Consider the following 69062-nt stretch of genomic DNA (forward strand, 5'->3'; position numbering starts at 1 on the left):
CCAACACCAGCACCCAGCACCAACACCTCACACCACCCCACACCAGCACCCAGCACCAGCACCCAGCACCAGCACCCAACACCAGCACCCCACACCATTACCCTACACCAGCACCCAACACCAGCACCTCACACCACCCCACAGCAGTACCCCACACCAGCACCCAACACCAGCACCCAGCACCAGCACCTCACACCACCCCACACCAGCACCCAGCACCAGCACCCAACACCAGCACCCAACACCAGCACCCCACACCATTACCCTACACCAGCACCCAACACCAGCACCTCACACCACCCCACACCAGCACCCAGCACCAGCACCCAACACCAGCACCTCACACCACCCCACACCAGCACCCAACACCAGCACCCAACACCAGCATCTCACACCACCCCATACCAGCACCCAACACCAGCACCTCACACCAGCACCCAACACCAGCACCCAACACCATCACCCCACACCAGCACCCAACACCGGCACCCAACACCGGCACCCAACACTAGCAGCCAACACCAGCACTCTCTCTTCTTCTTCAGAGGTTTGGACTATCATGAGTTTGAGTGTCATTTCCAAGCATACTGTTTTATATTTTTACTACATATTTATGTATCACGAATATTATTACCAAGCACCGTTACAGACCCTCAGGCTACGTAAATGGAGTCACGTTACTGACACAGTTGCACTTGTTTCTCTGTTCCCTTCCTCCCCTCTTTCCCTCTCTTTTCTTCTCTGCTTCTGTTGGCTTGATAATGGTTTCTGTTTTCTTTTCTTTTTTCTTTTTTTACTCACTCTCTTGATCTGGAAACTGTAGGGAAGGTTTCTGGTCTTTACATGCCCACACTTAGGTGTTTTTACAGCTCTTCTGTCCAACACCGTGGTGGCACATGTCTCACGGGGGCATCTAGACACTTGCCACTTCCTGTGCGTTAGGTCCAGTTAACACGGTGCCATCTGTGTGGTGGCCATCGTGACGATTTGTGGATTTCGAGACAATCAAGATGCCTGGGGACCCAGAGCAAGAGCGAGAACGTGGCCACGGGACAAGGCAGTGACCCGTCCTCCTGTCCCTGCCGGTACAGGTGAGCTGCTTCTCACTCTCCTTCCTCCTGGGGTCTGAAAAGAACTTACTTGCCAGATCGGCAGCCGCGTCCCTGCGCCCCGGGCTGTGTGTCTCACCCCAGTAAAGACGCCACAGTCACCTGGCAAGGCTCCACATCAGGGGTCGGCGAGCTGCAGCCTGGGGGCCAAATCGGGCCTAACACCGGCTTTTGTAAATAAAGTTTTATTGGGACACTTACATGTCATTTGTTTATTACCTATAGCTGCTTTCAGGCTAAACCAGCAGAGCTGAAAGTTTGTGACAGAGACTGTGGCCTGCAAAACCTAGAGTATTTATTATCTGACCCTCGACAGAAAACGTTTTCTGACCTTTGCTTTGTCCTGGAGCCAACGGACAGGAGTCCATTGAGGATTTATACTGTCCATCTAACAAAACGCACACAGGGAGAGGGGTTAGGTGGGCAGGGAGGTGGGCTGTGCCCTGGAGAGACTCGGCTCTGCCGTTACTCAGGGGGCGTTCGCCGTCCTGGGCAAGTCGCTCCGCGCGCTATTTCCTGCGTCTACGTTATGAAGTTGTAAAGACCAAGTAAGACGATGGATACAAAACTCCCAGCAAACCGTCCGGTGCTGTAAGAATGGGAGGTACCTTATTTGCTCCTCAATGTCACGACCTTCCAACCCATGGCAGGGAAAACATTCTTCCTCTGTATGAACATAAGAATCCCCCCGCCCACGTCACCCCCCAGGGACCCTCTCCGCGCAGGTCTGGTCTCCGGGCCCCACGCAGAGGCTGGAACACCAGGTCCCTCTGCCAGTCGGGGTCGCACCTGCCGCTGCTGCCAGCCCAGCTGCTCCCATCTGCCGTGAGTCACCCGCGGGCTTCTCAGGGCCCGGCAGCAGCTGCAGTCCAGGCGCAGAGGAGCAGTGTGGAGCCGAAGGCACCGGCTCCCTGGGTGGTGAGAGCAGTTGGACATTTGCAAAGAGGTGACATTTGAAACTGTAAAAGGGACTTTAATGATGTCATTTGAAGGGGAAAAGAGAAGTGAGCCTCACAGGGACACTCTAGGGATGTCGGGGGACAGGACTGAGCGAAGGAGCCGGAGAAGGAGGGGGAGGTGGCAGGAGAACCCAGGCAGAGCACCCTCCGGAAGCCAGGAGTCCTGGGTCTAGTTCTGGGACTGTCACTTCTTTGCTGTGTGGCTTTGCACGAGTCACTTGAACTCGCTGGACTTTGACCTGTCTCTCCTTTAAAACGGACGTGGTGGGAATGCTCGCACCCAGGTTTGTTGGGAGATTCAAGAGAGAAGACGTGTCGAGGGACCAGGGAAGCACTCGCCATGCGCAGGGTCTGTCCCCGGGCGGGAGGAGGGTCCTCAGCGTCACCCGGCGCCTGCCGTCGACCCCGCTGTTGCTTTCTGCGATGAGGTTGTCTCGATGCAGCCTGAGTCAGAGAGACTGAGGAAACGACACAGATTCTTGATTAATTCAAGTACAGAGCTCTCTCAATAGCCTGATCCGTGATTTTTTTCCTGAAGCCTGTACCTTGCGTTACCGAGACAGCAACGGGAAGTCCTCAGTGCCTAGCAACACATTCCCGCTCCAGGATGCGACCTCCAGGACAGGTCAAGGGGGCACGGTCTGCGGGTGCAGAGAGAGACTTTTCTTGAGGAGCAAAGTGCGGTTTGTTCACAATCAGGAGGCAGCACTAGAACAGCCCTTCTCTGTTCAAGGTTTCCGATATTTCGGTGCCAAATCCTCCAGTCAAAGGATGTCCTCGCTGTTTCTATAGATAAAACCATTATAGGAAATCAATGTGCGTCTGTGTTTCCATTGCAACTCAGCCGTAAGGCCCTGGACGGCCAGGGAGCCAGGTGGCAGCTGGAAGGGGCGCGAGGCGGGTCCCCACCGCTTTGCAAAGTCACAGCGCTGTGCAGAGTCCACACACGTGAGCCACGTGAGCCACGCAACGCCAGTTTCCCAGTGTGAGCCTTGGTTCCTTCACACGTCAGCCGAGGTCGCTGGGACAAGCTCTCGCACTTCTCTTCGCAGCCAATACTCTCTGTTCTTTATGAGCATCCAGCCAAATAAAGCACTTTGTCTGGGTGTTTGCTTGGCCTTCTTTCTGCTTTATCAGAGGCATTCGGTTCACGTCGTGAGACAGACTGTCCTCCGTCTGCGGGAGCCACGCGCTGTGGGCGCAGGCGTGCCGGGGAGGTGGCCGGGGTTCCCGGGAGCAAACAACTGGCCGAGCGGCTGCAGAGTCATCGTTTGGCTGTTCTGAGCTCAACCTGCCTTACTTGGAAAATACGCCAGAAAATGCACAAGAAATCAGCACCCTTAGTTGCCCCTAGAGACGTAACGAGTTACCTGGGGATCAGTTTTAGGGAATTACGTGCTGAAGCTGGATAAGAACGGTGCTCGACTGGGTTGGCACTTTCCACGGTAGCCTGGGTCCCTTCGTGCCCTGTGGGTGTCTCACTGCACACAAACACCGCCTACTTCTTGACAAGTAGACGTTTGGAATGAAGTACGTTCACAGATCTTCTGCGTTTATATATTTCCTCTGGAAACAAAACATGCCGTTGTATTTCTGGCCCAGAATTCTGTACACTTAGAATGGCTTATAACGTTCCCCACTTGGCAGCATCACGGTTTAATAAACCAGACTTTAAATGTCATAGCTCCACAGCAAACTAAGCAAAATGACACATAAAACATCCCATTCCAGCTCAGCCATTAGTAAGTGTGAAAAGGCCCAGTTCCGCCCATCAGAATGAAGCATTCGTTCCTCCGAACTGACATGGCAAGAGATGGTGCTGCTGTCATCTAATTGCGCCTTCTTAATTGGCACGAGCGATTTAGGGGCGGCCGTGATGCGCCAGCAAAGGAAGGCGACCGCCAGAGACAGCCGATGCCAGACAGCACTTTCACTGCAGTCACGTGGAAATTGGTTCGGTTAATATAATAAATTCCATCACCAGCTTAATTTAACAGGAAATGCCTGCTCCTTGGGACCTGCGAAATAGTGCTTGAGGATTTCCCACAGGTGCTGCAGCCTCAGGTTGTGGGGAGAATATAGGATATGCGTGCGACATAGACATTCTCGCAGGTGTGCGTGTGTGCCCATGGATGCACTCTGGGTTCGGAGGTGAGTCAGACCCAGCCAAACCGTGGTGGGAGGTGGAAATTCCCGGGAAGGACATGTCACTATGGTCCAAGACAAACACACTTAGCGCTCCAAGCCAGCACCCTGGGACCCCAAAAGGGCCTAGAGCTCGAGCCTGTCCAATCTGTGATAACACGCAGCGCTTTCCGGCAAGGTTAAGAAAACTAAGTTGCAAATTTCAACAGTGGGCCTGTGTTCAGAGAACATAGGTTGAGTCTTTGAGGTTGCCCTTGTCAGGACGGGGAACTGTGGGGCGTGTGTGTGTGTGTGTGTGTGTGCTCACAATTCCTGCCTGAAGCTCCTGCAGCCATCACTGTGGCCTTTTGCTGTAACGCTGGGTGTGTTGGGCTCAGGAAACAGAACCTCTCCGGCCTCCGTCCACCCACCCCCCGAGGCGGGACCCCGCCCCTTCTTGCCTTTCTGACTGTGGGTCCTGAGACCCTCGTTCCAGAGAGGGTCCTGCCTCGTGCCCTGGAGGCCACAGGCTAGTCACACTGTGACGGTGTTGTCCCCACAAGCCTAAGAGGATGGGCCGAGAGCTTCCCCACAGCTGAACACCAGCGGGGTCCCGGGGGGTGGTGCCCAGGCAGGGGACAGTGGCGCCACGCTCCCCCCAGGCATCTCTTCATCCATGTGTTTGGTAAAATCTCTTACAACAGACCAGTGTGTGTGTTTCCCCAAGTTCTGTGAGTGGCTCCTGCAAATTAATGGAACCCAAAGAGGTGGCCATGGGAACCCCAACTTGGAGGCAGTTCCAGAAGTTCCAGAGACCTGGACGTGGGCCTGGTGTCTGAGGGGAGGGGCAGTTGGGGGGACGGGGCCCCCCATGTGGGATCTGGCACCGTCTCCCGGTCGGCAGGGTCAGACCTGAACCTGTGGCTCGGTGTGTGGGAAAACCCACCTTCCGTCACAGACGTCGTCTGGCTGGTGGTGACTGTGTGAGAGCTGGGAGCAAAGGCGCGGTGTGATCCGAACAAAGCCACAGCCACGGACTCAGCGGTGCACAGAAAGGGCGACGTGAGCAAGTCGGGTTCACACCAGATCATCCTGGGCTGGTTTAGCACTTGGCATTCGATCAAGGTGATTTTCTCTATTGACACAATAAAAGGGAAAAACCATGCGGTCATTTCATTAAATATAGAAAAGGCATTTGACAAAATTCAACACTATTCATGATTAAAAAATTCCCCAGCAAATTCGGAATAGAAGTGACGTCCCTTAGTTTGGTAAAGGCAGGCACGAAAAACCGAGGGCTGGTGGGGGCCAAGATGTGTGACCAGAACTATTCTGATTTCGGGGTGGGTTTAATTACTTACTATTTTTCCTTCCAGGGTGGCTGGCCGAGGGACATTGTGGGTCCACGCTCTTAGCTCACAGAATGCCCAGTCTCTCAGAAGCCAACCCCTCATCTTCGTAAGGTAGGAGAGGCCCTTAATGTCCCGTGTGACCCCTCCCCTCAGCATCCCGTGGCGAGAAGCCGGGCTGGGCCTCGTGTCTGCAGAACACCCCCCCCCCCCAGACGGCAGAGCGTTAGGGTGTGAGAAAGGCATTTTAGAGAAAGAAAGTCTTGGAAATAAAAACACAAAGGCTAAAAATGAGCTGAATAGAAAAATGACAAGAAGGGAAGAGTGAATTAATAAACCGTATTGAGATGAGGCCGTCTCTCAAATCACGGATAAAAGAAAAAAGACTCAGCACAAAGGGAATGTTCAGAGACACGAAGAATAAATCCAAAGCTTCTGAAATCCATCTAGCAACGGTTTCAGCAGGTAAAACTAGGGAGAATGGGGGTGCGGGGAGCCCAGGATCCGGGGGGAAAGCTAAGAATTGTCTTCGATTATGGAAAGACCTTAATCTTCAGGTTGAAAAGGCTGAGATGGATTAGAAACAGACCAGCAGACAACACCTGGAAAAACTGTACTGGAATTTTAAAACAGCAAAGAGAGAGAGACAAAATTCTAAAAACTTCCGGAGAATAAAGATAGAATATTTACATATGAATGAGAATCCAATTTGCCTCGGTGACACTGGATGAAAGAAGACAGTGCAGGGAAATCTCTTTTTATTTTTATTTTTGCGACAGGGTCTCACTCTGTTACCTGGGCTGGGGTGCAGGACATCACCATAACTCACAGCAGCCTCAACCCCTGAGCTCAAGCCATCCTCCCGTCTCAGCCTCCCGAGTAGCTGGGACCACAGGTGCCACCACGCCTGGTTAATTTTTCTATTTTTGGTAGAGACGGGGTCTCGCTCTTGCTCAGGCTGGTCTCGAACTCCTGACCTCGAGAGATCCTCCCGTCTCAGCCTCCCAGAGTGTTGGGATTACAGGTGTGAGCCACTGCCCCCAGCCTAGTTTTTTTTTTTTTTTTGTGCTGCTTGCCATTTTGTCAGCCAGCAAAACAATGTCTCTTCTCAGGCTCCAAAAGGAGATCACAGTTCAGCCTTTCAGCTCAGAGGAGGGAACAACTTCCCTGCCCCCAGTCCTTGTTCACTGGTGCAGTTAAGCTTTTGCCTAAATGCCCAAGACACAGCTCCTTCCCCTCCCTCCCTCGCTCCCTCCCTCTTTCCCTCCCTCTTTCCCTCCCTCTTTCCCTCCCTCCTTCCCTCCCTCCTTCCCTCCCTCCTTCCCTCCCTCCTTCCCTCCCTCCCTCCTTCCCTCCCTCCCTCTTTCCCTCCCTCTTTCCCTCCCTCTTTCCCTCCCTCCTTCCCTCCCTCCTTCCCTCCCTCCCTCCTTCCTTCCCTCCCTCTTTCCCTCCCTCCTGCCTTTCCTTTTTTCTTTCTGCCATTGTGAGAGCCACCAACATTTGCTGAGTGGCCATTAGGAGACTTACACTTTTCATTTATTCACTCTTCCCAATAACTAACTCTATGAAACTTTTTATTCCACTTCTGTAAGTCTATAAATGATAAAACAAGCTCAGAAGAGGTTAAGAAACTGTCCTAAGTCTATCCAGATAATCAGGTAAGCTGGAGACAAAAACCTTTGTCACATGACACCGAGTGCCATTTTCTAACACTTCAATGTATCTAAAATGTACCCAAAGAAGATCTAATTATGACGGACCAAAAGGTATTGATGTGAGAACGGCCGGCCGCGGCCTTCTTCCTACCCCATCACCAGAGAGAATTCTGATTTGCCCACAGTTCCTCCTTCCCTCTCCCTCCCCTAAAGACAGGACAGAGAGTGATAAATCCACATAATAAAGAAAAGCGGAGAAGAGTCAGGAGAGGAGAGGGAAAAAGACAGGGTTACACGTTCAGGGAGAATTTGGGGAGTATGGGAGGGAAAGAGGCTTTGAAACAGCTGAGGGTAGAAGGAACTAGAGAGAGGATGTTAGTCTCTGAGAAATTCCAATAAAGGGTTGATCAACGACACATTTTTTCTATTTCATTTGGCTGCTGGACTATATTTCACTTCCTGAGACTGGATCCCATGGCCCTCACAGGTTTATCACGGTTTCCTACTTAACCTCAGGTTCTGTAACATGGAACCCATTCGTGATTCTGAGTTCAAATCCTAAATTTAAGTAGAACCCGACATTTCAAGTGCTAGAGGACCAAAGTCAGGTCAAGTAATTGGTCCAAGTTCACACAGGTAGTTTATGTCATTTTCCAGATGTCTGAAACCAAATCTTCAGATTCCAAATTCAATGCAGTTTCCCTTACAGTACCACTGAGTTTTCACACCTTTCCAATGATATTTTGAAGTGAAATTTGGGGACCTGCATGGAATTTCCTCCAGAAATAGAGGAAAAAGTGGAGGCTGGGAGGTTTCTGGATGCCGAGTCCATTCCTGTCTTTACGGCCCGGTGCCCAGCTCCCGTCTCCTCTTCTGTCTCTTCCTGCCCCCAGACCAAAAACAGTCACTTATTCTGGGAAGGCAGTGCCATAAATTTGCACCATCCCCCCATGGCCAAACTTGGTGCCTTGGTCTGTGGATAGACGGGGACTGTAACGTGTTATCGTTCTAGCGCAGTGAGCAGCACAGGGAAGTAAACTTCACCTTCCCCAGGAGGGCAGGACGGGCTGGGTACGAGGATGCCCACTCCTGGGCAGAAAGGTGGAGGGAGCCAGAGAGTGGCTGGGGCGGAGAGCACCTGGCTGAGGTGCACCCGTGTCTCCCTTGGGAGTGGGGTGAGCTGCCGGACAGAAGTGAGAGGCGGCTTCCTAGGGCTCCACGGGGTGTCTGGGAGGATCAGGGCGGTCGGGAGCCGGGAGGCAAGAGGGCAGCCAGGTGAAGCCTTTCCGGTTGCAAAGCTAGAGGTGAGAGACTGCGGGGTCGGAGAACGAGGCTCTGCATCTTCCTTTTATACTGTTTGAAATTTAAAAAGTTGTCTTCCAAAAGGGTTATTTCAGAAAAAAAGATTAAATAAACCTCTAGCCTACCTCAGCTGAACTAAGAGAGAAAAACCAGATTTCACCCATTCTGAGCATTAGAAAACTATGTTTTTTTCCTTCTAGAACTTGGTTTCTGTGGTAGGATTTCATGAGAAACAGGGAAAAGAACAAGGATGGTAAAACTCAGAGGAGGCCAAAGGCAGGCACCACACGGCTTCCCGTCCTTAACTGTTCCACCTGGGCACGACTGTTCCCGGCCTTAGAGGAAATAGGTATTTGTTTAGGTCTCAAATAACCTGTTCCCTGAACGCAAAGGGCAAGGAGGCCCCCGGAGAGCCCGAGGGTCTTTGGTTACCAGACAGGCTGCTTGCCCGGCCCCTTGCTCTTGGGCGCCAGCCTCCCTGCCCAGAAACCACAGGGCCCCTGATTTAAATCCTGGGCCAGGTGCCGTGAATCACCTTCGCTCCTGTGTTACCTTTCCAAATCCATTTGCCCTCCCTGCCGAGTCCGAACTTGCTTCACAACAAGGTAATAAAGAAAATGGATTTTAAGGCTCGAGCAGAGAGGAGCTCTGGGAAAACCTGGTGTCAACGCTTATCAGGCTGACGAGGCGGTATTTAAAGTATCCATTTATTAGCGGGTTTCCTTCCAGAGCCCTGTCGCCAGCCACATCAGACAGGGCGGGGAGGGAGGCCCGGCGCCAGGCGCGATGCTGCAGCCGGTGCTCGGCCTAGGGTAGCAGTCGCAGAACGGCGGGGACAGCCACCCCGCGGGCGCGGGCGGGGAGCGGCTCTGTCCCCGCGGCGGTGCGCTCCCAGCAAGCCTGTTCCGGGACTCGGTGCGGGGTTTTGCTTTCCTTTTGCAATGGGATTCCTGCGGTGTGGAACTCTGACTCTGGGTCTGTGCTGTCCTCGCCACGGGGACCCCAAATGCTGCTCCCGTGAGCTCCCGCAGGGACAGGGTCTGTAGAGACGGTGCCCCCAGAGGTGGCCGCGGGGCTTCAGCCCCACTGCAGCACCAGTGACTTGCAAAGGCAGGTCTGAGCTGTGTATCCAGTGGACTTTCGGAAACGCACCTCGGTTTCGCCGGGCTTGGGTGCATGTGTGGTCTGGGGAGGGGCGGTCAGGCGACCCCCTCTCTTTCCAAGGTGTGTGGCACTTAACCGACACCGGCCAAGAGGTGAAATCAACGAGCGAAGTGACCACCTCGTCCCGGCCTGGCGAAGAAGCGCCGCGGAGCTCAGGCCCCAGAGCACGAGCAGAGCGCACCGGGGAGGCAGAGCCGAGGACACCGCTCGGGCCTGCCTGGCCGCCGGGGGCCGCAGTCACCTTCGGCCGGCCGAGGGGCGTGGGGAGACGCGAGCCCCCCTCCAGCGCGCAGCCTCCGCTCTGTCCCCTCAGCGCTGTGGCCGCGACCAGGAAGGAGCGGACGTCGCCTCCCCGGGGCTGGCGGCGCTCGACTCCAGCTTTCCGCGGCTGCAGCCTCTGGCAGGGCAGCCCCTTGGCGCGTCGGCCGCGCCCCTCCCCGGGCCCGCCCCTCGGTCCCCAGGGTGCGCGCCGACAGCCTGCGCGCCCCGGGCGGGCGACGATGGAGCAGCCGCGCCTGGCTCTCCGCCGCCGGGTGCCCGGCCTGCCCCGCTCACAGCCTCGGAGCCGGTGACTGGGGGCGCCCGCCGAGACACAAAGGCCGAGGCTGGGGCCGCCGGGGGTGCGGTGTGAGGCCGCGTCCCGGAGCCCCCCGAGTCGGAGCGTCATGCGAGCCTGCGCCGGCTGCCCGCCGCCCCGGAGGAGTCTGAGCGCGCGCCCCAGCCGCGCCGCGCCGGCCCTCGCCCGGGCTGCAGCCAGGTGGGCGCGGCGCAGGTGAGGGCAGACCCGAGCCCGGGCGGCTGAGGCCGAAGCCGCCCCAGTCCCCGGGGTGCAGCCCGGGCGCGGAACCCGGGCTGCGGGCGACCAGGACCCGCGGGCTCCGGAGCCTCCCGCGGGCGCGGCGCAGCAGGCCGTGCGGACCGCCGGGGGCGGGCGAGACCGTGGGCGGCGTGGGCCCTGCGCTGGGAGCGCCTCGCAGGTAACTTCGGGGAGCTCGGGCCGGGCGGGGGGCGGGAGCGCACGTGTGCGTGTGCGCGGGGCGCCCGCGGCTCGGTGCACACGCGCGCGGGCTGTGAGGTCGGGGGAGCGGGCGCGCCTCCCTGCCTCGGCTCGGAGCACTGCGGGCGGCGGAGTCGCCGGCCCCTTCCTTGCGGTCGGTCGGGCGGTGGCGGAAAAGGTGTGCGCGGCGCTGGCCTTGCCCCCGCCTGGTGTGGAGCGCAGAGACTCGGGACAGAAGCACCGGAAAGACCGTGCAGTTTGAGGCAAGTTCCCCTGGCTGGGAATCCGCTCCAGAAAGCCGTGCCCTGAGAGTTCCCCGCAGGCGGCCTGTGCACGGCGGAGGCACGAAGACGAGACGGAGATCTGGGCAGACCTGGGATGGGCCGGCCGGGCGTCCAGGTCCTACTTCGAGGTTTCCGGCCGCGCTGACACGGGATGGGGTCGCTCTGCCTCCCGAGGAGATAAGGACGTTCAGCTTCACCTGCCGGAAAACACAGACGCGGGGCGGCCGGCGGGAAGCGCGCGCCCACGCACAGCAACTCGTGCACGTGCGCGTGCCCCGTCCCTGCTCCGCCGCCGCCCCGAAGGCGCGCGTTCCGCCCGGGCTCCGAATCCGCCGCGGGACGCGGGCGCTTCCAGCGGCTTTGGGGCGGCGCAGCTCCGGCAGCGCTCTCGCCAGCACGGTCCTGCTGGAAGACTGTCGCCGTATTAGGAGGTTGTGTACACAGCGGGGAGGTAAACTGGGTTCCAGACTCTGTCGGTGGGACTGAGTCACCTTGGCGAGGACCTAAGGAGAGAGGAAAAGTCCAGAGTCTCCTGTGAACAGTTACAGGGCCACCTTAAAGGCTTCACGCCCGTTCGCTTGTGCATGGGGCCGTTAGGCTGGGAGGTGGCTGTGACTTTACGCATGGCGTGAAGAGTTGCCAGAGGAGTTTGGCAGCCGACGCCGGGCCGGTTGCGCACCCCTCCCGCAGCACGCGGCTGCCCGGTGGGGAGGCTGCACGGCCCTCCTTCCCCGTCCGTCCGTCCGTCCGCCCGCGCCGCGGAGCCGCCCTGCAGGTAGGAGCCGGCTGGCTGCCGAGGCCACAGGACGCCTTTGGGAACGAGCTCCAGGCCGTGGCTCACCCAGCGCCCGCCCGTCAGCGGTATTTCTGGGATTGCTGAAATGAGAGAAGTGGGTTGGAGAGAGTAGGATGGCTGGAACCGTGCGGCCCTTTAAATTAAGGGCTTTCTTCGCGTACCTCAGAGGAGGGTGGATCCGGAGAGGGTGGCCAGTCTGCAGAAAGAGCAAATGGAGAGATTTTCTTGAGTTACCGGAGCCTGGAGGGAAAACCTTAAATGTCTGCTAAATAAAGCTTGATCTTTATTGTGTCTGAGAGATTTGTGTAGATCTGGGTCTGTATGAGAATAAATGTCAGTTACCAGGGAAAGAACAGATCAAGCAGTTTATCTGCATTTCTGATGAGTTTGGTGAGGAAGCTTGTATAGCGCTTCATACTTGGAAGAACAAAGATTGCTTTGTTGGTGTTATGTTCCTTTTGAATTTTAGATATATAATGTCTTTTTTTTTTTCCTGACTAGTGCTTGAGGCAAAATGGATGTATCTCCACTTTCTAAAATCTTTGTGTTCATGAACTGTCTGATGCTCTGTCTGAATCATTTACGCTCCTGTGAGGTTGAGACACCTCTCCTGCCGCTGTTCACAGCACGCGGAACCGGTGTGGGGTTTTCTCAGGGAGGATTCCCCAGACGAACCAGCGTTGCAGTTTCCGCCTGGGCTGCTGGGCAGGGGCTTGACGGGCAGGAGGAGGGAGGGGGCCCTGCTCTCTGCTCCAGGCAGGGGTGACGTGCACCCTCCAGCTGGCTGGGAACAGCTTCAGGGCCCTCCGAGGACGTGTTGCGTACGCCCACTGAGGGAGGAGTTTCCCACGGACATTCAAACCTTTGTGTTGGGAGCTTGTCCTGCAGACTCCAAGTGTACATTAAAAAAGGAAAGAGAAGGGAAAGAGGGCTGTAGACTTTAAGGCAGGCAGACGCAGTTGGCCTCCTGACTCCGGCGTGACCTTGGTGAGTTACTTCCCTGTCCTGCGTGTTTGTTTTCACATGCATAAAATGAGAGGACATCAGACTCGATCCTTGATTTGTTTTCCCCTTTAAGAGTAGAACCCTTTAAATGAAATCTTGTGTAACAGTTAAGTGACTGGAATCGATTAAAGAGCAGGGCAGGGACGTGCAGCCTCTGCCCTGCCAGTGCGGTTTCTTGGGAACCCCTAAGGGTGCTTCAGAATTCAGTTTGAGAACCAGTGGAAAGCTCCTCTCTGCACTGTGGCATATTCCCTCTTTGAGTGTTTCCAGTGAAATGTCACGGTCCTCTAACTGTGTGTTACAAATTTTCATGTACCTTTCGCCTGCACCTGGTCTCCCTTGGTGGCTAATTAAACCCCTACGATGTGAGTTCCGGAAGGACCATAACTTTTTCGGTCCTGGATCTTCTGAGTTTAGTGGTGCCTGGCATTGAGTAGGTGCTTAGTAAATGCTTGCTGAACGGGCTGGGAAAAGAAGAGGGAGTAAACTGATTTTGGATGAACAAGGACGGATGCGTCCACTGTGGTGCAGACCTTAGACTTTGATTTATTCGTTGCTGTATCTCCAGCGCCTAGAACATTGCCTGTGCAGGCAGATTTTGGCTCATGGTAAGAAAACCTTTAAAATAATTAAAGTTAACACCGGGAGTGGATTGCTTCGAGGAGGAATAAGCGACATATATGTGGTAGTTTTTGACTCTGTCCGTAAAGGTCTGGCTCTCTCTTCTTCTGGGTACGTGGTAGGAGCATTTCTCTGCTCACGTGAGGTTAGGTGTAGCCGTGCGACTTGTTTGGTCAGAGAAAAGTGCACGGGAGCTGTAGGAGTTGCAGGTGCCTCACGATCTTCTCCCTTTTCCTCTGCTCCAGTGACAGGTAAAGCCTCAGAAAGTGGCTCCTTCTTTAGCCTGAGTCCAGCCTCAGGATGGTGTGGAGCAGAGCCTCTCGCTGACCCACACTGGGCACAGCATGGGTTAAAGAACAAACTGCTGGGGCTGCAAGTCACTGAAATCGGGGACTGTTTGTTGCTGCGGCGTAACCCAGCCTGTCCTGACAGATGCAACACGGGAAGGACTTAGGATCATACTGGCTTTTGGTGGGAATGTGTCAGGGTGGCAGTGACACCCAGGAAGCCCATGGTTGCTGAGACAGGGCTTCACGGGAACCCGGACCTGGGGGTGAGCTCCACGTGGAGGCCTGTGGCTGTCATTGTGGCTGGTTGGAGAGCTCATTTGTTAATATGCTCAGGTCGGTCTCTTAGGGAACAGCGTGTGACAACCCAGAGCCTGATTTATTAGCTAAAAATGCTGGTTTAATAGTTTAATGAGAAGAAAGTGAATCTGATAAATGTGTTCACTGATCAGGGAGAAATGTCCATTAAAACCCAGAGGATAAACAGAAGGTGCTTTGTGAGCCTGTGATCGAAGCCAGGGGAGCTAGTGGAATGCGTTGAGTGGCCAGTGTCACGGGGTTGTGACATGTTGATCTTTCATTATTCAGGTCAGAAAACTGCCTGCTCAAGGGAGCACATACGTGTGCATGTGTTATTTGTTGAACACGATTACTGCATGGCTTTCCTGGTGCTCTGAGCACGGTCCCTGCCCTCAGCCAGTGACAGCTCACAGGACAGGCTGTGGCCGGCGGGGCCAAGAGCTCCCAGCCGCCGAGCCTCACCCTGCTCTGACTCGAGCGTCTGCCTCAGTGCGCCTTCCATCCGGCCCTTTCTTCCTGCCATTTCCTTCGTGTTCTCGTGAGCAATTCTGCCGGCCAATGGCTGATGCGTTACCACTTTGCAGCCTCTCTGATAATCCTGGGATTTTGAGGGGAAAAAAAAAAAGTTTTATGGAAGATGCTAAAAGTGCAAGTTTTAGGGTTACTCGAGGAAGCTTCAAGTAGGTGGCTGAGAAAACAAACAAGAAAAGATCAACAGGCCAAGAGGACGGAAGCCTCTAGAACATCATGGCAGCCTGTATGATTGACAGATAGTGGTAAGATGGAAAACCTGGAGAAACAAGGAAGGGACCTGTCCAAGGAGTTGAAGTTGAGAAAATGGAGTCTTGTCAATGTGGGTGCGGGGTGGGGCGCAGGCAGTGAGTGGGCGAGGGGGGGCTAGGGAGTTGGTGGTCACGGGGCGGGCAGGGGTGGGCAGTGGGTGTGGGTGTGCGTGGACAGTGGGTGGGTCTGAGCTGGGGGTGGGCAGCCCTCTCTAGAACGAACCCTTGGAGCCCAGAGGTTTCCTGGACCCCAGCTTGGGAAACACAACAATAAAGGTTTAATGCTGTCCCCAAAGCACTTGTAGGCACGGAAACCACACGGCCATACCCAGTTTTAAGGTGGCCATATGTAGGGTCTAGAATATGCGTTTGGACTTATCACTCAGATGAATTGAAACAAAACGTAGAGAAGTGCATTCCTCTGGCGACGTGTGCAGCGAGGGGCAGAGAAACCTTCCTGAGTGAAAAGGGAAGCGAGGGGGTCCGCGCTGTTGGGCAACGCTTGGCTTCCCTGACCCCAAAACAGCACCTCCCTGCACCCGGCCCTCCCTGCTGCCTCCTCTGATCCTGGGAGGTCAGAGGTCAGCAGGGGGGCTGACCTAGGATGATTTTAGTCAGAAACAGGGGAAGTTGAGGTAGCTCACGGCTCTCAGAATTATTTCACTCTAAAATGGAACATGAGCAGAGCCTGAGCATTAGGAAGCGATTTTGAGAAAGAAAACAATCAAGTACTCATTCTGGAGCTAAATATTATGTCAGAGATAATATACTAGTAAATATTTGTTTTGCAGCCAGATTTTATAAAGTGTTTTCATGGCCAACCAGACATACCAGAGATGCTTCCACCCCGGGGCCTTTGCACTCGCTGCTCCCTCTGCCTGTGATGTCCCCGCCCCCGTGTCCCTTCCCTCCCCGCTCCTAGGCAGTCACGTGATTTGCTCCCTGACCTCTCCCGGACTTGCTCAAGGTCATCTTCCCCGAGGGCTTCTCTGACCGTCCTGTCTGAAGTTGGGACCGTCCCTGTACCTTCTGGTCCCTCCGCTGCTCTCCACGGCACTTCCTGCCGTCCGACACACGTACGTGGTCCCTTCCTGTCTTGCCGCTCACCTGTGTCTCCCACAGCCGCAAGCTCCTGTGGGTGGTTTGGTTTGGTTTTTCGTCTGCCTTATACCTGCCGTGCCGCCAGCCAAAGCAGTGCCAGCCATGTGCCAGTTACAAAGTAAATATTTCTGGACGAATGAGTGGTGTTCCACCTGACCTTGTGAGTGACCCCAGGAGCGGAACTGATACCGTCCTTTCGTAGTAACGACACCACACTGAGGCTAGGGATAATTTGCTTTCCTAAGTTCCCGTTGCCAGGATTTGCCTGCAAATCCTTTCCTCTTAAATTTGTTATTAGAAGATCACATATTTAGAACATTTAAGTAATACAGACCTGAAATGAAAGAGAGAAAAAAAACCACCCAGAGAATTCTTATTGACATTTTAGTATGCAGCGAGCGTGTGTATGTATTTTATATCACACTACAACCTACCATTTAGTAGAGAACGTTTTCCCTTAAGAATAAATACGTCATTAAAAGTTAAACACGCCAACGAATATGTTTCTACCACTGACTTCTTGGTGGCTACGTGGTATTCTATCACACTGATGTGCTACCGTTTCTATACTCAGCTGTTGGGTAGAAAGATCATTGCTGATTTTTTTCTCATTTTAAGCAACTTTGAAGAGAATACATTTGTAACACTTTGTTTACATACATCTGATTTTTTCTTTAGATAAATACGTAGAAGTATGGATTTGCTTCATTTAAGGAACATGCACATTTTCAAGCTCTATCGGTGATGACTTCCTGTCACAGTCCCACACGTCTCCACTCCTGCAGCCGTGCGGTGGGCGGACTGGTTCCCCGTCCCTCCCCCTGCGTGAGGCAGAGCAGTTGCAGTATTGGTTACAGACAGGACAGCCAACACGCTACGCGCTGGTGACAAAGTAAGGCAGATCTCCACAGTATTTAGTGCTTTTCCACTTTAGAAAGAATTTTTATTTTCTTTAGATTTATAATTATAAAGTAAGCAAACGAAATTGCTGTTTTACTTTGCTTTAATTTTCTTTGCCTTTCTTTCTTTGTAAATTGACAGTTTTTCTCTCAGATTGTTCATTCTTATTAATTTTTAAGAGCTTTCAATAAGATGCAAGAATTTTCTGCATTCCCTTTTTTTTCAATTTTTTGGTGTTGACATAGCAAGTCAGTCAGTCAATAGATCAATCTTCCTAGTGATTTCAGCTTCTGGGCTCTTACGTGGAAAATCTCTTCACAACCTCAGATATCTAAATCTTGACTCAAATTTTCTATTTTAAATTTCATCTGTAACTTACTTTCGTATATGGCAAGAAGTGAGGGCTCACAGGCTTTTACCAATTGGTCCAATAATCCTTAACCGATAAACAAACTGACATATTTATGTTTATCTTCTCGTTGAGTTGAAATGCCGCCTTCGTCTTACATTGAACCCTTGTCCACATTTGGGTCTGATTCTTGTCTTTCTGTTTTGCTCCATTGACTTATCTGTCAAATACAATTATAGGACCTTCATAGTAAATTTTAATGTTTGGCTCTCCAAACAGATTGCCATTTTGAGTGAATTCTTAGCTCATTAACTTAAAGCAAATAATTATGTAGTGGTCTCTCTAACATACAGGGTCTCTCCCTGCAAAATGAAAAAAAAAAAAAAAGCAAAATATAAACAATAGCTAAAAACTGTCTTGTCAATTTCCTTGGTGTTCACTGCCCTTTTAGAACCTTATTTACTTATTTATTTGAGTCAGAGTCTTGCTCCGTCACCCAGGCTGGAGTGCAGTGGTGCCGTCGTGGCTCGTGGCAGCCGTGGCCTCCTGGCCTCAAGCGATCCTCCCGCCTCGGCCTCCCAAAGTGCTGGGATTACAGGTGTGAGCCACGGCACCCGGCCTGGGAACTTATTTATAAAAATTTTCTCGTGGTTCCATTTTTGGCAGGTCTCAGTAAAAGTAGATAAGTGGGAACTTGTTTTTCTAGTTTTTAAATTTAAAGTAAATTCTTAAAATTTATTTTTAAATGAGTACATACATTTAAAAATTAAGTACAGGAAATAACCCAATAGAGGTGCACGTGCTACTGAGATTAAACCCGTGTTAATGTTTTATCATTTTTGCCTCAGTGGTTTTTTTTTTTTTTGAAGACAAGAGTAGGATAAATTCAAGTCCCCCCTGCCACTGCTGGTGTTCCGATCGCCGGCCGCTCACCCCTGGTGGGTGACGGTGTCCAGCCCGAGGTTGGGGGTGGCTGGACACGGGTGCTGGACACCCAGCACCACACAGGTGAGACCAACAGGGATTTATCAGTCACTCACATTCACAGCCCGTGGGGGTGGGGACAAGGACAGCACATGCCACACTGGGCCCGAGGGCTGGAGTTCAGGAAGAGGGGAACACCAGGGGCCGTGGAAGGCGGGCTTCTTGGCATCAGAGGGTGAGGGGAGCGCGGTCCCTGCAGGAGGATGTGACTGGTTGTTTGCATGCTGCCCAGGGCTGGCTGGGACCACAGGCTGCTGCCCAGGGCTGGCTGGACCACAGGCTGCTGCCCAGGGCTGGCTGGACCACAGGCTGCTGCCCAGGGCTGGCTGGACCACAGGCTGCTGCCCAGGGCTGGCTGGACCACAGGCTGCTGCCCAGGGCTGGCTGGACCACAGGCTGCTGCCCAGGGCTGGCTGGGACCACAGGCTGCTGCCCAGGGCTGGACCACAGGCTGCTGCCCAGGGCTGAGGAGCAACCGTGCCTGGCCCTGCCTAAGAAGCGCGGGCGGACAGGGGCCCCTCTGCAGGCCAGAGTGGGAGGGAACTTGGGTCAGGGCCGTCCCAGTTTTCCCAACGTCAAAGCAGCACATGGTAATGTTGGGCCTTAACTTTAGGCTTTGTACCAGGTCCTTCCTCCCCGGCCGGTAACCAGCATCCCGAACCTCGGACATTTATTCCCACGCACATTTTTGTACGTACATTTTTTTTTGTCCCTAAACAATCTCTTTTAAAAAGATTATACCAATGATAAGAGAGATCCATTTGCAATGTGCTTTTTCCAGACATCTTGTGTTTTTGAGGTTTATTCTCAAATTATTGTGAATAATTTCATTCATATCAGCGGCTGGATAATATAACTTATTTGAATAAACCCCAGTCTCTCCATCCCCCACTGTACCCTGACTGTCAAGGTGTTTAATGACAGTTTCGACTCCGTGAACCCAGGTGAGTGTGCGTCTGGGGTCGGCACTGGCAGAGGATTTGGGGGGGTGACAGGATTTGCGCATCTTGAGCTTCACCCTCATTTCTCCCAGGCCCCCCTCCCCCGCACCCCCCGCAGCATCCGGAAACCGTCTGTCCACGCTCCACGACACTCGGTGTGGCCAGACTTTCCACGCACTGTGTGGAGCCCGTGGCTCTGACCCCCTTGTCCCTGCTAATCTCTGAGGGGCTCCGTGGCCTGGTCCTTAAACACCTGCTCTCGGACGCAGGCTGCAGAGTTCAGGTCCCGGGTCACCTGCGCGCGGCCGTGTGGCCCTGGGCACGTCACTCACCTGCTTGGTGCCGCAGCAAATTCAAGCAGAAACCCTGGATCACGTTTGCTTTTATTTTATAAGGTCGTTTTGAGGATTAAATAAATTAATGCTTATGAAGTGCTTAGAATGTCGTCTGGCACATGATGAGTTCTCAAACGTTACCTGTTTTAATGTTGTTGTTGTTGTTATTGTTCATTCACGTCCCTTTTCCTTTTCTCTTCGCCATTCTTGCCAGCGTTTACGATCTCATTTGTCATTTCAAAGAAACCAGCATAGGTTTTGTGGATGGTCACGTTTATTGTTTTCTACTTCACTGGTTTGTCTCATAATATTATTTATTTCTTTTGCTTTCCTTTGTACCTACTAGGCTGATTATTTCATACTTCTAAAGTGGGGTGCGTAGCTCATTGATTTTTCAACCTTTTATTACCACATTTGTATTCATCACCATAAACTTTCCCCAAAGGACAGCTTTGGCTACAGGTCACAAGCTTTGATGTGTGGTGTTTTCATTACATTTAATTACAACTATATTCTAATTTCTACTATGAATTATTTTTTGACCTGTGTATTATGTAAACCTATATGTTTAAATTTCTGTGTGTTTAGTAGATATTTTGGAGTATACATTTGTTAATTTTATTGTTTTATTGTAAAAAAAATTCTCTGTGGGATTTAAATTCACTGGGTTTTTAAAAAATGTTTTTGTGTCATAATATGTGGTCGACATCACTTTAAAAGGATGTGTGTTCTTGTATTCTTGGGTCGGTGTTCTCGATATGTGTAAGAGATCAAGTTTGTTAATTGTGTTGTTCTAAGTTTCTTATATAAAAATTATTTTTTTCTTTGCTTGATCCGTCATTTTCTCGAGAGAGATATGTTAAAGTCTCCAAATATGATTGTGAGTTTGATATGTTTCCTAGAAATTTTGTCAATTTTTGCTTCATGTGCTTTTAAGGATATATTATTGGGTACCTGCATGTTCAGAATTGTTTCATTTTCCTGGTGAGTTTTTCCCTTTATAATTTTTGTAATAATTCTCTGTATCCCAAATAATGCTTTTTTTTTAAACCTTAACATCTTTTTAATTTATGTCACTATAATAATAGTGTTATGGCTCACATTTAAAGAATACTACTATATCCCAGGAACTATTACATAAAATAACTCAATTGTATGAGGTAGATGCTATTATCATCCCCACTTTGCAGATAAGGAAACTGAGACAAAGCGCTCCAGTTAGTTGCATAGCTAGTAAGTTGAAGAAGTTGGATCTGAACTGGGCAGTGTAGCTCTGGAGTTTATGATCTTTAACTACTGTGGCATCCTGACTGTGACAGATACTACCCCTATGCTGATTTAGTTTTGACGGATATTTTCCATCTTCATACTCTAAATGTTTTTGTGACAGTATTTTTAGGCATGTCTCTCACACGTAGCATATGACTGCACTTTATTTTAACTTTTATAAATCCAGCTTGAGAGTCACAGTCTTTTATCTGGTAAGTTTATACTATTTATATTTATTGTGATATGATTTATTTCAAAATATTTGTCATTTTATTTGTGATTTTTATTAGTCTTACTTTGTCTTTGCTTCTCTATTTCTCTTCTTTCCTACTTTCTCTTAATTGACTAGGTTTTATGTATTCCCTTGTTCTCTACGGTGGTTTAGAAGTCCTACATAAAATTCTACAGGTTCTTCCTGTTCTCTTAATGGCTACTCATAAATTTTTTCTAATATATGTATTTGACTTAACATCTAAATTTATTTAGCATCTCTTTGCTCCTCCAGATTAACCTTTCAAGGTAATACTTGAAAGGTTTTAACTCTGATCACTTCCTCTCCCATTTTACCTCTACAATTAGTCATTAATATAGTTTTATACCATTGATACATGATTATAGTTAACTGTATATTTATTAGTTTTTTCCTCTGGATTCACTTTCTTTCTCTCTGAAGGGACTTCTTTTTAGTTTTCGCAGTGAGGAATTTGAGTGATAAACGTTTTGTCTGAAATTTTATTAATCTTTAGTCCTGAATAATGGTTTATCTGGCAATAGGATTATGACCTATATATTATTTTCCTTTGTCACTTTAATGACTTTATTCCCATTTTTTATGGTTTTAATATTTATTCTTAAAAATCTGTTTTTAGTTTTATTCTTTTTTAGGTAATTCAATTTTTTTGGCAAGGTTTCCTCTTTGTTTCTGGTATTCATCAATTTCAATATGATGTGTTTAGGTATCTAAGGGGGAATTCATTTTTTATATGTCTTATTTAGTATTTATGTTGCTCCTTGAATGTGAAGATTCATATTTTTAATTCTGGAACATTTCTAGACATCATTGCCTTGATTATTGTCTTTCTGCTGTTCTCTTTTCTAGAATTCCAAATAGACATTTGCTGAAACTTGTCCTTCTATACTCATGTCTCTTAAGCTCAATTTCGTATTTTTTATCTTTGTATCTCTTTGTGCTGCATTCTGCCAAATTCCCTTAGATCTGTCTTCCAGTTCACTAATTTTCTCATCACTTATATCTGTTATTTAATCTGTCCATTGTGTTTTTTATTTTGATTTTTTCCCCCTGGAAGTACTACTTAGTTCTTTTCCAGATCAGCATGTTCTTTTCTCACAGTATCTTCTTTGGATTTCCTATAATTTTTATATTTTTGCTTTTTTAAAATATATTATACCTTGCTTAGATGGTGGTTCCATCTTGTGAATTTCTTGAAGTTCTAATCCTGCTGGTTATTTTTTGTCTGCTGACCTTACTGATTGTAGACTATTTCTCTTGTGTGCTGTGATTTTTAAAAATATAATTCAACTTTAGTGTGGCTTCTTTTCTCTGTGGGGCTCCCACTCACCTTTCATTTAGCAGAGCAGTTTTGTGCTTATTTCTCCTCGCACCCAGGGATGTTATCAGCATGGAGCCAATTTTCACATTAATTTCTTAGCTCAAGAGTCTTTGCACCCTGTGGAGATGTAAATGTGGGCCCTAAAATATTTAAGACGTTGGCCTTGTCTTATATTTCGAAGGGGGTAATTTTTTACTTTATTTAACCTAGAGCCCAAGTAGAGGCTGACAAGTGTCCTTGTTTCCTGTGCTGATGAGCAGATTGGTTTTTCTATTTCATCCTTTCACTTAGAGCTACAGAACAGTCCTTCAAGGGTCCCAGCTTTGTCAGGCGTCTGTGTTCCTACTCTCCACCTCGTGGGGGGCTTTCTGCTGCTCGGTGGATGGACACACCACGTGCTCAGGCAGCCACGTTGCCGCGCCTGCTCACTTCTGTGATTTTCCAGACCCTTCTCTGTATCTGGCCCTGGGGCAGACAGCTTGTCCTCTTGCAAGCTTAGCTATGCCTGTTAAGGAAAAAAAATCCATTTTATCCAGCATTTCTAGGTGCTCGTAATGGGAGGTTTTTCGCGTTTTCTAAGCTTACCTTCTTGCCAGATCTGGAAATGGCTTCATGACTTCTTGACTTCTTAATCGTGGGCCTTGCACTGGGGTTGAGCTGCACAGGGTGCATCCCGACAAGCAGAACCACGACCCCCTTCTCAACTCCTTGCTGCCCCTTCAGCAGCCTTTGTGGAGGAAGCCAGTCCCCGGGAGGGAAGGGTTCTCCCTTCAGTCTGAAACCTCATTAAAGGCGACAGCAGACAACTCTCGATCGCAATTTTCAGAGTCCTAGATTGATGCTTCTCCTGTTACAGTTTCACTGAATCATAGGAGCAGCCACCATCCTGGAACAGAAAAAAGGCAAAATTCAAAACCAGCAGGCCAACGCCAAGCCAGGAATTACACGGACACTGCAGACAAATTCTCCTGCAGTGTGTTTTCCATCGTGAAGTGAGAACATTTGGCCATGTTACAGTTCTGCAGTTTGTTTTGGATTTTGCAAGATCAACGTATTATGGTATTTGGGAAAGCTTGAGTTTTGCTAATACAGTTCAAGGCTTATCTCACCCATTCTTATCAGATTGGGGGGTTGGTGGAGGAAGGGAAGATTAAAACTTTAAGGGGGTTGGTGGAAATGAAATGCAGAGGGCTTGTCCTTTGTGCAAAGATTCAAGCAGCAGCTGCAAACTGTATCCCCGAATCACATCTCTCTCTTCTGCTCTGCTTTGATTAACATTGGATGTCAACAGTTTGGGCAGTTATCGCGTAAGAGTGTGAAAGGCTGGACGCTCGGTTTGGCCCTGGAGACTGGGCAGCAGTGTCTGTCCCTCCTGGAGTGTGGCCCAAAGGACGAACAACGAGCTGCAGGTGAGGGGAAGCGCGGTCACACGTCTGGTTCCCAAAGCGACAGACCACTGTCTAGCGGGGAGAACCACGGGGCAGGAGTGGGAAGAGCCTGGACTTCTCCCTGTGACCGTGCGGGGGTTTTGCAGTCCAGCCGGGCGGCGGGCGGGGTGCTCCCCTCCCCCGCCTGCCCGGCCCAGCCCCCGAGCCCTGCGGGGTCCGGTCTGCAGTCCCACCCCAGGGTGCAGTGCTCGGCCCTGTCTTGGCCAGCGTGTGCTGCTGTGTGTGCAGAACGCCCGAGACTGGGCAGTTTGTAGAGAGCAGACAGTGATCGCTCACATTCTGGAACGCGGAAGTCCCAGATCGGGCGCCAGTGTCTGGGGGGACCTCCGTGCTGCGGCCTCGCACGGCAGAGAGCCCCCAGAACGCTGCGGGAAGCCCCTCCCAGGGGCCTCCGTCCCGTTTGTCAGGGAGGCCTGGTCACCTCTCGAAGGTCCCACCTCTTACTGATACCGTGTTAGCAGCAGCTGGACTTTGGAGGGGACACGTTCAGACCGTGTGTGCCCAGCTAAATGGTAGCTGTTCCTCCAGCGCCACCGCCCGCCCTCCACCCTGGCCACGCACAGCCTCCGCCCTGCTCCCTGCCCCGCGCCCTCAGGCCACCCCCACTTCGTTTCCAAGGCCACCGAGACGGCAGCTCCGCTATGATGCCACCACGTCCCCATGCGCCTTTGGAAGGTCACGTCACTCTCTGGGCCCCAGTTTTCTTGTCCGTAAGATGAGGGGCTGAGGCTGGGTGTTCACCGTGGTCCCGTCCAGCCCTGACTCCAAAGACTTTTCTCTCTGAGACTGTTTGCTCGTCTGTGAAACGGGCTGATGGAGGGAGCAGCCGCACCTCTCCGCTGTGCTGAGCACAGTCTCGTGCACCCACTGGGTGCTCAGGAGCACGGCCTTGTGCATCAAGATGTGCCGAGAGCTTTAGCGCGTTCAGCCCTGAGGACAGAGCTGAGAGGTGCTTAGGAGAGAAGGGGTGTGGGGCAGAGTGGGCCTACGTGTGCGTATCAGTGTTTGTGGACGTGTGCGTGTGTGAATTGTGTGCACACAGGTGTGTGTGTAGGTCTGGTGTGAACGTTTGTGTATTTGTGTGTGCGTCCATGTATGAATGTGTGTCTGTGAGCCTTTGCGTGGCTGTGTGAGCCTGTGTGAGTGTGGGCCTGTGCGTGTCTGGGTGTGCACGCATATGTATGTTCCATGGCAGTTTCACTCCATCGCCAGACATCCAGGCGGGGTTTCTGCCTTGCTCTTCTGTCGCCAAGAGGGAGCCTGGGCTTCGGAGTCCCCAAGTTTGGCTCGGAGCTTGCGTCTTGCTCCCTGCAACGGCTCCAGCCTCGTTTTCCTGCTTCTCTTGAACAGACTGAGGGATGTCGGTGCCGCCTCCTCTGAGCTGCGTGTCATCCGTGTACAGCGCGGGTGGCCGCCCACAGCCCGCCCACCCGCACCGCGTGGGTCCGTGGATGCTCCTCCCGCTCGAGCCTGAGCCTGGCGCTGCCCCAGCGGTGTCAGGTGTCCAGGTTGGCGTCCACCTGGGCCCTCAACCCCACGCCGGACCCCGGGCAGCTCAGGTCACCTCCGGATCGTGAGGTTATTTCCCTGTCGGTGCCTCAGTTTCCCCATCTGTGAGATGGAGGTGCTTCCCCCCTACCGCCTGCCAGCGGCTGCGTGCTGCAGGCCGGACCCACCGCCCTGGACGGGCCTGGCGACCCGGTTTCCAGTCGGCCCACCCCGCCCGACCCCTGCTCCGCGCCTGGTCACGCTGGGCCGCTCTGGTGCCCCGCAGAGTCCGCGCGGCGCTGCCCTGCGGTGCGCGGCCGTCACGCACGCCTGTGCACACGTGTCCACGCGCCCGTTTCACCCACAGACCCCCCAGTTTCAGTTTTGATGTAAAACGACTCGGGTTTACCACATTGTGTTTCCTTGATTCACTCCAGGGGACGCGGGCCTTGGTTTTCCAGATAATTCTTTTGGTCTGGGATGGGGATTTGCGAAAGCTCCGGGGGGCAAAGCTCGGTTTCCCGGGGGGGCCGGGGCGGCGGGGGAGACCCGGCTTTGAACCTCGTGCCCCAGTCGCCGCCAGACCCCCAGGTTCTCCAGGCTCGTCTCCTCACGTCAGGGCGTAACAGCCACGGTGACAGCGGCCGTACGGTTGTTACCGGGGATTAGAGGAAGGGGAATCTACGGAAGTGGCTTGTGCCACCGGAGTGTGAAATACGACGTGCGTGAGTCGCTGCTGCTCCCCGAGTCACGTCCATCTGTCCCGTGCTCCGACTTCTGTGCCCGTTGGCTCACTCGAAGCCCGGGCGTGCCAGGCTGTCCCTGCCGTCGCAGGCCGGAGCATCCTGACCCAGGGCACTGCGGCCAGACGGTGCCAAGGCCGGGCAGGGCGGTGGCGCAGCGTGGGAAGAGGGTGTCCCGGGACTTACTCTGGGCATGAACAGAGCTGTGAAGGCTTTTTCCTTTTCCACACAAGAAAAGGCGAACCGCTGGTGTCTGCCTCGCCCCGCAGACGGTCTCGGGGGAAGCGAGGCTGGTGTTTACAGGAGCCCACCGGGAGCGGCCGCCTCAGGGGGGACAGAGCCCCTCACCTCGGGGCTAACATTTAATCCAAAGGTACTATCCGGTTCTCCTAGGACGTGGGCTGGACCTTTGTGAACTGAGTTAACTCAATTTTTTTTTTTTTTTTTTGAGACAGAGTCTCGTTCTGTTGCCCTGAGTAGAGTGCCGTGGCGTCAGCCTCACTCTCAGCAACCTCCAACTCTTGGGCTCAAGCGATCCTCCTGAGGCAGGAGGGGCTACAGGTGTGCACCACCATGCCTGGCTAATTTTTCTATTTTTTGTAGAGATGGGTCTCAGTCTTGCTCAGGCTGGTCTCGAACTCCTGACCTCAAGTGATCCTCCCACCTCAGCCCCCCAGAGTGCTGGGATTACAGGCACGAGCCACCGCGCCCAGCCCCTGACTAAACTTTAAAATCAATAAGTCAATTATCAAAATACCTTTTCAAAGTATCGTGTGAGAAGCAGACACATTGTGTAATTTGACGTGTCCTGGCAAATCTCAGAGCCTGTGTCCCCCACGCTGACCCACGAGGGGCTTCACCGTCTCTTACGAAATCGTGTTAAACGTTTGGTTTGTCGTTTTTGATTTTCTCACTTCAGATCAGCAAACGTAGCTTTTCCTTTTCATTTCAAAGTAAGGCTTATTATTGTTTAGTGATGACAAAATAACGTGTGACCACTGTGGGAATTGTAGAAAAGACAGGAAATGATACAGAAAAAAGGAAAATAACCTATAGACATGAAGAACAGTGGCCGGACAGGAAAAGGCACGAGGGAACTTCTGGGGCAATGGGAATGTTCTGGATCTTTCTAGGGGTTTTGGTTACTACACAGGCATACGTGCTTGTCAGAACTTCAGCCAAGGCACACTTAAGAGCTGTGCGCTTCATTGTATGTAAATTTTATATTAAAGAAAATCTGTGTACAGTGATTGAGCTTGGGTGAACACTGTGCGTGAAGAAGTATTTAGGGGATGCACAGACGTCTGCATTTACTCTGATTGCGTCAGAAGATCGGGCGGCTTGCTGATGAACGCACGGTAGGTATGTGACAGAGCAAATGACGTAAAATGTTAACGGTAGAATCCAGATGGTGGGGATATGGGCGTTCACTATAAAATCCTTCTATAGTGACTTAATATACAACTTTGCTGTATATTCGAAAATTTGCATAATACAATATTGGGGAAAAGAGATTGCCAATTCAGAAAAAAATCCATATTTACAATACAAATGTAACCACTACTAGCATTTTAGTGTACTTATTTTATTTCATTTTTGTTTCCAAAAATTTATAATTTTATATCATTAAGATCTTACACAGATTTATTTTCATATTTTTCACTCAATATTGTATCATTGTTTTCTTTTGTTGTGAAAAGTCTTCATTATGTAAGTGATAAATTAAGGTATCATTTACATGCAGTGAAACTCACCCTTTTTTTTAATTTTTCTTTTTGAGACAGCGTCTTGCTCTGTCGCCCGGGCTAGAGTGCCGTGGTGTCAGCCTAGCTCACAGCAACCTCAAACTCTTGGGCTCAGGAAATCCTTCTACCTCAGCCTCCCGAGTAGCTGGGACTACAGGCATGCGCCACCATGCCCGGCTAATTTTTTCTATATATATTTTTAGTTGTCCAGCTAATTTCTTTCTATTTCTTTTTTTAGTAGAGATGGGGTCTCGCTCTTGCTGAGGCTGGTCTCAAACTCCTGAGCTCAAACCATCCGCCCACCTTGGCCTCCCAGAGTGCTAGGATTACAGGCGTGAGCCACCGCGCCAGCCAACTCACACCTTTTAGTGTATAGTTCTGAGTTTTGACAAATGCATACCAGTCATGTAAGCACCACCAGTGAGATGTAGAATAATTCCACCTTTTCAGAAAATTTCTCTGGGCCCCTTCATGGTCACCCCTCCCTCACATCCGGCTCCTGCAGCCACAGGTGTGTTTTCCGGAGGGTCACTGACTGGTGTCGCAGGGACACTGGGTTCCTTCGCTCACGCACACTGGCTGCCCGGAGAGCCATCCGTGTGGTGCCCAGAGTCCTACTTCATTGCTTCTTCTCAGGAATCGAGTTCCACTGTAAGATATGCATTCATGTAATTTTAATATCTGTAAAACTTCACTGTCATAACGTGTTTTATTTATGTATTCTCCCATTATCTGGATACTTGTTTTATTTTTCACTGTTGTAAACACCATGTCAGTGAACGTCTTCATGCGCACTCATTGTTGTCGGTCACTGCTTTAAGGTAGATTCCCGGGAAGAGAATTGCTAGGTCGAATGTTACGAATATTTTCAGTGCCCTTAATGCATTTTTAATTATTAAGGTTCTTCCTTGTATTGGTAATGTGGTTCATAACAAGCATGACTTAAACTCCCCTGGGTGTTAATAACCCTCTCCCCTCTCTTTTTCGATGTTGTCGCTGTAGACGCTGAGTCGTGGTGCAGTCATGGAGGCTGGCCCGGAGGCGACGCTGCTCCTGGCCAGGCTCCTGGAGGAGCTGGACGGCGGGCCCGGCGCGGCCTCGTACCAGGATCTGTGCAAGTCGCTGTGCGCACGGCTGGACCTGCCGCAGCTCGCCCGGCTGCGGAGCGCGCTCTTCCACACGGCCTGCCTGGATCCCGGTTTCCCGGCCGCGCTGTTCAAGGACAAGATGCAATGCAGCGCGGGCAGCCAGCAGTCCAAGAAGCTCATGATGGCGGCGGACATCGTGACGATGTTCAACCTGCTCCAGATGAGCGGGGCCGCCGCCAGGGAGAAGCCGCCCCCGGGCCGCACCAAGGCGCGCGCGCCGGACCCCGAGGCCTGCGACACCGCGGTCTGCGACGGGGCGTGCGAGCCCCTGGGCCGCGAGCCGGGCGCGAGGCCCTTCAGCAGGGGCTGCCCCGCGCGGCAGGCGCCCCGGTGCCGGCAGGTGGACGGCAGGGACCGGCCGCAGTTCGTCCCCGCCTGCGCGCCCGGCTTCCTGCTGGGCGTCGGCGAGGGCGCGAAGAGCCGCGCGGCCTCGCTGGACCGGCTGCAGCCCGCGGGCCCCTTCCCCGCCGCCGGGCCCCCGCCCTGCGAGATGCAGAGGACCTACTTCCCCATGAGCGCGGGGGCCGAGGCCGGCTCGGACCAGGACTCCCTGCCCGCCCAGGGCCTCGGGGACGGCTTCGCTGCCGGCGAGGAGCCGTTCGCCGTCGCGTCCTGTGTCCAGAAAAGGAACATCTTCAAAGAGGACTTTCACAACCTGATGGCCGTGTCCCCCGGCGCGGCCGGCCCCGCCAGCCAGGCCGAGGGCGAGCGCGGGGAGCCCGCGGGGCGCAAGGAGCAGCGCAAGTCCCCCTTCTTCAACCACAGCTTCGAGATGCCCTACCACAGCCAGTACCTGAGCCCCGGCTACGCCCCGGCCCCCGACAAGAGGCGAGCGAAGCACGAGAGCCTCGACGACCTCCAGGCGTCCACGTACTTCGGCCCCACCCCCGTGCTGGGCACCCAGGAAGCGCGGCGCTGCGCGGGGAGGCCCAGCAAGCAGACGCCCTGGCCCGCCAAGAGCTGGAGCCTAAACACGGAGGAGGTCCCCGACTTCGAGCGGTCCTTTTTCAACAGGAACCCGTCGGAGGAGAAGCTCCGCTACCCAAGCCCGGGCGGCCAGAGCCCCGGCTTCCCGGCCACCGACAGGCGCCCCGCTTACCTCGCGCCCCAGGAGCAGCAGCCGCTTCTGCCGGTCGGCTACGCGGCGAAGCCAAACGGGCTCAAAGCTAAAGACATCTCGTCCCCGGTCGACCTGGAGAAGCACGAACCCGTCAAGAAGTTCAAAGACAAGAGCATCGGCTGCACGGGCGGGCAGCTCAGCTCGGACACCAGCAGCGTGGGGACCCAGACCGAGCCGCACGCGCTCGAGCCCAGGGCGTGCAGAGACCTGTGCGCACCCGCGCAGGGCAAGTACAGCGACAGGCTGGCCCTGAAGCACTCGGACGACGACTCAGAGATCGTCAGCGACGACATCAGCGACATCTTCCGATTTCTTGACGACATGAGCATCAGTGGCTCCACGGGCGTGATGCAGTCGTCCTGCTACAACAGCACGGGGTCCCTGTCCCAGCTTCACAAGTCGGACTGTGACAGTTCCCCGGAGCGCAACGTGAGCACCATCTCTGGCGGGGTCCCCGGCGGCAGAGGTGAGAAGGGCAGCCAGCGCGCGGAGGACGAGCTCAAGACCAGCGTGTGCCGGCTGGTGCTCAGGATCGGCGAGATCGAGAGGAAGCTCGAGTCGCTGTCCGGCGTGCGCGAGGAGATCTCGCAGGTGCTGGGCAAGCTGAGCCGGCTGGACCAGCAGATGCAGCAGCCGGACAAGGGGCGCGCGCAGGCCGACCCCAACTCCTCGACCAGCGGGGCCGCGTCCGACGACAGCGCCTCGCCCCAGCCGTGCCGCGCGCTCGGCTCCCGCGGGCCCCGGCTGGACGGCAGCGACTGGGGCTGCTCCGACGCCAGCGGCAGCAACAGCGCGAGCCTGCGCGTCAAGGCCTTGAAGAAGAGCCTCTTCGCCAGGCCGTCCTCGCGGTCCCTGACGGAGGAGAACAGCGCCACGGAGTCCAAAATCGCCAGCATCTCCAACTCGCCCCGGGACTGGCGCACCGTCCCCTACGCCGGCCGCGCGGGCCTCGGTGAGGAGGTCAAGGGCGCGGGCCCCGCGGACGACAAGGACTGGCCGCGGAAACCCAAAGAGGTAATTCGCGTTTCGGTTCGCAGGGCAGGGCGCCGGCCTCGCTGCAGCCTCGGCGCGTTTCAGGGCCTTGGACGTTGCATTAAATAGGAAAGAAGCCCGGGCTGTGTGCCAGGTGCCCTTGTAGAGGTGGCGGGCTCCACGCTGGGGGACAGGACACGGGCGGGCTGCGCTCTGCGGAGCTGCCACCAGCCGGGAGCACGTGCTGGGCGCAGGAGCAGGGGCGGACTGTGCGGTGGTGGGAGAGCAGACTGCCACAGCAGGGGATGTGTCCAGCGGGCGCCCAGCAGGGGCCCCGCCCTGTCCTCTCTGACAGGCGGGCGCAGGCCAGGCAGGCAGGGAAGCCTCTTGAGGGGTGCTGTCCCCGTGCCCCTTTGGTGCACACACTGGGTGCATGGCAGTCCTCTGTAAAAGTGTGAGTCTTTTTCATTATAAGATAAATCGATGATTAGCAAGGAAAGAAGATAAATGAGGAAATAGTTTTTGGTTCTACTAACAAAGGCAGCAACTCTTGCTGTGGTGTTTTCCTGTCGTTTTAGTTTTTCCCTACACCCTCGTGTGTTGTGTGCTCTTTTCATGGGAGCGCGAGTGACTTGCATGGCTGTAGCAGACGTCACCTCGTCGGTTCTAGAAGCACACACTCAAACTCTGTCTTTCTCGTGTCCCGTGTCGCAGGATGGTTTGTTTCCCCGGGACTGTGGCTGCTCCTGTCTGTTCCACACGGCCGCAGTGAGCCCTTCCTGGCCAGGCGAGGCGGTGTCAGTCTGTGGCTTGTCTTCGGTCCCCTCCCTGTGTCTAAAGGTCACCGGACAGGCCACGGGGCCTCCTGAGGTCCTGCAGGTCGGGGCTGTCAGAGGGAGGGTGATAGCAGTGTGGGCCGCACAAACCGCAAAGCCAGAGAAGGAGGCCGAGTTCCTCACGTGGTGCCGGGAAGGAAGCGCTTGGAAAACCGGGTTCTAAGAAAGTTTTGGGTCCAAAGTGGGAGGGAAAAGAAAAGAAACCATGTCTTCTCTGACCCCAAAGAAAGCTCCGGCACCTGGGCTTGGACCACTGTGTCCTGCGGCCACTTACAGCACATGGTGTCAGCGTAGAGCCAGTCCGGCACCTGCCTCCACCCTGACAAAACGCTCCGTACGGGCCCCGGCCTGTGGCCCTGCGGTGGTTGTCTCTCAGCTGCTGGGGTCTGGCCGGGCGTCCGGAGCCCTGGGTGTCAGGCAGCGTTTGGAGGACTCAGATCGGTGGCTGCGTCTGCAGAGACACCAGGTCACACTGAACTGACCGTGCCTACACTCTGCAAAGTGTCCAAGCCTCACACAACCAGCAGGAATAGCTGCAAGCTTAAGTCACAGCCACTTGAAATGCCTGGTGACAAGCCCTCCTTATCTTGTCCCCTCCTGTGACCCTATTTCTCCCTCCTGGCCCGTGGCTCTCGCACCTCCGGGCTGAGGATTCCCGTGGTGGTGACCGGGCCAGGCCCACCTTCTGAACGTGGGTCCCACAGCGTGACTGCTGAAGGCCGGTCCCCCTGAAAGTCTTGCCTATGTGTCAAAATCCACGGGTCCCCCCAGACTTCTCTGCTCCTTCTCACGGTTTCCGTGCGTGGCCGAGGGGCTGCCCCTCCAGCAGTCCCCCACGGAAGAGGCCCCTCTGGCCTCCACGTCCCCCTTGGCTCTGTCCTGTCCAGGGCGGCTCCTAGACCCTGTGGGTTTATCCCGCAAGTCCAGGCTCTCAGGACGTACCACCTGCGATGTTTGGGCCACGGGCCACCGTCTGTCCGTGTCACCTCTTGGGCCACTGCTGCACTCTCCTTCCTGAGACTGCTCTCCGTGGGTCTGCAGAGCCTCCTGGTCTCAACCCTTCCCGGGGCCCCTTTGCACAGCAGGAATTGCCGACCTTCTTGGCCGGGCCTCCCAGGCCCGTGAGTGTCACATGCCTCTCCCCACGTGGGAGGCGCTGTGCGCCCCGACTGGCCCTGCTCTGCCTTGCCCACCTGTCTTCCCTCCAGACGCTGGCAGCCACGGTGACGCACCCAGTCACTCACTCGGTAATGCCGGTTATGGCCAGACCCTATTCCACTGCCAAACTCCTTCACGATTCTTCCACCGAGACCGTCTGGCCCCCTCTGCGCTGACCTAAGTCCGGTGTCCCCCTCAGGGCCTCTGAATTCACACGGCTCTGCGGTCTCTCCTGGGGATTATTGCTGCTTTGCCTGTAGTGCTCTTTGTTTGGATGTGCTGGACACAAACGTTTATTTATTTATTTATTTTTTTAAGACAGTCTCGCTCTGTCACCCTAGCTAGAGTGCCGTGGCGTCAGCCTAGCTCACAGCAACCTCCAACTCCTGGGCTCAAGTGATCCTCCTGCCTCAGCCTCCCCAGTAGCTGGGACTATAGGCATGCGCCACCATGCCTGGCTAATTTGTCTATATATATTTTTAGCTGTCCATATAGTTTCTTTCTATTTTTAGTAGAGACGGGGTCTCGCTCTTGCTCAGGCTGGTCTCGAACTCCTGACCTCGAGCGATCCACCCGCCTCGGCCTCCCAGAGTGCTGGGATTACAGGCGTGAGCCACCACGCCCGGCCAACTTTTGTTAAAAAAAAAAAAAAAAAAAAAATATATATATATATATATATATATATATAAATAAATACCGTCTTTCCAGTTAGAACCCGGACTCCTCAGTGTCAGAGCAGCCGTGGGCAGCGATTAGCTTCCCGTCGCAGAGTGAGAACAGATTCAATCCTGGCCCTGCCACCCACTCGTGTGGACAGTGCGTCAGCCTGTCAGCTCTCTGACCTGAGTTTTCACATCCACGCTGGGGCCGATGACGGCTGTGACCGCAGTGCTCACGAGGAGGTGAGAGGAGGTGCTGCGTGGCCAGCATGGAGCAGGGGACACACCGTCAGCCCGGGGTTAGCTGTGACTACGCCGGCGGCGGCTGTCACCCTGGCCCCTCCCGGCGGGGTGGGGGCCCTGCAGACGGTGGGCACAGCAGACAGAATCGGCGCATCCTCTGAGAAGGCGCTTGGCTTTGCCGAGCTGGGAGACAAGCAGGAATCTCGCTTCCCCGCGTGGGTCTGGCAGAGCTCGCTGCCTTCTCCGCGCCAGTGTCGGCGGCCGGGGCTTCGGAACAGCTGCATGTCATGCCGGCCGGCGGGGCTTGCCGACAGGTGGGCAGGTGCGTCCAGCTCCGTGCACACGCACGGCACACGCTCGCACGCACGCACACGTGACACCTGAGGTCACGCTCCACCCTCATGTGCACGAACCTGGACTCACGCCCTTCTTTTTCTCCTGGTGTCACTCACATACCAGCTTTTCTCGCTCTCTGTTTCACATATATGACTTTGTGTCACTGGTTTCTGTCCCTTCGACAAGCACGGATGGAGCGTTTTCCGCTTGGCGGGACCGTTTTGCTGGAGCAGAGCGTTAAAAGGCGGACGGGCAGCCCCTGCCTGCGGGGCCTCACGGTTCAGCGCAGGAGACGCACGGGCAGACGGGCGGCTGTGCGGTGGGGCCGTGTGGTATGGCCGTGCGGTGTGGCCCGTGAGGTGCGGGCCGTGCGGTGTGGGCCGTGCGGTGTGGGCCGTGCGGTGCGGGGCCGTGCGGTGCGGGGCCGTGCGGTGCGGGGCCGTGCGGTGTGGCCCGTGTGGTGGGGCCGTGCGGTGTGGCCGTTTGGTGTGGGCCCTGCGGTGTGGGGCCGTGCGGTGGGGCCGTGCGGTGGGGCCGTGCGGTGTGGGCCGTGCGGTGTGGGGCCGTGCGGTGGGGCCGTGCGGTGTGGGCCGTGCGGTGTGGGGCCGTGCGGTGGGGCCGTGCGGTGTGGGCCGTGCGGTGTGGGGCCGGGCGGTGTGGCCCGGGCGGTGTGGGCCGGGCGGTGTGGTCCGGGCGGTGTGGTCCGGGCGGTGTGGCCCGGGCGGTGTGGGGCCGTGCGGTGTGGGCCGTGCGGTGGGGCCGTGCGGTGGGGCCCGTGTGGTGGGGCCGTGCGGTGGGGCCCGTGTGGTGTGGGGCCGGGCGGTGTGGGCCGTGCGGTGGGGCTGTGCGGTGTGGCCCGTGTGGTGTGGGCCGTGCGGTGTGGGCCCGTGCGGTGTGGGGCCGTGCGGTGTGGGCCGTGCGGTGTGGCCGTGCGGTGTGGTCCGGGCGGTGTGGCCGTGTGGTATGGGCCGTGCTGGCTGACGGGTCTCCACAGGGTCCCAGGAGCCCACAGACCTGGGCACTGACCCCGTCCTCGTGGGTCAAGGCACTTCCTGGAGGAAGTGCCATCGGTGTGGACATCTGAGAGCCTGAAGTTAGAAGGTCTCCAAAGACCCCTGTTAGAACGGGCTCGCTGGGGACAGAGTCCCTTGGGACGCATCTCAAGGACTGAGGACACACGGATTGCCACATGTGCCAGGTGACAGCCATCCATGTCCCACACGGTGGCCCCGACTGCCCCTTATCCTGAAGGCCGTGCGGATGTCTCTGAGAGGGGCCACCTGCTACCTGGGAAGTCCCAGCATCCGCTCCCTGGCTTGGCGTCTTTCTCTCTAGAGAAGCAGGTGGCATCCGGGCTTGCAGCAGCTCCTTGGGGAAGGACCCCTGTCTCTTGTCCACTGGTGCCAGGCGTGAAACAGCAAAAGAAAGGGGACGTCAGGGTCAGCAGTTAAGCAGGGACCCCCTGTCCGGGTGGGGGGTTTGACTCCCGGGTTGGCCCTCCCGGCTGGGCCCCGAGCGGCTCCCTGAGTCTTCCCGGCTCCACTTCCCGCCTGGGCGATGGGAGCTCAGCACGGTGGTGACGGCGTAACGAAGGATTAGGTTAAATGACCTCTTCCTGGGGCAGAAATGTGAGCTCATATTAGGACTGTTGTGACCACAGGCTTTTCTTAGAGAATTTCCCCAACAGGGGTGTATTTCCATACTTTCCATTTGGAAATAACTGCGTTTTGCTACCTGCGTGTCTACAGGGCCCAGTGACAGAAAGCTGCCGGCTGCCCAGCGGCACGGTGACGTCGGTGGCAGCTGTGCCACTTGCTCGGACTTCTCTGTGCCCTTCTGCAGGCCGACAGGCAGTACGACCTCCCCCCGCAGCACCGACTGCCCAGGCAGCCCCAGGGCTTCCTGGTGGAGCACGTGTTCAGCCCGCGCCCCTGCCCCGCCTCCCTCCCGGCCCACGTGAAGAGCAGCCCCCTGTACACGGACATGCGGCTGACGGAGCCGGCCCAGGTGAAGCGGGGCCAGCCGTCCTGGACCGTGGAGGAGTACGCGCGGAACGCGGGTGACAAGGGCAAGCTCACGGCCCTGGACCTGCAGGTGAGCCTCTCGCTGTCCCGGGGGGACGGGTCACCGATGGCGCAGACCAGCCCCTCCCCCACCCTTCAAGTCCCGGGGTCCCCACCGCGGAATTTTAGACTTTAGTCAATCAGAGAGCAGAAGAGACTTTTAACCAGGGGCCTGTGGTTTTCCCTATTGGCAGGCACTGAGCAGTGGGAATGCTCTGCTTACTTGCTTACTTATTTATTTGCTGTCCATGAGATTTGCTAACGATGCATCTAAGACTCTGCACCAAGTGCAGATTCTATTATTTGCTCAGAAGACCTGAGCCGAACTGTTTAATGAAACACAGGCTGATTTCTCCTTCCATGTGTAGCGCGTGGGATAAGCATGTTTGTGGGAGCCAAGCTATGGACTATGTTTCCATACGGAGCAGCCCCAGGTAAGAGCCGTCCCCGGAAGCTCTGGGAATGCAGGTGTGGCTGGAGGGCGTGTTTTCTGTTCACCCACAGGCAGGGCTGGGTTTTGGCCACACTTTTGTTTTGGTGGGCAGCTCCGAGTAGCTCTGTCTCCCCATCACGGCAGGAGCAAGGGGGGCTCCCTGTCCCCACCTGTGGGCTTAGCTCCCTGGGCAGCCCGGCCCCGGAACAACCACACACCGGAAGCACAGGTGGCAGGAGCCGCCCGTGGGGTCACTGTGTCAGGGCTCCCCCGAAATGGACTTTCTCTAGGACAGCGGGCGGTGCAGCGTGGGCAGAGACAGGCCTTGGGATTCTGGGGCTCTGGGTTCTGACCCAGGGCTTTGCTGTGGGACCTGTGGCATTCGCTTTGCCCGTTTGAGGTCCCGGCCCTGCACCTGCGAGGTGAGCATAACACTGGGCTCACAGCGTCATTGTGAGAACTGAAAATGTAGTTAAAGTGCCTGGCGCTGAGCCCGCGCTGAGGAAGGAGTCCCTCGCGGGCCGGTAGGTGGTGCTGGAACCAGCCAGCGACGCCTGGCTTTGCACCACAGCCCCTGGGGCGCAGGCGGGTGGCCTGCGAGGCAGGAACAGCTGTGACCATCTTCAGTCTGCAAGTCGACGCCTGGGAAGTGCGGTAACTCGCCCCAGGTCAGCAAGCCTGGACTCGCCCTGGACCAGTGGCAATAAGTCTCTTGCGCTTTCCCTGTCTCAGGTCCCTTTGGTAAGAGTCCGGTGGGCTCCACGTTGCCGACGCCGACAGCGATTTCGGTGCCATCTGTTACCTTGGGCCTTAACTGGCAGCAATTATGGGAGGGGCAGCTCTGACGGGGGTGGTGGGTGTGGCAGGGACAGCCAGCCCTGAGCCCCTCCTCACGCCTCACTCACGCGTGCCGCGTCCCCGTGTGTGCTGCAGGCCCCGGTCCTTTCAGGCCACCCCCCTGCCGTCACCGTCCTGCAGGCAGGACCAGGCTTTGATTCTGCCCCAGGTGAGTCCCTGCGCAGCCTTGCCATGGGGTGACACGCGGACCCGGCACTAGATACAGGAGCAGCCGCCGGTCAGAAAGAACCCAGGTGCAGATGGCTCCACTGGCAGAATGATCCATATTTCGCCAGCGCTGTGGCATGACCCTGAAGAATCATAATTCAGGGAATGACTCATGGACTAAGAAACATCTTTTTAAAGTTTGTGTGGAGGGAGCTGGGGGTTTGGCTCCTATTGCTATGTGTGGTTTTAATGTGCCAAGGTTTATAATCATAAAGACGAAATTATAAAAAATAAATAAAACTAGATTTGGGGGTTACAGGGCTTTAGGTGACGTTGTTTGAAAATGCAAAGGGAAGTGTATCCAGTTGCACAACATTGCGAGGAAGCAGCTCCGTGGAGGCCTGAGGGCGTCTGCGTGCACAGGGCAAGCGCGGAGCCGGGTGAGGCCGACAGGCACCCCCTCGTTTGCGCTCATCTCTTCGCAGAGACTCGGGGACCATCTTCAGGCACCTTCGGTGTCCAGACAAGCTTCTCGGGGTCCCTTGGTGTCTAGATGCAAACCCACCTTCATGGTGCCCGTGTGAGGGCGTAGGCGAAGGTGCGGGCCCTGGTTCCATTTGCAGCGTCTGTCACCCTGAGTGATAACTGTGCACACTCGCCGGTGTACCCTGAAACCTCAGTATGACCTCTCTGCTACCTGGTGCCATTAGAGCTTGCAGTTATTGAAAAAACTAATTAAAAATAGTTTATTTCACTGGCCGAATCCCAGCCCACAATCAAGTGTTTACAGCTATGAAAGGAAGCCGGTTTCCTCCTGTCTGAGCTGGGGGGAAGCACGGAATCTGATGTGTCCTTTATACACGTTTCCTCCTGGGCCAGCCCTGGAGCCCGGGAAGGAGACTGGGCACTTCAGGGCGCTGGGGCAGGGAGCGTGGCTGGGCAGCCTTCCGGGCACGTCATCTGCCCTGCCACCCGTCTTCCAGCCACGCCTGCCCAGCTTGAGTCCACCTGTCCCTTCCTGAGTGTCCCCAAGTTGCTGAAGAGCTTTCACGTCAAGGACGGCAGACGGGTCCCAAGTGCCTGCAATGGGCAGAGCTTTGTGGGGGGGCTGTGGTTTGGGCAGAAGGACAGACGTCCGTTCTAACAGCCAGAGCTGGGCAGCAGCACAACTGCCCGGGCAGCGCGGGGGAGGCTCCTGGGCCCCCCGCAGAGCACGCCGGAGCAGGAGTTTCTTGCAAAGGCTGAAGCGTTGGACCGAGCACCCTGCACACTGAGGGCTTTTTCCACGTTAGAATGTCTTTGTTTCCATTACGGGTGTTTTGAGTGGCCAATACCTTCTACCTGCCCCAGGTAACTTGAAAAATTCAACACCAGTCTTTAAACATGATGCCTCAGTGCGGAAGAGGACTGGGAGACTTTTAGCGACCCCCTAGTTCCGCTTCTCTTTCCACCGTGCCACGTGGAATGGCAGGTACTGGGACAGGGGCTGGCAGACTTGTTCTGTAAAGGGCCAGACAGTGAGTGCTCCAGGTCAGTGAGTGCTCCAGGCCAGGGAGTGAGTGCTCCAGGCCAGAGAGTGAGTGTTCCAGGCCAGGTAGTGAGTGCTCCAGGCCAGACAGTGAGTGCTCCAGGCCAGACAGTGAGTGCTCCAGGCCAGGGAGTGAGTGCTCCAGGCCAGGGAGTGAGTGCTGCAGGCCAGGGAGTGAGTGCTCCAGGCCAGTGAGTGCTCCAGGCCAGTGAGTGCTCCAGGCCAGACAGTGAGTGCTCCAGGCCAGTGAGTGCTCCAGGCCAGAGAGTGAGTGCTCCAGGCCAGAGAGTGAGTGCTCCAGGCCAGAGAGTGAGTGCTCCAGGCCAGGTAGTGAGTGCTCCAGGCCAGACAGTGAGTGCTCCAGGCCATTGAGTGCTCCAGGCCAGTGAGTGCTCCAGGCCAGGTAGTGAATGCTCCAGGCCAGACAGTGAGTGCTCCAGGCCAGACAGTGAGTGCTCCAGGCCAGTGAGTGCTCCAGGCCAGGGAGTGAGTGCTCCAGGCCAGGGAGTGAGTGCTTCAGGCCAGGGAGTGAGTGCTCCAGGCCAGGGAGGGAGTGCTCCAGGCCAGACAGTGAGTGCTCCAGGCCATTGAGTGCTCCAGCCAGACAGTGAGTGCTCCAGGCCAGGGAGTGAATGCTCCAGGCCAGGGAGTGAGTGCTCCAGGCCAGGGAGTGAGTGCTCCAGGCCAGGGAGTGAGTGCTCCAGGCCAGACAGTGAGTGCTCCAGGCCAGTGAGTGCTCCAGGCCAGACAGTGAGTGCTCCAGGCCAGGGAGGGAGTGCTCCAGGCCAGACAGTGAGTGCTCCAGGCCAGGGAGTGAGTGCTCCAGGCCAGGGAGTGAATGCTCCAGGCCAGTGAGTGCTCCAGGCCAGACAGTGAGTGCTCTAGGCCAGGTAGTGAGTGCTCCAGGCCAGGTAGTGAGTGCTCCAGGCCAGACAGTGAGTGCTCCAGGCCAGGTAGTGAATGCTCCAGGCCAGTGAGTGCTCCAGGCCAGACAGTGAGTGCTCCAGACCAGAGAGTGAGTGCTCTAGGCCAGACAGTGAGTGCTCCAGGCCAGTGAGTGCTCCAGGCCAGACAGTGAGTGCTCCAGGCCAGGTAGTGAGTGCTCCAGGCCAGACAGTGAGTGCTCCAGGCCAGACAGTGAGTGCTCCAGGACAGACAGTGAGTGCTCCAGCCCAGACAGTGAGTGCTCCAGGCCCTTGGGCCCCACGGTCTGTCACGACTGCTCCGTCTGCTGTTGCAGCCCGAAGGCAGCTGTGGACCATTTGCATGTGAAGGGGCGTGGCTGTGTTCTGATAAGTCTTTGCTGGACACTGAGGTTTGCATCCCTTATAACTTTCATACAGCACAAAATATTTTTCTTCTTTTGACCTTTTTTTAACTATTTAAAAATGGGAAACCATTCTTAGTACCAGGGCTGCACAAAGACAGGGGGCAGGTCGGGTCTGGCCACCCCTGCACTATCACGGAAGACCTGGCGCTGGGAGGGCAGCAGGGCTGAGGGGCGCGTGGGTGCCCTCGGGTGCCGGCCTCGGGCGGCAGGTGGCGCAGCGCGGGGGTGACGCGGACGTGGTAAGGAGGGGACTGGTGGTGGTGGTGTGAGCAGGGGTGAGGGGCCCCCAGGAGCCAGAGAAGCACCCAGAGACCAGCTGTGGTGGCCGTCCTTGGATGGGAGGAGCCAAGGGAAGGGAGCTGTTTGTGACGCCCTGAGACCCGCGGCTCTGGGAGCAGTGACATGAGGTGACGGTGGCGGCCAGACCGCAGCCCAGAGGGAGGGAAATGAGACCTCAGCCTGTCTCCGCCTGACCCCACTGGCTGAGCCCACGGGGAGCCGCTGTGATGTGTTCATGGGGGTCACTGTCCTAGGGCCAGGCGGGGAGGACCAGAGACGGCTCTGGAAGGGCAGGCGGACAACTGCTGGCTCGCGTTAGGGCCATGGCTGCTCCACCAGTGACACGGTAAACCAAGCTTTGGTTTTTAGTTTTGAAGGATTTGCTTTTTGAGTCTCAGCTTGTATGTGTGTGATTTTTATGTGTCCATGTTTGTGAGCATTAAGCAACTTAAGCAAATCTTCGAAATGTACATTTTGTTTGTGTTTAGAGACGCAGGTGGCCTCACTTGGAACTGCAGTGTGTTGTTGCTTGTATGTGACACGTTATTAGATGTTCGCCATAACAGGGACGCTGCCTTTCCTCGTGGAGATAGATTCCGACCATCAACGTGGAATGGGATTCATGGGCCGTGCGGGTTCCATATGACGTTTTTCCTGCAATCCGTTCAGGAGTCTCAGGGAGACCAGGAAACAAACGTCCGTGGGGACCTTTCCTGGGGAGCCCCTGAGTCCAGAATCATCACCACGGCAGGCCTGGGTGGGAACCGTCCGCCACAGGTCTGCAGACCGTGGCCCTGAGCAGTGGCCTGACCTGCTCAGACAGACGTTTGAAGTTGGAATATTTGATGTTTTGTTTGAGCTGCTGATCTTGGAGGGGTCTTTGATTTTCAGTCAAGTTTTTCCGATAAGAGAGGACTGACTCAGGGTGACATGGCGGCCTTGCTTCAAGCCCGTCGGTTCTCAGCGCCTGTCGGGAGAGAATATTTCTAGCGACTTCCCTGGTTTCCCCGGCAGCAGGGCCGGCCTGTGTGGGCTGCAGCCCCTGGAGTCTGGAGCCTCGTGTGTCCTGGCCCCGCAGGGAGAAGGCCCTGGGTTTCCCTGTGTCAAAACCGGCGTGGCCCTTTTGGTGAGGGGCAGGGCAGGCTGCGGGTGGCGTGGGCGGTGGGGCCGTGTCCTGCGGCTCCGTCCTCTCCAGCCCCGTGCCAGACGAGTCTGGGGTCTCAGGAGTGGCGGCTGTCAGAGTGGCTTTGGTTTCAAGTATTCACCGTATGTCTAACGTCTTCTCTTACTTTTAGACACAAGAATCTTTAAACCCAAACAACTTAGAATATTGGATGGAGGATATTTACACTCCGGGCTACGATTCGTTACTCAAACGTAAAGAAGCTGAGTTCCGACGGGCCAAGGTCTGCAAGATGGCGGCTCTGATCGCCGCGGCCGCCTGCACCGTCATCCTGGTCATCGTGGTGCCCATCTGCACCATGAAGTCCTGAGCCCGTGACGCGAGGCCGCGCGCGGCGACAGCCACCGACGTCTTCCTCTGCATCTAAAATATCACAGCAGTGCGGCCACAGGTTGCTGAAATAGAGACGAAATAATGGCGGCTTCTCTGCAGGTGCGGATGGTGGTCTTGCGAAAGAATTTGTTCTGGTGGGAAACCTGCCCACCCACCTGAGTTAGCTGTGACTTTATTACACGCGATGCATTTTTAGCAGTGCAATACCTTTTCCCACCAAAGGAATGTAACGGACTATCAGTAAATGCAAATCGAATATTCCAAGCAAAAAAAAAAAAGGGGGAGATTAATTGGAGTCCTTCCATTTTGACGAGGTTTCATGGCGGGGACCAAGCTATGCAGAAGGTATTTAATACACGCCTCTGCGAGGAGCGGAGGGAGACGGCCCACGAGAACAACAGGTGAGTTCTCTCTTCCTTGGTGTTCGCAGACCATTGCTGGTGAAGCGACAGGTGTGTGTTCGTGGAGGATGTCGCTTCTCTGCCGACCTTTATCAAGGGCTCCGGATGTTTCTCTCTTGCCCTTTCGCGCCAACACGACAGAACGTCTGCGTCCTTGCGGATCTCCGTGGAAATGGCCTGTTTGTGTGCTGAGGGGGCAGAGCCGGCCAGCAGACCAGGCGTGGAGCTCCCACGGCAACGGGCCGGGTGTTCCGGCCGGGACCTTCCTGTCCCCAGCCCCAGGTGTGGGGGCGCCGCTTGCTGATGCTGTGAGTTCACGGCCACCGCAGAGGACCTCCCGTTCCTGCTCGGCGCGTGGCTGTCTTCTGTGACTTTCTGTCCCTGGTGGTACCAGATGCTCGGCTTCCCGTACGTGAGCCGAAGAGTTTGGAACTTGTCCTTGTGCCTTGAAGAGTAGAGACAATGGCTACACCTTGACACTGTATCTCTGAACCGTGGTTTTCACGCACCACTCGTACCTGCCGTGCTCGGTGGCTCTGGACAGATGTGACAGGCTTGTTCAGTAGCAGGATGAACACGGAGGTCTCCTCAGCCACCCAGCACCGACTCCAGAGTTTTGGATACTTGTCAGCAGTGCAAAAAATATCACCCATTTAACCGCTTATCTACCTACATGTCTGTCTAGGTACCCGGTGTTCATTTATCGTCGTCTCTGTTAAATGCCTCGAGAGCAAAGTCTCCGCTGTGCAGGAAGCTGCTGTAATTTCGTCAGAATCCGATCTCGGTTCCCAACTGCCGAGTGGTGCATGAGGACAACTAAACAGGGAGAATTCTTGTCGGCACCGGATTCTAATGTGTTGTTACAGGTTAAAGGAAAAGTGATTGGCAGAAACTAGCTACCTTAATTTTTTTTGATAACAAGGTGGGATTTTAAAGAGTTTTGACTGTAAGAACAGTCGCTCTGGGTGACATACTAAGTCCCACGGGAGAGGCCTGAGAAGCAGCTCAATTTTTAAAGCAGTGGGAGTCCAGCTTCCATTCTAGAAAATTCCAGATAGCGCTCGGCTTGCTGTGTCTGGTTCTGTTGTCCACCCTTAAGGACTAGTCAGTAAACCTTATGCTAACAAATGGGGGATGATGTTCCATCTGTAGTGAGCCTTTACTTGCGGAGGTCTTCATGCTATCTACTTGTATTGTCATGTGTATGTACGGATTTTCAATTAGGTGACTGACAACTTAAGCCTTAGTATGGAGAACTGAGGATTTATAATTGAACATGAAAAAAAATTACATATATGTATTACTGTCTGTCGTCAGAATTTTAGTCTTTTGGTGCTCTGTTTTGGGTTGGGCATGTTGAATAAGGTTGTTTCTTTCATCCCAAAGAGGATACTGGATTTCCGCCTTGAGAACTGCCTTCCCACCTCACCCCTCACCCAACAGACTCTTCTACGCCGCGTTCCGGTCCCGCCGTTCTCCCCTTCGTCACGGACTACTGACGTCCCAACCTCTCGCTCTGCCATTTGCGAAGAGCGGAGAGGTACTTGCCTGGGACGAGGAAACTCTTGTCCAGTCTCACGCTGAGTCCTCCTGCTGACAGACAGGCTCGTGGGGCCGGACCAACCCCCTCGCCACTGCCCTTGGGTGAGCCAGTTCCAGCCGGCCGTGTGGCCACGTGCCTAGCTGCTAGGGGCACGACGGTCGGCCCCGCCACACACACGGAAGTGACAGGACTCTGGACTCTTCTTCTGCCCTTTTCACACCTGGAGAGGTAGTCAGGGAAATTCAGTCTTGCCCTAAGTCCGGGGTAGCTTAAAACTCAACTCAACGTCATTGTCACGTCATGGGAACACACAGACCTGGTAGTACCCCAGGGCACTGGACAGTGAAGGTCAGCGGTGACGTGGTTTTCTCTGGAAGAGGCGTCCTCTGCCTGACCCCACCGAGTCTGGCGCTGAGGTGGCGGGTCTTCCTGATGCCTGGACGCCCGCGGATGCCGCCTCTCGGGATCTGCAGAAGGTGAAGTTCACGGTCAGATCCTTTCTTGCTGCCGACCCCAGGCTCGCTCCAGCCCTTCCTGAGACCCCAGACTCCGCCAGCACCTCCGTGCCCTCGGCTTGCGGAGTGGAGCGAGACGGAGTCGGGCCGGGAGGGGAACGTCCGTCCCTCCCTCGGGAACCTGCCTCCCGCCCCCCCTGCAACGACCCCCTGTGGGGATTCGCCCACTTCTGTCTGGCGGCGTCCCCCACCGTGCCCTGCCATTTTGCATAAAGTACAGGTCCTTGTGCCCGAGTCTAAAATCACTGCACTGTCAGAATTCCCTTTGCTTTTCTTGCATTTTAAAAAGAAACAATCAGATGTTATTATTTAAGGGATTGTTTTAGAATAAGATGTCCCTAGCCAATCATTAAATTCAATCTGAATTTGTTTTGAATACAGCCTTGCAGAAAAGCAAAAAAAAAAAAAAACAAAAAATCCTGGCTCACGGTTTTCAGACATTTCACACCAGTACTCCCTTCTTCAACCTGCAAATACAGCAAATCCTCCCGACATCACCTATTACTGGCTGATCGTAACTGTTAGCATTTTAGGGCATGCGGCTGGCTGCGTGATGATACTGCAAGGCTAGTTTGTAGACGTGCTAAGAACCACCGTTCTGAGTGTCTGTGCCAGGGTCCGAGACCCTCATCAGAATCAAGGCAGTGCTGGTTTCGTTTACAATTTATTAAGACAGCGGCCGTGGCACCCTGTTTGTTGTTGTTTTTTTTTTATCTTGTTTTGTTTTTTAAAAAACACTAAGAGCTCTGCCAACAACAAATGGTTCCATTAAGTGGTCTAAAAATTTGCGACTGTTGAAATTCAACACGCTTCATATTATCAATATAACCAACGTGCAAGAGTGGTGGTGTCAGTTGTGTGAATACCAAATCAATATATACTGCATATTGTACTATGGAAATTCGTATTTAAAGGCAAAGATATGCGTAATTGCTATAATTGGGGGAAAGGGTATTAGATATTTATTAACAATGAGAAATGCAACAAAACCCCTTATTTATGCCTTATGAATAAACGAGCGGACTGGAAGAAGCCTACGAGCGGGGCCCTGGGGAAGGGTGTCTGCAGGCAGGACTGTGTCTTTCCATGTTTGTCGTCCAGTTCTCAGCACAGCCTTGGTGCTTGACAAATGTTATATAAACCAATAACGAAGCACATTTTTAGACCTTTTTTCAAATGGCTTGTGTAAAATTTGGTTAATGTACAATGGTTGGTTTGAAGCTATAATGTAAAATTTGCCTCTCCAAATATAATCAAAAATAAACTGGAAACTATAAAATATCTTGCAGTGAGATTTTTATTTTTAAGCATAAATCACAACTGTTCGGTTTTGTGCACAAATGATAAATGTCCAGCTTGATGGTTTTTCACAAATAGGAATCTCCACGTAATCAGCACTTAGAGCAGAAAAAGAGAAACAAAAACGCGGAACATTCCAGCCTCCCTCGCGCCCCTTCCAGTCAAAACTCTGCAAAGAGAACCCACCGTGCTGGTTGGTTTTGCCTGTTTGGGGCTTTACGGAAACGTCCCCTTTTGTGCTGTCTGCTGTCACTCCGCACGACCTTTGTGGGCGCATCCGACTGTCCCGCGTGGCTGTGTTTTCCCATTCTCGACTCACTGCTCACCGTGAACGGGCTGCGACTTACTCATCCCTTCCACCACGCACGGACGGACGTTCAGGCAGCTCCCGGCTTGGAGCTGGGAATGTTCTCGTGTGTCCTTCGGTGCACACGTGTGTGCGTTTCTGTCGTGTGTGGCCTTGGGGGGACTGCTGGGTCGCGAGACGTGCTTGTGCTCGGCCTGAGCAGATGCGGCCGGTGACGTCCCTAACGTGGTTCTGCACAGGCGCTCTCACCGGCAGCACGTAGGAAGGTTCCGGTCTCTCCACATCCCACCCGACGACTGGTGGTGTCTGTCATTCATTTTAGCCATTCTGCTGGGTCTGCAGTGGTGTCTCCTTGGGTTTTTAATTTGCATTTCCCTGGTGACCAATGAGATTTGCTACCTTTTTGATGTGTATTGGACAGTTGTATATCCTATTTTGTGAAGTGCTTGTTTATATTTTTGCCCAGTTTCATTTTGAGCTGTGTGTGTTTTTCTTATTGATTTGTAGAAATTCTTTATATATTATGGAAATGAGTGCTTTGTTAGATATATATTGCAAACGTTATTTTCTGTTCTGAGTTGCATCTTTTACACTCCTGGTGATGTCTTTCTGATGAATGGAAGTTCTCAGTATTAATACAGAAATTTAGCGTTTTTCCCATTATGATTGGGAATTTGGTCCTATGTAAGAAATCCTTACACACACTAAGGTCATGAAGATGACATATATTTTCTTCCAGAAGCTTTATTGTGTTATTTTTCACAGTTGAACCTGTGCTCCTCCTCGGATGGGTGTTCGTGTCTGGGGTGAAGTAGGGGCTCAGATGTGCTTCTGCCCATTTGGATATTCATCGCCCGGCACGGTTTACTACAAAGACCAGCTTTTCCCTGCGATGTCACACAAGGCTGCCCGGTTTCCTGGGCTTGTTACCCCGCTCCGTTAGCCTGTCTGTCTGTTCTTGTGTGCGCACATCAGGCTCATTTTCCCCATCCCCGGTGCGTGAAGGCCGCCCGCAGCCACGGAGAAATGCGGAGTGGCCGACTCGAGCAGGAGGCTCAGTGCACGTCCCGTGAGCGGAGCCTCCGCACGGAGGATGCTGGAGAGAGAACACGTCCGGCTCCCTTCATCCGTTCTGCGGTTCACACGTGCCACCGGCTGCCCCTCCGGTCAGTAGAGGGATTGTTCAAGCATGAGTCACAGCACACTGCGAAAAGCAATTAATATCCTAACACCTGAACACAGCGAGAACGTCAGGGTCGCCACACGACGTCAGGTATGAGAATGCTGTCAGAGCTCACAGTGCACTATGATTAAGACCCACAAAGCCAATGTTTGCATTTAGCTGGGCTGGACCTAGATTGAATTTTGCCTAAGTGCTCTGAAAAAAATGAATGAAGAAAATAATGTATAAGTAATCTTGCAGGAAAAATGTTTATCCTCCCTCAGCGGAGAAATCAATACGGATATGCTACTGTGAGGCGTCTTAATCCACCATTGAGTTAGCTTCCTCCCCCCAGGTGCTTGCAAAGTCAATACCAGGTTTACTTACTTTACATCATTGAAAATGCGTTTTAAAAAACATGCACACCATGTCCTAGTGCCCTAGAATTCAGGTTTGCCGTAGCTCCCACTGATTTCCTCCATAGTTAGCCCGGATTATAAAGCTTTGCTCCACCTGGATTGGGTTTATGTCTTCACTAGTCCTGTGAGGGAAGGAGGGGCCCGAGGCCACGTGACTTCGTGCGGACGTGAGACCGCGTCCCCTGAACAACAGACCAGCATCTGCCACGAGGAAGAGCACCTGGTTTCTGGCTGGAACCAGGGGCTGCGTTTCGGCCCTCGGAACTCGGCTCCTGACAAGCACTGCCACTTTGCGGTCTTAAAATTGACTCTGACTCGTAAAAGTTCCTGAAAGATTCATTAAACCCTGGACACAAAACTATTGTTAGAAATCAGCAGTGCAAGTGTGGTCAATTGCAAGTTCGGTTTCCTTTCATTTGTCAAGGAAAGCACTGAATAAACTACACCTGACAAGGACTGCGTGGTCACCTGCCAATAGAAGAAACGCACGTGGCATTTTCACGCTGGGCACGCACAGTCCTGTCCAGACATTTCAACGGCTCTTGCCTAATTTCAGCAGCCCCGGGGAGGGGCCTCTCCTGGCCCGTTTCCTCTGGGCCAGTGAGTGAGACCAGGATGCCTCGGCCGGTCCGGGTCAGCGCTTTGCTGCTGTCTGAGTAAGTTCAGTTTTATCATCAGCAACGCGTGTGTGACCTGCGTACGTCCTTCTGGTTCAGCCTCTGTCCTGCCCTTTGGTTTATTCATTTGTTTATTGAGTCAACTGATATTCCCTGAGCAGCCAGAGTGTGCAAGGCAGGGGTTGGATGCCGAAACAGAGTTGCCTGCTGTGTCCTCAGAAGCAACAGCGTCCTGTACGTACTAGATGCTTCCTAGGTATTTGTGGAACGGAGGAAAGTCTTAGATCTGCTGTCTTGGAACTTCCATTCTAATGGGCGTACAGTTAAAAATCAAATGAGAAAATACATGAAATAGTTTCAATCAGCAATGGGTGCGACGCAGGAAAGGAAAGGAAACCCCGTAGGAGAGATCAGCTTGGAGAGGGGCAAAGGAACTGCTTGAGTTAGGGCAGCCAGGGAAGGCTTCCTGGAGGAGGTGGCCTGTGGACACCTGAGAAAGAGCATTTCCGGCAGGGGAAACCGGCAGTGCAAAGGTCTGCGGTGAGAATGAAGAGCAGCAAGGCCAATGCGACTTGAACTTAGTGAACGAGGAGAGGGAACGTGACGTGAGGAGAAATCAGTGACGTCCACGGGGACTGGACTCCGGAGGGCCTTGCAGGCCACAGCGAGGAGGGGAGACTTTATTTAAACACACTTGGAAGCCTTGGGAGGTTGGAAGCACGGGAGTGACGTGACCCATGATCCGGTTTGTATCTGACGGTTCGCTCAGCTGCAACACGGAGAACGGAGAGACGGGAAGGCAGGCTGGGAAGAGCGAGGTTGGCGAGCAGGGAGTTGCAGCGACGCAGGGCCAGGCGGTGGCCTGGGACAGGCGGGACCGTGGAGCTGAACTTGCCGTGTTCGTGGGAGCAGCCGCTGGCCCCGCTGGTGAGCAGGGCGGCCGGGGAGTGGCCAGGTTGACTGCAGCTGCCTCCCCCGAGTTCGGCTTCAGAAACAGGGCAGGTGACGGTGCCGTGTTGATTCTTAGAGAAGACTTTGCAAGGGACAGTTCTGGGCTGGGGAACGGTATCTGCAGCTCTGTTTTGGGCTCGTCACATTTGAGGTTTCTTTCGTCTGGCCCCTACAGCGTGAAATGTGACACACAGACCTCCTGCCCACCTCGGCTGCCACTCTCTGTCCTGCAGTGCACGCCCTGGACCACTGCGCTGTCTGCAGCTGCCCACGCGCACGCCGGCTCAACCTCTGCCTGGTGACTCGCCTTCCAGGCGCCACTCAGCAGCGTCTGCTCAGGGGTCTCACCGGCGGGTTTGGGCCTCGGTGTGCTGCCCGCAGGCCCACTCGCCAGACTCCCAGTCGCTTCTGAGAGCAGAGGTTTTGCCGGAACAGATCTACGATTCTTCAGAGTTCTAGGTCCCCAATTTGGATGATCAGGAAATACGTACAGTGACGGTCTTAACCGCTTGTCACTGTCCAAACCAGGACTGCACTGTGCACCCGGCCCGGGCGCTGCGTGAGTGCAGAACACGCAGCTGCGACGGCGACACTAACAGCGCTGACTCGTGGGGAGCACGAGGCGCGTGTCAGCCCATCTGCTACTGTATCCTCGCGACACCTTCGGGGGGAGAAATGCTCAGTGTCCCCTTCTCATAGCTGGGGAAATGGAGGCTCGGAGAGGTTTGCCCGAGACCGCGGGGCTGGAATCTGCAGGCTTAGATGCAGAGCGTGTTTGGAAGTAGAGGGTAGTGACAGAACATCTGACATACGGGAAGGCCACCAGCTCAGGAGGTGACCGCCATGGAAAAGGCAGTTCCCAGGAGAAGGGGGCACGGTGTCCCCTGGGGACACACAGAGCCAGTCAGGGCGCAGGGAGGGGGGGCCGTGCACAAGAGCCTTCGCTGTGGGTCCTGAGGGTGCGGAGGGGCGGGGCGGGGTGGGGGCTCAGGCTTGGCTACTTCACGTGATTTCACAGTGTGAAAGGGTGAGAAAGCGGTTGATCCCAGTGCGGGACCTGGGCCGGCTGGTTTGCATTAAACAGTGCGCTCACAGGTGAGGCCTTTACTCCGCCAGGCACCAGCTCACTCCGGGAGGGGCAGTTGCTCCAGGTCAGCCGGGCCCCGAGATCACAGCGTCAGAACACGGGGAAGGCACCGTTAACACGAGCTCGTCCGTGTTGCAGACCGAGTTTGCTCTGCGGCGGGCGGGCAGCGGCCTGGGTGGGTGGGTGCCGGGTGGACCATGTTGGCCTCTGCTTGTTTCTGCCACTGTCCCTGTGGGTCGCTTGTCACCTCCCCACATTAGCCTGTTTATTAGTGTAGACCCCGAAACCAAGGACGTGAGTCTTGCCCAGATCTTCCAGTCTACAAGCAGCACGGCAAGGACTGAACGCACGTCTGGGGGAGCCCCAGGCTGTGAGCAGGGTTCGGCCTGGGCTCTGGCCTGGAGGAAGACCTGCTACTCTGACCCGCCACAGCCCACGTGCCCAGGCCACAGCCCACGTGACCCACCCACAGCCCACGTGCCCAGGCCAGAACCCACGTGCCCCACCCACAGCCCACGTGACCAGCCCACAGAGCCACGCACGTGGGTTTACACCGGAAATCTAAATAAACTGGTCCCTCCAGCACGTCGCAGCCAGTGGTGATCACGTGACAGCGAAGTGCCCAGGAAACTGCGACCAGCGGTTTGCGGGAGAGGGCGGGGCGGGCGTGTAGAGCCAGACACAGGCTGGTTGCTGAGTCTCCGCTCTCCGTTTGAGCTTGAGCAGGTTCCAGCCTCTCCGGGTTTCTGTAAATGGAAATAAGAAGCCCCACAGCACAAGGTCGTGAGGTGATTAGATGTAAATCCATATTCAAAGCACCTGGCTCGTAATGACCAATTACTCAGCAAGTGTTGGCTGCCCTTCCTGTCACTGAGGGTGGGGCTGGCCAGCCCAGAAAGGCAGGAGGCGGAAGTGAGGGCCAGGACGGAAACCAACGGCAGAACCACCAGACAGCCCCAGCCCCAAACCTGGCAGGCCAGGGAGCGCCTCAGCGGGGGGTTAGCGTGAATGTCCTGAGGTCACAGACACCCGCAGGTGGATCGCGGAGCCCACGGAGAAGGCAGGGAGCTCTGCTGGGGAGAAGCGGGCGTCGCTGGCGGGACTCAGACAGACTTTTAGGGATTTTGCACAAGGGCTCAGGAGTCTCGCAAGAGAGACGGGCTCTGGGCCTGGGATTCTGTCACCGGGAAGCAGAAAAGAGGGTGGGGAACCGAGCCACAAAGCCAAAGCCTCGTCCGGAGCGCGCTCCCCCCCGCCCAGTGGGACGCCGATTGCCCACCCGTTGGCCCAGCCGGGCACCCACACGTGCGTTCACCCACCTGCCCACGCACCCCTCGCCTCCCCGGCACCTGCCGCTCATCCTGCTGATCAGAGAACGATGAGAAAAACACGCTTTCTACCCCCAGGAGTTCACGGTCGTCCAAAAGAGACAAACGTGTAACCAATAACCACCGCACCGTGAGCCGCAGGTGCTGCCGGGAGGCAGGAGGGTTAAAGGACTCGGGGACTCTGGGAGAAGCGTCGGGAACAGACGGCGTTGGTATCTGTGGCTTGCAGGACGCATGAGAGCTCACCGAGAAGAGGAAACCGGATAAGCCACTTCAAGCAGAGGAGACGCTGCGGGCTTGTGTGCGGAGACGGTAGAGGAAGTGTATTTTGGGAGGACAGAGCTCTGTCCCGCTGGAATGCCGGGCTTCAGGAGTAGAAACGGTGAAACCTGGTTGCTCCCATCTTGCTCCTGGGGGAACTGCGGCGCGTGGGCCGAGAGACCCGCGGTGTCGAACAGGATGAGTCGCAGAGGGAGGGTCCACAGCGTCCTCGCCTCCGGTCTCTGTTCCGGCGACTTCCCTCCCGCAGGGCGTGCGACAGTTAATTTGCAGGTGAGTGTTCGGCACTCGGAGCAATCCTACGCTGCTTCAGCAATGGACAGTTTGTCTGAACAAAACAGTCAAGATATAGGTGCAATTACGTGTAAATTTAGGCACATAAAGGAGGTGTTTTATGCCTCTCAGGAAAGGATGGGTTCTCTAGCAAATTGGGTCCTCGCACAATTGGCTGACCATTTGTGGAAAGCTAGACTAATGGCTTACATCTTTCACCAAAATAAATTCCACGTGGCCTCAGGAATTCGGTGTTAAAGACACGAAACCATTACGGTACTGTCAGAAAGTATAAGTAAATATAAAGGCTTTTTCTATGCGTGACACCAAGGAATTGCACAGAAAGCTTTGATAAATACGCCTGCACGTGTACGTGAGTCAGCACCTGCTTCCAGCCGTGTTGGAGGCGCGGGCGCTGGGCCTGCGCTCCCGCAGTGAAAATCTGGGAAACAGAACCCAACGTACGGCATAGAGGAAGCGCTTGCTCTCAGACACAGTACGGTGAACATTCGGGCTGTGGCCCCTGAAAGGTGAGCAGCAGACACGGAGGCGCTCGGGTCACCCTGGCTTTCTGTCCGGCGGCGTCTTCTGGACACAGTGAGGGGAGGGGACCCGGCAGAATGTGGCAGCCCTGCTGAGTCAGGGGACAGAGAGGGGAGTCCGGGACACTTGGACAGCCGACGTCAGACCGAGTGCTGGAGGGAGGGAACAATACGGGTAAAGAAGTTCCCAAAATCCGCAAACACGTCCCTTGGGTCTCGGGCTGACCACCCCTAGCACAGGGTCAGTGACGCTCCCCAAGGCTGGACAAAGCCAGCCCTGGGTGACCGTAACCTGAACAAGTGGTGGCACGGAAGACGTTCAAACTGTGACCAGCAGTGGTGGGACGTTCTCACTGAACTCCTGGGACATTCGGAAGGGACGTGGCCAAGGTGACCCTAGAGAAAGAGCTCTCTGGAATTGCCCTAAACAGGCTTATGCAACAAGCCTCCAGAAGGCCACCCACGCGGCCCAGATACTGAATCACGTAACGTTTACAGTGTTAAGCACACAGTAAGAATTTCTAGATGTGTGAAGCAGCAGAAAGATGTGAGAAAGAAAATTTAAAAAATCAATAGACATAAACCAGAAACGACTGAGATTATGCAAATAGACACAAGTACTTTTTATCAGCTATTTTAAATATGCTCAAGGATTTACAGAAGGATTCAGAGTTGTGCGTAACATTTTCTCACTGTGCTTTCAAAGTCTGTGACCTGCAGTGGCTTTGCCCCTCTCTGCTGACATTAGGGGTGTTTTTCTGTTTTCATTGATCAGTCTGGCTGGAGATTTTTCCATTTATGTATTTGCTTTAACAAACCAGCCTTTGGTTGCATTGATTTTCTCTTTTGTTTTTGTTTTTTATTTCATCGATTTCTACTCTGATTTTTATCATTTCCTTTCTTCTACTTTGGGTTTATTGACTTTTTTTTCTTCTTAAGGTGGAAGCAAAGTAGTTTATTTGAGAGGTTTCTTCTTTTCGAATATAGGTATTTTGTGCTATAAAATTTTCTCTAAGCCCTGCTTTTGCAGCATGCTACAAATTTTGATACATTGTGTTTTCACTTTTGTTCAGTTCAAAATACTTTATTTATTTTTTCTTTTTCTTTTCTTTTTTTTTTTTTTAGACAGAATCTCACTCTGTTGCCCGGGCTAGAGTGCCGTGGCGTCAGCCTAGCTCACAGCAACCTCAAACTCCTGGGCTTAAGCGATCCTCCTGCCTCGGCCTCCCGAGTAGCTGGGACTACAGGCATGCGCCACCATGTCTGGTTAATTTGTTCTATATATATTTTTAGTTGGCCAGATAATTTCTTTATTTTTAGTAGAGATGGGGTCTCGCTCTTGCTCAGGCTGGTCAAAATACTTTAAAGTTTACCTTTTGATTTTTTCTTTGACCTGCAAGTTATTTGGAAAAGATTATTTTGTTTCCAAATCAATTCCAGCATGCTTTTAGGGATGGGCCCTGCGGAGAACTCGGTGCTGTTCCCCGTCATCGCTGTGGACGGTTCTCGGCTCTTTCCCGAGTCTCGCTGCTCAGGGGACCCTCTGCCCACCCCGGGTGCGTCCTCTGTGCCACCGCCCGTAGCTTGTCCTAGCTGCACCACCAGCACCTTGAGCGACAGGTCCTTGAACAAGGCACCCCTGGATTCTGAAAGGAGCCCTGCAAGGTAGGTTTCGGTCCGTCCCGTCCTGGTCACCTTCCTCAGCCCCCGGATTGGCAATGGCCCTCGGACCACACTGGGCCCCAGAACAGAGCTCCCCAGGTGAGTGAACGCCGGGCTGTCGGCAAATGTCACAACACTGGTCTGTCTGTCCCCGCACGTCCCCCTGCGCGAGGGTCTCCAGAAGCCCAGGGGCAGGGTTTGCTCACAGTGCTGACGCTGCCCCTGCCCGCCGCGCCCCCCACACCCTCACCTGCACAGCCGCCGTCTCACACCTGGCTGTGGGACTTCCCGTCTGTTTACATCGTGAGACCGAACACGGCCGACTTGGACCAGACTTTGCAACGTGGCCATTAACACGCTTTGCCTCAGAAGTCGTAGAACAGCCGCGAACAGCAGCGGGGGGAGGGGGGGGTCCGTGAGCTCCTCCCTCCCGAGCCTCCCCGGCCCCTCCATGAGGGGAGGGAACACGCTTCCTCATGGCCAGAAACACAACTTTCACTTTTGTTCTTGACAGTGAAGGTAAAGCTCTGTCCAGCAGCTCTCGTTGGGGTCTCCGCCATGGGCTCGTCCTGACGCAGGTCACGGCTGTTGGGGGTCTCGGGCCTCTCCGGAACCGCACTCAATCGCACTCCTGTGCTGGGTGCAGCCCGTGGGTGCCGCAGGTGCAGGGCCGTGGGTGCTGCGGGGGCGGGGCTGTGTGTGCAGGCCCGTGGGTGCCGTGGGGGCGGGGCTGTGTGTGCAGGCCCGTGGGTGCTGCAGGGGCAGGCCCGTGGGGACAGAGAACAGGTGCCAAGGCCCCTGACAAGGTCCGCAGGCGGAAAGGAATAACCGGCAATGTCCCTGGGCATCCCTCTCTGCACGGTCCGGCGACAGCTTTTCCTGCTGCCACGGGTCCTGGATGTGGCATCACTGACTCAACGGCTCCCTTATTGTGGGAGCCTCCCTCGGGCGGGGCGGGGGCTTCCCGAGTCTCCTCTGCCACCCCCCCAAACAAGCCCCCAGGCCCCTCTCGTTTCTCACATTTCACTGAGGAGCAAGAGGGCAGGTAAAGAGTAACTAGCGGGAAAACAAAGGTCTTGGCGTTTTTGCAAACTCCTGCGTCAGCCTGAGATGCCTGGTTCCCGAGCCTGCAGCCCACACGGTCCTCGTTTATTTCCGTGCCCACCCTTCCTCCTGCGAGTCGGCCTGGCGGTCAGCCAGGTCAGAGACCAGTGACGACCCCAACGGCAGGACCAGGACGTCTCAGCACCTCCGGCTCCGCCCTCCCCCCTCCCCCTCCCCCTCCCGCAGAGCTCGGCTTCCCAGAGGAGGAAGGAGCCCAGCCTTGGAGGAGGGGGTGACCGCTGGGCTCAAGGGCTTTGCTTTCCAAGGACGTTTTCCTTTCCTTGCTCCCTATTCCACATGCCGATGTGAGTCCCGGTGGGGTGGCCCACGCTCACCGCCCCTCCGGCATGGAGAGGACGGAAGCTCGTGCCGTGGGCACAGCCGGCGCTCTGGCCGCACCTACAGAAGGAAGCAGCAGGGGGAGTGGGCAGAGCCCCCCACATGGCCATGAGGAGGAAAGACGCTCTTCCTTCTGCCCTGGCAGCTGTTACTTACACTTCCGAGCAAGGTGCGAAGGTGGGAGTGTGGAAACAGGAGCAGATGACTCCCCTAAAGACATGTACTGTTTGTGTGAAACCCAACGTGCTGCTAAAAATATATCCCTCGCACCAAAGGCTCGTTCCTGACACAAGAATGACGCGGATAATACAATTATTTCCCACCTCTCCCTCCCCAGGCTGCTGGCCCAGCGTTGCCTCCCAGCATCAGCGTCTCGGTCCCCAGGGCCTGATCTCAGCGCAAGGCTGCGGAAGTCACACCCTGTTCCAGGCCCAGCTGCCCCGCTGACCGGCTGTGCCGGATTCGCTTTATCGGTAAAACGAAAGGGTAAGGGGTAAGATGAAGTTCTTCACTTCCAGTTTGACATTTTATGGAGCTAAGGGAATCATCTGAGTGGTTCACGGATGGATGGGAACATGGAGTTTCCACTTCCAGGGCTTGTGCCTTGAATTGCTTGTGGCAGGCATGTGATATTAGGTCATTAAATATGAAATGTCTGATTTAAAATTAAAAGTATAGTTTATTATATCTCAAACAAGAAGCAGTGCAATTAAGCAAAGTGTGCGCGTAGACGATCGACACAGTTTTGCCATCTTAACGATGGCTTGTTCATGCCAGCAGCGAAGAAGCCAGGAGAGCGAGTGGCCATGAAATCATAAAAGGCATTTTCCACAGCTTGTTGAGAATTGAGTATTTTTGCCTTACAAGAAGGGGCCCAAACCTGGAAGAAGTGGGAGTCAGTTGGTGCGAGGTGTGGTGAACACAGCGGATGACAGAGTGTTTCCCAGTCCAGCCTCTGTAGTCTGAGCAGCGTTGTTTGTGCGACATGTGATCGAGCACCTTGCAAGAGGATTGGCCTGTCTCTGTTGACCAATCTCAGCTGCTTAATCGCAAGTGTCCTCATCACAATTTTCTGTGAAAGAAAATACAGGAATAAAACAAAAGGGGAGGAGGAGCTCCACGTAGAAAAGGGAAGTATGGGGGCGGGGGAGGGGGCGGATAAGCTGAATGAGACTGGGGTGGAGCCTCAAAGGAGCCACAGGCAGATTGAAACGATTCTGTATCATTTTACATCTCCTAAATCACCAAGAGGGTTTTTAAAACGATAATACCAAGATTTTGGCAAGGTTTCAGGGAAACAGGTATGTTTGTGCATTGCTAGAGGGATTACGAATTGGAAAGCAATTTGACAACGTGCAATTAAAGCTGTTAAAGTGCTTGGCTTTTTTTTTTTTTTTTAAGCCAGTAATCTCTCTTCAAGGAATCTCTCCTTAGGAACTAAACTACAAGGAGAAATAAAGATGCTCACTGAGTTCTAGTTTCTGCTGAGGAATTGAGAGAGCCAGGGTCATGTTTTAGCTTCGTGTCTCCAATGCAGTATCCGTCAAGCATGGCACAGGGTTGGCATTTTGAAGTCTGTTAAAGTAATAAATGAAAATACATGTCCACAGAAGGATAATTTTAAAATTAATTACGTAAGATCATCTCAATGGAAGAGGCTATTGCCGTTAGAAATAAGAACTGTGGGCACAAGACTGCAGTGGCGAAGGCTTGTCTGAGGGACCCAGGGGGGGAACAGAGGACAAACTAGAAGGACCTGTAACAGCGTTCCTGCGTTCTGATTACAAATATGTGACATTCGTTTCTATGTCGCGCATGGAGAGGAGAGGAAACAGCAGAAAGCAGCAATTATTGCTGCTCACTGGGGTGAATTCTTTATTGTACAATCCTTTAATACCTACACAATGACATGTTTCAATTAATCGAAATGTTTGTGGCAGATTCCCTGGTGTGGCAGAATGGCCAACAGGACCGTCTGGGTGGCAGGGGAGCCGCGGGGAGCCTGCCGGGAAGGGAGTCTCCGCTGACGTCCTCACGCGCGGCCGTGGGAGTCCTCAGCAGTGGAGCCTCCCAAAGCAGCCCCGCCTGCGCCCGCGAGTGCGTCTCGGCGAGGACGGAGAGCGTGCGTGCAGACACGTACAAGTGACGGATAAATGTGACTCCAAGGTAGACGTTTTCTTGTAGCAAGCTGTTACAGTCCTACAGTCCTACAGGACCGGCTACATAATTTGCAGGGCCCAGGGCAAAATGAAAACTCGGGGCCCCTCGTTAAACAGTTGTTACGAATTTCAAGACTCAAGAGCGTGGGGCCCTTTGGGTGCGGAGGCCGTGAAGCTGGCCTGGGGGTTTGCACGCCACGGGCCAGCTTAGTCGATCGCAGTGTAGCGTGGACTCTCTCTTCCTGGCGGAGCAGCCTTGAACACACACATCGTTCGCCCTCTCCGTGCCGCCATCTGCTCAGAGCTTGGCCCCACTGTCAGTCTTGTCCTCCGCAGACTCAGTTTCCAGTTCCAGAGACCAGGAGCAACGGCTGCTGCTCCGCTCGGCTGTTGTGAGGCGTTGAAGCCCCTGCTCTTTCCAGCACAGCTCACACCTCGAGGGAATATTCCTTAAAATTGCCCATCTTCAGATTCAGCCTGATGCACCCTCCTCCCAGATTTCCATTAAAATACTCATAAAAGAAGATGAAATGAAGAAAACTCACAACAGCAGGGACATTACAGGTAATGACCAACCTATGCCGGCATCCAGGGGAGCGATCGAGGCTGCAGGGAGCGAAGCCGTGGCAGCTGCAGCTGACTCCTCCCAGCGAGGCCTGGGGCTCCGCGTCCACCTGGGGCTGCAGCCACGGCGGACACCTGGATTCCCGCAGAAATAGGCTCCCATCTGCCGCAGAGCTGCCAGGGCCTCTCCCGTCACTCCCTTGGCGGCCACGCCTCCTCCACCCCACGCACCAGGGAATCACCGGGACTGGCTCTTGGGCACTCTGTAGCCCAGTTGGTCCTTCCAGCCTCCCCCTTGTGCCTGTCATCCTTCTCGCTCCCGTGGTGTAATTGGCCCTGCTGGTCCACCCCCTATAGTCTTGTCCTCATCCTGCTCTGGGCTGCCTCTCTCTGGTCCAGTTTCCAGCACTTTCCATTGTACCCATTAGAATGCCACGCCCTGCCCTTTTCACCCCACCCCAGGGTAGCTGCTGCTCCCATCTGAGAACCCCAGTCTTCCGGAGGAGCCTTCTCAGGGGGCTGGTTCCTCCCCTGCTGCCCCTTCCCCGCCATGGTCCACCCCGCAGTCAGGGGAGGTCGGCTGTGCCAACCAGCACCCGCTCCTCCCTGCAGGCAGGGGCCCAGGGTCCTGGAGTGAGGTGAGTTAAACGGTGGAAGAGTTATGTGATCTGGAGAGAAACCAGAGTGAGTGAGGTGACTTGGAGAGAAGCCACCAGCCACCAGCTTTGCCCCCGACCCCCTCCACCCCCCGCTGCCTCCATGTGGCACACAAGCTGCAGAGCCTCAGTCGTTAACTGCTGTGAGGGACATCTTCCAAGAGGCTGCTCCTGTCCCACCAAGCCATGCAGCCAGAGCCCGCAAAGAGTTTGAGAAGTTAAAGGTGACCGTCCTCGGTCTAGACGGTGACCCTCAATTGGGGGGTTTGCTCTCCAGGAGATACTGGCAGTGTCTGGAGAAATGTCCAGCGGTCGTAGCTGTGGTGTGGGGACTCTGTTGGCACCCGGGGGGTAGAGGCCAGGGAGCAGCCTCCTGCGTGCACAGGGCAGCCCCACGCGAGGAACCGTCTGGCCCGAATGCCGACCGTGCTGAGGTGGCCCAGACCCGGCTACGGGGACGAGTCTGCTGGGGACGGTGAGACGCCTCAGACAGCCCCTCTGGGGTTCCCGTTTCTCTCCTTCCACCCTCACTGCCCTTCACAGAATCCCCGTTTTGCTAACTAAGCTCTAACAATACTCTTCACTCCCACTCCGCAAAAATCTCCTCTCCCCTCACCAGGGCCTTTCACTCTTCTGTCCTCAGAATTCACCTCTCAACGTCCCTCCCCAAATCTCAGTGACATCTCAAAATTCGTCTTCCACTGTCCTTCTTCCTTTCTTCAGCCCTCGCCCGGAATTTCTCACCCGAGCTTTCCCAGCCTCTGCTGCTGGGCGCTCATCCCGGAGCAGCCGTCCGTGTTCTTGGAGCCCAGAGCAGCCGTCCGTGTTCTTGGAGCCGGGAGCGACGCGGCTCCTAGGAAACCTCCCCAGCTGGGAACCAGCAGGTCCAGAGCCGACCATCCCCCTGGGGTGGACGTTCCAGAAACCTGCCTTGGGCTGCACCCAGGGCCTGGCTGGGAGCAAGGGGACGCCAGGCTTTGGGCTGTTGTCCCCACCTGTGACAGCACCCCTTCCTGATGCTCGTGCCACCCTGCAGGTGCTTCCCTCTGCAGCGCTGAGACTCGGGCTTCCCGGGTGCTGGCTGGGCCGGCAGATGGGCTCCCGGCAGGAGTGTCGTTGGACGTGACGGTGAACAACTTGTCCCAGGTGGCACTGGAAGTCCAGGGACAGCAGGCTTGGGACTGCCCAGGGTTTAAAACCGAGAGTCCTGCAGCCCAGGACTGCCCCAGAACTGAGGGATCCAGGTGGGCGCACCTGGCTGAAGACCAGAGCTGAACTGCCGCTTTCACGGGCCTTGGCTCAGGACCGCGTGGTTCTCTGGTGCCGCGTCACTGCTGCTTGAGGTTGGGGCTGAAAGTGCGTCTCGGAGACTCGGGCTTGATGGTCTCATGCAATGTGGTTCTGTTCAGCAGATGTCCTAGGAGCACTGTAGCACGTGCCTCGTTCCTCGCTGGAGCAGAAGACATGAGGCCACAGCCCCTGCCCGGGAAGTCCCCTGGGTCTAGTCACATGTGCAAAGACAGCGGCGATGTAGTGTAGCAAGTGCCGTGGCTGTGGCCAGGGGTGGGGAAGCACGTGGGAGAAGCAGTCAAGGAAGGCTTCCTGAAGGAGGCAGTGCCTGAGAGTGGAGGCTTAAAGAACAAAGAAGTTTTGGCAAGCAGAAAAGGAGTTTGGGGGAATTTTTTGCAGGTCAATGAAGCAACAAGAAAATAAACACATCGAGAAGCCTTGGTGACACCTACAGTCTTAGCTGGACCCAGAGAAATGCGACTCCCTTTGATCATTAAGCAAAAGTTCATCTTGTACTTACAATGTAGACTTATAATTTTTCAAAACGCATCTATATCTATGTCCCCATTTTTCGTTTTCAGAACCTCCATGTGATGCTGAGAAGACAGAGACGATGATTCCAATTTACATTTTGGGGAGGCCGGCCCCACGGAATTAAGCAATTTATGCAAATCCCAGGCGAGTTAAGGTCTCCAGGCTTCGAGCTTGAGTGAGGCTGCTGACTACTGGCTGGGCTTGGGGGCTAGACAGACCTCGGTAGGGCCCTGTGTTCTCTACATCCTAATTCCACGACTTCGGGTTAATTACGGAGTCAGATTTTCCCGCAAGAACTGGGGAACAATCCCGCCCACGCCAGCGCTGCGGCGAGGCACAGTGGGGTGAGCAGGGGGAGGGGACGAGGACTCTCACCCCACGGTCTCTGCAAACCGCAGCTCTCGACGAGTGTCGGAGAGCGAGTTTGCTGATCAACTGAAGGCGTTTCTGCCGCGCGGATCTTTCTCTGTGGCCTTGCCTCCTTGTGTTTCCAGCAATTTGCTGCTCAGGGTGTTGGAGTTAACAAAACCACCTTTCTTCAAGGATGAGAAGGCCGATGCGCCTTTGAGGGGATGCCGATTACACTGGCATCTCCTTTAATAACACGAGGTTAAAAAGAGTTGGAAGTAAGAATTTTAGATGTGCAAGGCGGCCACGCTGATCGAGGTTGGAGCCGTAAACGTGTGTGCTTGTATTCGTTTCCTGCTTTGTGTTTGTGTATGTATTTAAACCAAGGAGCAGATGAGCGACTTTAAATGACAGTAATTCCAGCTTTCTACGTTTTATCACAAGGAGCTGAGGAGAGTTGATCTGCACGGCTTTGTCACGCCTGCTGCTCACAGGGCCTGCGTCCCCCAGATCTGCCTGGCGTTGGCCCTGCCCGTCAGCGTGGTGCAACTCTAGTTGTGTTTGCGTGTTTGTCTTGTAGCCACCTTCCTCTTCTTCCTCCTATTCTTCTTCTTCCTCTTCCTTCTCCTCCTCTTCCTCCTTCTTCTTGGGTTTTTTTTTTTTTTTTGTTCTGAGACAGAGTCTTGTTCTGTTGCCCAGGCTAGACTGCAGTGGTGTCAGCCCAGCTCACTGCAACCTGAAACTCCTAGGCTCAGGTGATGCTCCTGCCTCAGCCTCCCGAGTAGCTGGGACTACAGGCGTGTGCCACCATGCCCGGCTAATTTTTCTGTTTTTAGTAGAGATGGGCCTCGCTCTTGCTCAGGCTGGTCTCGAACTCCTGAGCTCAAGCGACTCCCACCTCGGCCTCCCAGAGTGCTGGGATCACAGGCATGAGCCGCGCCTGTCTCCAGCTGCCCCCTCTGCTTTGTCCCGGAAGCAGCACAGATGGGGACGAGCACAGGCTCAGATAGCCCTGGGTGCAGACGTTGACTCCGCCTCTTACGCTGACTGTCCTTTGTCCCTTCTCTGAGACGCAGGTGGAGACGCCTGTGGAACTGCTACGAGGGTTAAACACAGCAGGGCAGGTAAAGCACTAGAACGAGGCCTATGTGCAGTGAGTGTTAAATAAATGACATTTTCCCTTCTACGTGATCAATGCCTCAAAATTCAGACCAATTGGCTAGAGTTTTGCAGAGTCTGTTACGACGGCCTAGAAGCAGACGAAACCCGTAGTGATTTTGTCCAGCGTCACGGGTTGAGGCCTCACTCTAGGATGAGCCTCCGAGAACCCTGGGCCGTAGTTAATTCCCTGCTCAGCGCGCCGAGAGCCGTGTGCAGGGCGCCCGAGTCCTGCCTGCGACTGGGACAGGCGTGGTCTCTGCCTTCTGGAGCTTTAACTGACGAGGGAAGCCCCTTCCCTGCAGCACGGACGGCGTAGTGCGCGAGGGGCTGAGACGGTCCCCAGAGGAGGACGGCTGTCACTTCCCCAGTGCGGTGTCACTGACAGCAGAACAATCCGAGGGGCCGTGAGCAAGAGGGACCCACCATGGAGACGCGCGTGTTTTCAGTCGGGACTACGTGGAAGGACCAGAAAGAAGCCACTTACAGGTGTCTCCTGAGGACAAAACAAAGCCGTAAAAGGGCCGTCCCCGGCCCGGGAAGTTTAACCCCTTGATCCGGCACCGCTGTTGCTGTCAGAACTCGTCACGGATGAGGCCAGAAGATTCCGGAGGATGACAAGGCGTGTGGGGCAGGGGAGGAGATTTCTAGCAGCCCCTTCACCGGAGCCAGGACGGCGGGAGGTGGCGGAGGCTGGGCAGCGGCTCAGGCTGGGCAGCCGGGTCTCAGCGGCCGAGCGGGAGGCGCTGGGGCGGCGGGTGGTTCTGCGCAACCCTCGGAGAAGGAGACGCCGGTCACCCTGGTCTGTGGCTGCGGAGAGGACGCCCTCGGGGTGGAGACGCGGCAGAGACCAGACGAGCCCCACGTGTCGCGGCCAGTGCGACGGGACCAGAGAGGAACCGGAGAGACGGCAGCAGACACGGCACAGCACGCTCGTCCACGGCGCCAAACACGCAGGTGCCGTCCTGGGCCCAGGCCAGGGAGAAGCCGTGGCGGTGGCTCCTGGTGGCCACGGCAGCCCCAGCCAGAGCACGCGAGCACCACTGCCGTGTCCTACTTACTCGTGTCAGGGAAACACCTAATAGACGTGTGTGCGCATCTAGAATGCTTTTGATTCTTTTTTTGCCAATTCACTTATTTTCTCAAGTCCTAAAGGTGTTTTGGAACTAGAGATTTCAGGTCTTACTGAACTAGAAATACCACAAACCAGTTACAGCCAACTAATCATTCTAGGGCAGTGGTTCCCAGTCGGTGGTCCCTTTGCCCCCTGACCAGGTCACCGTGCCCTTGCTCCACTCCGAGGTTCTAGTTTTCACGCCCGCACCCACCAGCCAAAGGTCCTTTTCCAGGTTTGTCTCCCAGAACAAGAAGTCCTCTGGTGTCTGCACTTTCTCCACCGGTGAGTCTGAAACCCAAAGACTGTGAGGCCCTAGAGATTCTGTACACGTCCCGCCCAGTGACAATTCCAGGGGAATAATGAAGGCATTCTTGTCACATCCCAGAGGGGCTTGAGAAACATCCTCGGGGACACAGGCTGGTGGACACGGAGATGCACCTGCCGGGACAGTGGTCAGCACACAGCCCTGCCGCGCCCCACCCTGCCCGAGACGCCTCCCCGGGCGGCTCTCACCTGGTCACTGGGTGAGATGAGCTCAGTTCTCTCTCACGGTTCTGGAGGCTGGGAGTCCAAGACAAAGGTGCCGGCAGACGGGTGTCTGGTGGGGTTTGCTTTCCTCGTGCACAGACGGCGTCTTCACGCGGTGGGAAGGGCGAGGGAGCTGTCTGGGGCCTCTTCGTAAACGCATAATCCCACCGTGCGGGCTCCACCCCCGTGACCTGATCACCTGTCAGAGGCCGTCACATTGTGGGGTGAGGGTTTCAGCGCGTGGGTTTGGGGTGACACGTCAGCCCATGACAGGCGCTGAGTGGCCCCACTTACAAACGAGCAGGCCTGAGAAAAGCCGTAAGATCCTTTGCCCTCCCACCCCCCAAAACCAGTAGAATTGAGGCTGAGAGATGTCAAATTAGAGGGGGGACATTAACAGTGGAGTGTTAAGGGCTTGATGTCACTTCTTTTGCTCCCATCAGGGTGAGGGACAAGGGGACGAGGCCCATGTGGACGTCACGCCTGGGCAGCAGAGAGGGCACAGGTGTCAGATCCCCCGCCGGCGGCCTGGTGGCTTCCTCGTGCACCTGCGGGGCCCCAGGGGCTGCAGAACACGCAGCCCAGACCGCGGACAGGCCGGACGCCCCCTCCCCTTTGAAACCAGCAGAAGAAAAGAAAAGTTGTCGGTTCCAGCCCTGAAGGGTGAGGCTCGATCAACCCAATGAACCAAGAAATCAGCTCATTTTTAGTTAGTTTTCTTAAAACCCACTTAATAGCTATTGCTCGACTCTGATTGAAAAGCAATCTAAGAGCTTCCTATGTCTTTAGCCAAAATTGCCAGAACGTTCTGGAAATTATTTATGAAAAATTGACTATATCAGCTATGCATATGCTTTCCTATGTTTCTGAAAATTCCAGAGTAATAGTAACAATATTAATAAAAATTATTAAAAATGGTTGCTTACTTCTGTTACACTAGTTTATAATTTACCCAAATTTTCACAAACGTTCTTTTCTCATCTTCACAACCCTCCTAGAGAATGGGAAAAAATCAGCCTCTTTAAAAAATCTAGGTGCTCACGGGGTTTAAGTGACTTCCCCAAGATCTCGAAGCTAAGAATGACAGAGCACGGCTCACCATGCGGTGGCCAGAGGGACGGTGGGGATGGCGGCCGCCAGCCTCCCCAGGGTCTGCTTGTGCGATTTGTTTGTTTTTGACTCTTGCAGCCACACGAAGACCTGTCCACACAGCACAGTAATCTGGAAAGAGGAGCTGAAATGATGGGTGTCTTAGCTGCGTGCACGCTGACTCGGGTACCTGTTGATTAGCGGAAGCTATGAACGAATGAGACGTTGTCAAGGTGGGCACAAGTCGGATGTGAGAAGTGTCACCCTCGCAGGGTACCCTCAGCATTAAACAAGAAGTCGCCTGGCCCCTCAGCCTGCCACTGCCTGTCAGCAGCTGTGTCCTGGCCGCCGAGCCAGCCAGCATCCAGCGTGGCACTTCTCTTGTGGCGCAGAGAGGACAGGGAGAGGCTGTTTGCTGAGCAGTTGCTACATGCCACGGGCCCCAGGGCACCTTGCAATGTGCTTCACACACGTATTCAATAGTCTTTACAGCAACTGCCGCCAAAGCCTCCCAAATTACAGATGCTGAACCTCGCAGGGGAAGGAGACAACGAAAGGTCACCGTCACCAGTTCCTCCTCCGTGAGCTCACCTTGAACACTGCCGCCTGGCACACCTGCCCAAGGTAGAGTCCTGTTCTCCAAACCACTGACATCACCGCGCCAGGCTCGTCACCGAGCATCTCCCTGTATCTCCGTGGCGTTAGCCGGATGCCAATCTGGCATACGGGTGCTGGTGCTGATTTCCTGCAAAGCTCTTGATTCCAACCCCCCCACTTCTCGCGCTGCTCCTGCCGCTGGCCGCCCTTTCCCTCCCTCCCCCATCTCTGCTTGATCAAAGCGTCCTCCTCCTTCAAGGCCCAGCTCAGAGACCACCGCACCCAAGGAGCCTCCTTCACCTGTCCCGGAAGGATGTGTCTGTCCCACAGACTGCAGACCTGCCAGGCTTCACCCTGGGGGCTCCTTCCTGGGTGAGACCCCCTAATTCTGCCAGGCAAACTCAGACACTCCTTCCTCTGGGCGGCCACACACGTCCCCATGTCACCTGCCCAGACGCGAGTGAAGGAAATGGCAGTGGGAGAGAGTCTGCCAAGGGGGGCCCTTAGCTGGCGCTGTCTTTTTCCCCCAGGTCCCAAATCCCAATTTCCAGTGTACGTCCAGGCAAGCCATTCACCTAAAACGCCCTTTGGATGATATTTTAACGTCAGAACTTCATGAAGAAGACAACAGAATGTACACGTGGCACAAAAACCCAGGCGGATTTAGCACAGACGTTAAAGCTGCGGAACACGGCCTGGTAGCACGGGAGCTGTGGCACCGGGCTGCTGTCCCTGTGGTGTGCAAATGAAGCTCCCGGCCCGGCCCGGGGAGCCCAGAGCCAGCTGGGCCAGGGAGTCCCTGGGCGGGGCCGTCTGCTCGTGTCCCGCAGCCCTGCGGGTTCCCGGCCCAGAGCCCCGCGCTCAAGCCTTGAGCCGCACTCACGCTTCGCCCCCAAGTCAGACTGATTCCGGGTCTCCCTGTGTAAAGCACGAGAACAGCTGCAGGAGCTGCAGGGGATCCTCTGCAACCCGCAGCAACTCGCAGCCGTGCTCCTGTTTCGGTAGCCTGCGGACCGAGGAGAGGGGTCTCGCAGCCCTCGTTAGGAAGAGTCCTTTCTTGTCTGTGGTCAGCACTGAAACGGGTCCCCCGGCTGCTCAGCCCGCCGTGTAGACACCGTCACCCACTCCTCAGACCGGAGCGGTCGGGGCGCTCAGCTGTCCACGTCCCGTGATCTCTGTTACCGCAGCGATTCCGGCGCTCACTGCGTGTTTACATCCACCTGCTCACGTGTCTCTTTCCCCTGCAGACCGCACGCTCTTGAGAACACCAGGAAGGACTTCGCACCTTCGTGTTCTCAGCACCGACACAGAGCCTGGGACAGGGCAGATGCTCACAGTGGCTGAGTGAGTGACGAGGACTATTTGTGTCTGAGACACTTCATTAGACGTCACCTTTGATCTCACTTCCCGGCTCGGTGCCTGCCCACGTAAACCCCATGATACAACTCAGATGCCTGCGGGGCCCAGGCAGGTGACCCAAATGAAGGAGGACAGCAGAGAACAGATCATCTGCTCATCTAAAGTGAATGTCCTCGCTCCCGATGACCATTGGCACGTGAGAGGACAGGGCCACCGTGGCTGGACCATCAGACTGTTCAAGAGGATCTAGAAATGGGATTCTCACGTGAAGTTTCCCTGCACAAGTCAAGCAGCAAAGCTCTGCAGCTCTGGTCTGCTCTGTGCTTCTGGTAGACGCTCGGTGACTGGTGAATGGCTGAGGGCTGAGCCCCTGGGGAAGTCCCACCCTGGTGCCAAGGGGGCCTGGCCCTGGGACCTCTAACATCCCATCCCCCACTACCCGATCCCCAGAGTCAGCCCCGGCGGCAGAAGCAGCGGCTCCGAGGGTCTCACATCCCCTTTCTCGCTCCCAAGGTGCAGAAATGGTTTCGAATCATGGCTCCGTAGGTTCCAAGGCCTGGGCTCCTATTCCTTTTAGACCAGCGATGGCTGCACAGACAGGCTGTATTCGAAGCTGGTTCCCTGCGTTACCTGTGGGCCGCATGAGGACGTGTGGAGCCCCCTGTGCAGTGAACGTCTCTCACTCACAGCGACCAGCAGCCTGGCTGGGCAGAGGGCAGAGGGCAGAGGGCAGAGGGCGTGGACTCACTGCTGGCAAGTAGGTGCCCTGAGATACAAAATATCTCTCGTACTAAAGCACAGAGCAGACCTCTTAATCTCCGGAGCATTCCCAAGGAATCAGAAGCCATTGATGTGTATCAGGACTTTAAATTGCTTTGTCAATGTGCATTAAATTGCAATTATCTGCATTAAATTCATTAGCCATTGTGCGACCTAATTATCCCATGTTTCCCGAGATTTTGGAATTCATGGTGCTTCCTCTCCCGAACAGCATCATTTTGTACGAGCTACGCCTGTCTCCACGCTCTCGCCAAAGCCTCGAGGTGGCGGCGTCCTGAGGCCCATACGATGGCCTGGGAAGCTCAGGGACTCAGGAGCCTGGACGGGGCGGGACAAGGAAGGGAAGGAAGCCTGTGGCCCCAGAGACGTCCGGGGGGGCTGCATCCTCCTGCTCTTGCCCACAGACTTGACCCCGGTGTCAGGCTGCCGTCCCTGGACTTCTGCTGCATTTAAGCCTGGCTCCGGCTCAGTGGCCCCCTGCGCTCTGAGGACCGTGGGCCCAGCCCCCCGTCTGTGTGCTGGAGTTACCTGAGGGTGGGGTGTGTCCTCTCAGAGTTTCCAGTCCCCACTGCTCCTTCCCCAGAGCCACTGCGCTTTGCCTGGGACAGGAGCAACGGCTCACAGTCACAGAATGCGGGACCTCCAGGACTCAGAGAGCACCTGCTCCAACCCCTCCCTTCCACGTGGGGAGACTGAGGCCCCGAGGATCTGAGTTCTCACCCAGCCAGGAAGGGGGAGCGTGGTCTCAAGTCCAGGCCCGAGGACTCCAGGTTTGCTGCGTGCTCTCCACCTTCTGGGAGCAACATTCGGAAACCCGACTC

General features: G+C 54.8%; 1 protein-coding gene across 1 annotated transcript; it reads left to right on the forward strand.

Annotated features, from left to right (window-relative positions):
* Positions 1–28631: 28631 nt before the first annotated feature.
* MINAR1 (membrane integral NOTCH2 associated receptor 1) lies at positions 28632–42211 on the forward strand. Its single transcript, XM_069465625.1, has 3 exons — positions 28632–30890; positions 35923–36174; positions 42014–42211. The coding sequence occupies exons 1-3, from the start codon at positions 28632–28634 to the stop codon at positions 42209–42211; spliced, it is 2709 nt and encodes a 902-aa protein (XP_069321726.1).
* The last annotated feature ends 26851 nt before the right edge of the window (positions 42212–69062 follow it).

Source organism: Eulemur rufifrons, chromosome 3 (assembly GCF_041146395.1).
Source record: "Eulemur rufifrons isolate Redbay chromosome 3, OSU_ERuf_1, whole genome shotgun sequence".
In the NCBI taxonomy this organism is placed as follows: Eukaryota; Metazoa; Chordata; class Mammalia; order Primates; family Lemuridae; genus Eulemur; species Eulemur rufifrons.

Bases quoted from the DNA above. Each gene is read 5' to 3' on its own strand.
- MINAR1 (XM_069465625.1), top strand. From the start codon at position 28,632: ATGGAGGCTGGCCCGGAGGCGACGCTGCTCCTGGCCAGGCTCCTGGAG. The intron at 30,891-35,922 runs GTAATTCGCGTT...GCCCTTCTGCAG, and splicing joins GGCCGCGGAAACCCAAAGAG to GCCGACAGGCAGTACGACCT. The intron at 36,175-42,013 runs GTGAGCCTCTCG...TCTTACTTTTAG, and splicing joins TCACGGCCCTGGACCTGCAG to ACACAAGAATCTTTAAACCC.